The sequence below is a fragment of the Rhinolophus ferrumequinum genome, chromosome 11 (assembly GCF_004115265.2).
Source record: "Rhinolophus ferrumequinum isolate MPI-CBG mRhiFer1 chromosome 11, mRhiFer1_v1.p, whole genome shotgun sequence".
Taxonomy (NCBI): Eukaryota; Metazoa; Chordata; class Mammalia; order Chiroptera; family Rhinolophidae; genus Rhinolophus; species Rhinolophus ferrumequinum.
The window spans coordinates 51,136,039-51,206,977 of NC_046294.1; the positions used below are offsets into that span (position 1 = coordinate 51,136,039).

The following is a 70,939-nucleotide window of genomic DNA, read 5'->3' on the forward strand; positions in this document are numbered from 1 at the left end:
AGATTCACGCTTTTGCCTTCTTTTTATAAACGGGGACCTCTAAATTTTATAAGCTTCAGGGTCCACAAAAACTGGATGTGCCCTTGGCTGTGATAAATATACACACATTCAATTTTCTTTTGGCTACATCTCTATTTCCTAGGATAAATTCCTAGAAACAGAATTGCTGGGTTAAAACAGATGCACATTTTTAAGATTCTTGGAATGTATGTCCAAAGAGCCCTCCAAAAAAATGACCTAATTTGCACGTCAACCCTGCCCTGAATGAGAAAACCCATGACTGGGGTGGTTTTTATGGAATTGCGTTTCTCTGTTACTGTGGTTCAGTTATAGGCTGCCATTAGACATTTTTCCCGAAAGCAGGGATCCATGGGACGATCTGGGGTCCATGGGATGCTTGGGCAGAATTCTTGGGGTCTGTGAACTTAGGTGAGAAAAAGATTACATCTTTATTTTCATCATTAGCCTCCAATTGAAATGTAATACCTCTTTCCATCATGAATGTAGGCCACAAATCCCTATAGGATTACGAGTCTCTGTGACATTAGCAGTTCCCTCACCAACAGAAGTCACAGATGTTTTCATGCCTTGTTACAATAATGGCAGACCTCTCAAAATATTGTTTATGCTTGTCAGTGCTTCAAAATTATAGTCGTAATTAGACTTGCCACTAGATCTCGTTATTTAATGTGTTAGTAAAAACATATATTACTAAATCAATTACTTTCTAATATTTTGATAACTGCAGTCAATGTAATTGATTTCCTTTGTAATCAGGCGTACTATTTGTTTTATGAAGTTGAAAATCTGATTCTGAGAAGAGGTCCATCGGCTTCATCAGACTGCCAAGGGGTTCCATGGCATGGCAAAGGCCGGAACCCTTAATGTATGGGACTCTCAACTCACATGTCCTTGAAACTTGTGCATGATACAGAAGGAAAGCAATTAAACTTTCATGACCTCTGTCTAAAGCCAGGCCCTGTGTCTGGTGCTGGGATACGGAGGGACGGGATGGCCCACTGCTTTTGAGGAGCTCACAGCGTAGGTGAGAGATGCAATTTCGCAGCTCCTGCCACTCGTTGTCCTGCTGGATGGGGGCCCAGGTTCTTAGATTTCACAGGACTTTAAGAAAAAATCAGAAATTCAAATTTTTCTATGTTCTCATATAAAACAACTCTTCCAATTTTTAAATGTTGGCAACTAATACAGATTTACATAAACCACTGTGTGGGCCAAACAAAGCACGCCTGAAGGCTAAATTTGGTCCACAGGCCACCAGTTTTCAACCTTTGCTCTAGAAGGAGAACAGAATTCCAGTTAGGGTGGAAACAAATTCACTCTCTGAAACAAAGTAGCTGGGATTCTGAGACCCCACCCACACCTCCACTCTACTCCTGTAAGCCAGGGAGAGAGGGGATTAGAGCCCTGGTCTTGGAAAGGGAGGGCATGGGAGAAGGAGCTCTGTGGTGGGCAGTGGGGGTCCCTGCAACCTGGCTGCAGGCTGGGTGAGGGGAGGGCTGGCTGGGGGCAGGTGCTACTGTGGAGATCATCAAAGGAGTTGTGGAAACAATGAGGTCATTAAGAGATTGTACACTGAGTGTGTAGATGCATGATCAATGTGCTGTACAGCTGAAGCTGAAGTAGAATAATACTGTATGTCAACTATAATTAAATATATATGTACATATATATGAATATAGTCATGGAAGCTGGAGTATAGCATAAGGAAGATAGTCAATGGTATTATAACAGTTATATAAGATGTTGGAGGGGTAGTAGCTTGGGGAAGGCGGGTTATCACTTTGTGAGGATGTAAATGTCTAAATATTATGTTGCTTTGTACACCTGAGCAAGTAAAAAAAAAAAAAAAAGATTGTATACTTAGAAAACCCAAGAGCCTCTAGCAGAGAAACAAAAACCAAAAATGAATGCAAAAACAAAAGGAACAAATTAGAAAAACCTATTTGAATTAAGAAAAATTGATAAGTTTATTGGATACAGGGTAAATATACAAAAACCAATCATTTTTCTCTATTTTGACAGTAAACATGTAAAAATGGAAAAGATACTCTCATAAGTCACTTATGGAAATGTGAAATATTACCGTCTTTTGGAAAAGTAAGCTTTATTAAGTTACATGTAACATATATAATATCTATCCATTGATCTAGAATTCCACTTATAAGTACTTCTCTGACAGAAATACAAGTCCCAGAGACTACAGGCATATGAACAAGGATGCTTTTGCAGCATGTTTATAGTTTCAAGGAAAGATAATAAAGTGAATGTCCATCACCTGGTGAATGCCTAAATACATTATGGAATATTCACACTATGGAATATTATGTACTGTCAAAAATGAATCAGAGCTATAGCTGATTGGGGGAATTTCCTTAAAGTATTGTTGAATAAAAAAAGCAAGGTGCAGGAAAATTATATATAATATAATCCCATTTTTATAAAACAACGATAAGCGCATATGTGTATTTGCATGTAATTTAAATGTGTCTGTCAGTGATTACTTGATTATGGAGAAAACATACAGAAGTTTAGTAATGAGAATGTTAATAAGTTACCTACGGATGAAAAAAGGGTTGCTGCCAGCTGATATGAGTGGTACAGAAATGGAGGAAGGAGCCAAGCCCATCCTATCCCCACCCCAATAATTTAAAAGTGGGGGCCTTTGCTATTGGGCTTTCTTGCCCTGCAGCCTGGCTAGCCCCCGACCCTTACAATGCTTGACTCCTGAGACCCCTTCTTTGGCCATCCTTCTCACCACCATACACCCTTTCATATTTTTCTCTATGATTCTAGAATGGGCAGCCAAGACACAGAGGAGGGGAGAGGGCCAGAGGATCCCTGTGTAGGGGGCTGCTCTTAGTGCATGATAACGGGCCTCAGGGTCTAGAGTGCAGCTCCTGCTCTCCCAGGCATTTTGGCAAATTCATGGACTTCTCTGAGTCCACCCATCTCAGTTACATCTCTTTATTTCCTCTCATGGTTCTCATTACAATTTGCCATTTTGTCTTTATTTGAGCGTGTGTGTGTGTGTGTGTGTGTGTGTGTGTGTGTGTGTGTGTGTGTGTCATGTCTATTTCCCCCAATAAACAGTGAGCACCACGAGGAGAGGGATCTCGTATATACAGCACCTAGCATGGTTTGTAGCAGGGGCTTAAGAAATTTCAGTTGAATTCAGTAATTCACTCACTTATTCTCTTTCGCATTCACTCACTCTTTTACTCGTTCCTTTCTTCATTTATTTACTTATTCGTCCCAGAAACATATGATATTGGCTAATGACTTTTCTCTAATCTGAGTCTTTCACTTTCTAGGGTGGCTTTTTGGAGGGAAGTGAGAGTAGGGACATGACTGCAGCATTCCGGGAATGCATCCGTAATTTGGGAGAGTTGGGTGAGTCGGATATTCTCCAGGGAAGGAGGGAAGATTCCAGAAGGCTGGAAGGTCGAAGCAAAAGGTGCTGCAGGATCAGAGAGGACAAAGTTGGGAGTGCTAGGGTGGAGGCTGGGCAGAGGCAGACTCATCTCTTCCACTCCTAGGCCCTCAGTTTTTCACTGCCCGACTTGCTTACGCATTTGCTCTGCCTGGGAGAACCTCTACTCATCTCCACATGCTGAAATTCTACCCTTCCTTGCAGGGCCAGCCAGGATGTCCTTGAAGTCCTCCTCACTCCTCCAGCTGGAAGGGCCACTCCCTGCTGCAAACAAATCCCCCAACACACAATCTGGACCTCCCTCGTGGCACTGACCACTTCCTGCTTGTGCAGTGCTGAGGCCCCTCTCTCGGTCCCATAGGCAGGGGCTCTGTCTGACTGTCCTGGGATCCCACCAGGACCCAGCACAGAGAGGATGCTCAGGCTCCTCTGGCCTAACATATGAATACTGCTGTGCATATGGGGGGGTACAGTGATTATCACCCCATTTTACAGATGGGGAAATGGAGGCACAGATAAGTGGCTTGACTTGCTTTTGTTCCCAAAACAAAGCAGTGTCAGAGCCTAGACTCAGGCCTGTGTTTCTGGTCCTAGAAGCAGGGTTTTTTCCAGGGCAGCTTGGTGGGAGGTGGGAGCAGGGTGGGGTGGGAGCTGGGTCCTGAGAACCAGCAGGCCAGAAAGCTTTGGAGTTCGAATGGCCAAGTTCAGGGAAAGCACAGCTGGGGAAGAGCCAAGGTATTTATTATGCTTGGTTTCCAGCTCCAAACAGAGCTGATGGATGGAGCTGCTCCAGTTCCTATAAACAGCTCGGGCCTCCCTCCCCTCCACCGTCGCTGTTCTCAGCCACCACAGTTCAAAATGCTTCCAGTGAGATGGGGGGTGGCAGGAGAGATGAACAAGGAAGGGAACGGGGAAGAGTAGGGAGAGCGGGAGGAGAAGATGAGACAGGCTCCTAGAGGCAAGAAGAAACGAGGGTGGGGAGAAATGATTGTGTTTTGCCTCACCACTGGCACTGCTGCTTTTGGGCAGCCCACACCCTGTCTCCCCCTCTGTGTCCTCTGTCCCCTGCGTCTGTCTGGGGAGCCTGTCTCCTCATTCTGTCTGAGGGCTGGTCTTAATCCCCACTAGATTTTAAGTCTGGGAGAGCAGAGGCCATCCATTCGGGAAAACTTTTCTGAATTCACCTTCTCCATTGGCGCGTGGGCCCTGTGGACACAGAAAGGACTCCTGGTAGGACCTCCCTTCAGGAGCTCCCGGGCTGGTGGCAGATCAGGCAGACATCCCAATTGCTGTGGTCGAGGGCAGCCTGTGGCTGTGGGCAGCTGGAGGAGGGAAATCAGGGCAATCTCCCCGGAAGAGGCGATATGGGCAGGGGTGAAAAAGGAGGAGTTTGGTAGGTGGGTCAGGGTGGCTGAGACTTTTCAGCTGGAGGAAGTAAGTGGGAGAGGGCCTGACGCTGGGGAGGGTCAGGAGGCTGTGCTGCCTAACGGTTGAGATCGCTGGCTCTGGAGTGGGGCAAACCTGGGTTTATAAGTCTCAGCTCTGGCACTTTCCAGCTGTGGGAACTTGAGTGTCAGTTTGTCTAAAATGAGGATAATAATAGAAATCTCTTCAAAGATTGTTAGAATGACATACACTAATGTATAGCCAAGCTCAGCACAAGGCCCAACTGGATGTGCTCAATAATCGTCTGCTCTGAATACAGATGGGAGGCAGCCAGAGAGAGGTGGGGCTGGAGGACCGCAGGACCTTGCTCCACAGGGACTTGTGAGCTACCTAAAGGACAGGTGCATGGAAAGCGGACAGCAGATCCCGGGTCCTGGGGGGATACACCAGCATAGGGGACTGAGAGGGTCAGGCAGGTGTGGGCCGTGGATGCAGCCTTCCTCCCCTCCCACCTGGCCTGCAAGCCTGGCTCCTGCTGGATCCTGTGCCTCCTAAGGCTCCACAACAGCTCACTGAATGGAACGGGCCTGGTGACCTCGCACTGCAGGCCGTCTGTGACTGGGCAGGCAAGGGCCTCCCCTCTCCCTGGAACTTGCCGGATGCTCTGATGACCTAGTTGGCAGTGGTGTCCATGTTTGGCTGCAAACAGGAATTTCTGCCTCACTGGGGGTCTTGGCCAGGTGAGCAAACACTCCTGTTTGCCAGGAAAAGGGGTCAGGAACCTGGGGGGCTCCCGGTTGGATGGGAGGCCCACAGAGCCCTGGGCTGAGCTCAGCCCCTGCTACTGCCTTCCCTTAGGCCATCACGGAACATCTGTGTGCCAGGGCTGAGTCACATGCCCTCTCACTGCCTGACCCCATCCATGAAATAGCCATTAAAACTTTTCCTCTGGATAGTAGGAGCTGAGAGTAGGAGCTGGGAGGTGAGAGGTCACAGCCCAGAGAAGCTGGGTTGGAGAAATCTCCAGGATGCTGGGGGTGGGGGAGCAAAGCATCACTGACCTGGAGCTTGAGGGAGAGGAGGGTGGCACCTGAGGGGGCAGAATCTGGGTGTTAGGCAGCTGGGAAGGGGAGGTGGAGCCACATGAGCACGAGCACAGGGGGTGGCAAAGTGGGGGGTCGGGGAGCCACTCGCTTCCCTCTAGAGTGCCTCAGAGCCCCTCACCTGCCCCCACCCCACATGAGGTGGCCCTTGCCCCCTTCCCCAGACCCACAGCCCATACCCTTACCTTCCCACTCCCTTTTAGGAACCAAGGTGTTCTTCTGGACTCTCCTGGCTCTTCTTCCAAGTTCAACCTTGAGCTGCAGCCTGCCCACTTCTTCTCAATTCTCCCGTTCCTGGGAGACCTTTAGCTCTAGTGGGGAAGGCCCCCGGGCATCAGGGTATCAGGACGAGATACTCAGGAGGCACTGGGGCTGGAGTTAGAGCCGTGGGCATCGGCAGAGCACTGTGGTGGCTATGGCAACGAGGGCGATGACCCTCCCAAAGGAAGAGGGCCTGGGATGGGAGACCTGGTGGCCACCAGTCAGATGGCTCTAGGCATGTAAGCAGATGAGCACGCAGCAGACCCTGAGAAGGAGTGGCCTGAGATGAAGGTGAAAAACACATGCGGTCCTAGGTGCCTTGGAGAGCACGCCTAGGGGCGGGCTCGGGTGACAGGAGGACCTGGGGGAGGGGCCCTCAGAGCTGAGAGGTCAAGGAGCTGCGAACTTTGGTGAAGGCACCCTCGCTGGCTTTGGCCGGGGCGATGCGGGGCACCGAGGGGCTGAAAGCAGCCTGGGTGGGTGAAAACGGAGGGGAGACCGGGGAAGCTGCCTCACCAAGAAATTTACCGGTGAAGTATGAGGACAGGCAAAGTAGTTTAAGGGTCTTTTTACTATTTTTAAGACGGGTGGAATTTGAACACAGCTGATGTCTGAGAGGAAGAAGTGACTAGAGAGGAGGCGCTGAGGAGGGGCAGGGGGGTAAGCACAGGGCCAGAAGAGATCCTCCGTCTTCTCGGCCATGGGGGTGGGGAGCAGGGTTCCTTGAGTGTGAAGGGATGTGATTGGGGCTGAAGTCCCAAGATCCAGGGTGGGGATGACCCAGAGCCTTAATCCCCCGCTCCGCGGTCCTCCCCCAGGGTTTGCCATGAGGGTGCAAAGACCATAATGGAAGAGGAGGAAAGCAGGGTTCGAATGGATGCAATGGTGCCAATTACCCTCGGCAAGGAAGAGGCTGGCAGGCCGCATTGTTTCTCCAAAATTATTTTTTAATACATTCATGTGGGTTATACAAAGAGCTGGTCCCAAGGCCTGGGCTGCAGCCTGGCTCCTAGAAGGTGAGAGCAGCATTATGTAGTGTTTTCAAAGATCAGGCATAGAGGGGCCTGCCCCTGTCCCCAAGCCTGAGAGAGTGTTTGTGTGCAGTGAGCACCTGTGGTCATGATCCCAATCAGGACTGGGTCCCCTGGGCTGCCCTCCCGACCCCCAGGGCCGGAGGCTGGGGCCAGGACACCAGGTTCCAATCCTGGCTCTGCCATTGACTCCCTGAGTCCTTGACCCTCACTGGGGCTCAGTTTTCTCATCTGTACAATGGGGCGGAGAGAGGGGCATTTTCATTGTCTCACTCTTTCCCAAGCACTGTCCTGAGCCAGACAGCAGCCAAGCACAGGTGGGAGGTGAAGACAACACGAGGGCCTGGGCTGATCCCAGGGCTTCCTTTCTTCCTGGACAGCCCATGATTCCATCGGTATGCGGGATAAGGGGTTAAATCTGTATGTTTTTCTACCTATTTTTCTAGGAGAAAAAAAAAATCCCCACATGATGAGGACCAGAAAGAGAATTTGGAGCCAGCGTTATCTTGTGATGTGACAGCTGTGAGGGAAGGAAACCACTCAGGTCCAGCCCCCAGCCTCTCCCCTGCCACACCCCCAATGCAGTCTGAATCGACTTTTTCACAGGCTCTGCCAGCAACTTATACAGCTCTGAGCAAGTCCCTATTTTCCTAAGCCTCAGTTTTCCTATCTGTGTAATGGGGAGGTTGGACTCAATGGTCTTACACTCCAGGCTGTGCTCATTAGATAAAAAGGGAATGAAGGAATGCAAGAGCAAGAAGAGACCAGCCTGCAAAGGAGGGAATGAGGGAAACTGAGGCAGAGAAGAGGAGAGGGCCTGTGGCTGCCTGTATTCTCTCTGCCTGCCTGAGGAAGAGGAGGGAGAGGAGCGGATGGGGATGCACAGCACAGGATTCTCCCTGGCCTTAGTCCAGTGATGTGGGGCCACTTCCGGTCCACCCGACAGCCTGCAGCCCATATAGTGGCAAAGCTCAGGCCCTGAAATCAGGAGGATGAATCTGAATCTCAGTGGTGGCATTTCTTAGCTGAGGCTAAGAAATGGAGGGAGACTTGGAGCCTCTTTCATAAAACAGGATAAAACAGCAACCTCAGAGGGTTGTCATAAAGAGGCAGATGCAGGCGTGGGTTTGTTACAGCTGCTAAGCCTGGTAAAACAGATCCAGAGCCCTGAGGCTCTAACTCCTGCCTCTCCAGTCAGCGTGGGACTGGGATGGAGCAAGGGGCCTGGGCAGGGCGTGGGGGCTAGGGTAGTATTTGGGCCAGTGTGTGCAACACAAGGGTGCCAGGTAGGGGAAGAGCCTGTCCAGTGCAGGAAAAGGAATGGTCCAGGGTTGGCCGGAGCCCAGGGTGACAGCCTCTTAACTAGGACGTGCTGGACCTGCTGCAGCTGCTGCAGCCCACCCAACAGTGCTAGATCCAAGAGGTATTCATGCGGCTCCAGTTCTCTTCCGGTCACAAGCTCTTCATGTTCCAGAGAAGCTGAAAGTCATTATCAGAATATGTGACAAATAGTCTGCTTGCGAATGTCTCAGACAAATCCTCTTGGTCTTGACCCTCCCTGGCCCTGTCTGGTCTGGCCGGGGCAGGACTCTCTGCACTCAACTGGCACTGCTGAGCTTTGGAGCCCTGGACTCCACACTCTGTGTGGTCATTGCTCGGCTCTGCGACCCCCTCCCCACCCAGACTGGGAGAAGCTTGAGGGCAGGGATGTGTCTCCTTGATCGGTGTCCCCAATGCCCAGAGCAGGGTGTGGCACAAAACAGATGTCTGGTGAAGATTTGTTGATCCCCTGGGCCAACCTCATTTTCTGTCACTCCTGAAATTGCTCAACTTCTGGGTTCCACAGCTGGACCACATGTGCAGCCTGGGAAGTGGGTTGCCTTACGATGCAGCAAGATGTAGGAAAAGGAGCGCTGGGCTGAGATTAGAGACCAGGGTTCTGGGACCCTGGCTCACTGTGTGACGTTGGGCCAGTCCCCACCCTTCCCTGTGCCTCTAGCTCCCGGCTGGGATGTTCTGCAGCCCCAGCCTCTCTAGGCTTTATACTGTTGGTTGAACTTCTGCCGGCGGACACAGCAACAGGTGGCCAGTGTGGTGAGGACTATGGCAGAGACCAGTGCGAAGGTGAGTATGATGATGAGGTTGACGTTCTTGAGTTCCCCCTTCTCACAGTCCTCAGGACGCACGTGGCTCAGGGACACCTCCTCCTGGGAGCGGAAGCGGCAGATCAGGTCCCGGGTGGCATCCACGTCCACACGGCCCTGGTGCAGCTGGGCCGCCAGCCAGCCATTGCCGCAGCAGCTGAGCGGATTCCCCTGCAGGTAGAGGCGCCGGAGGCTGGTCTCCAGGCCGCCCATGGCACTGCCCGGCAGGAGGCTGAAGCTGTTGTTCCTTAAGTCCAGAACCTCCAGGGACACGGCCTGTGTCCAGGCTGGCAGGCGGCTCAGGCGATTCTCAGCAAGATTGAGCTGCTTAAGACAGCTGAAGCAGGGCAGGTCCACCTGCAGGACCTCCAGCCTATTGCCCTGCAGGGCCAGGACCTCTAAGGAGGTCTCCAGGCCTGCCAAGGCCCCTGTGGCCACCTCCAGCCCAGGGTTGGCAGAGAGGTCCAGCTCGGTCAGTGGCGTGTGGAGGAAGGCACCTGCCCTGAGTGTCTCCATCTCATTGTCCACCAAGTTCAGGATGCGTAGGGAGGAGATGCCAGAGAAGGCCACACAGCCTGAGGGTCCAGGCTCCCCTGGCCCCCCACAGGGGATGACCTGGTTCCCCTGCAGGTTGAGCCTATGCAGGCTGGCTAGGCCAGCAAAGGTGTATGGGGGCAGGTCCTGCAGGGTGTTGCCCTGTAGAAGCAGTGTCCGCAGAGACCCCAGGGCTCTGGCACCCAGCTCCAGTGTTTCCAGTGCATTGTAGCTGATGTCTAAGAGCACAAGGCAGGGCAGGGAACCTGCCTGCCGAGCCTCAAACGCCTGCAAGCAGTTCCGGCTGAGGTTCAGGAAGCGCAGGGAGGTCAGGTGCTCAAGAAAGCCTTCGGGGAGGAGGTCAATTTCATTGTAGCTCAAATCCAGATTCAAGAGCTGGGAGAGGGGGTGTGTGCTGGTGTTGTGGCTGGGGTTCGAGAGGGGCGAGGCCGACCAGCCCTCTGAAGGTGAGTGGATGGCCTCCCCGCCCTGGGGCGGCCCCGCAGGAAGCTGGATGAGGTTGTTGGACGCATTCAAGTAGATGAGTCTCGGGAATGTGGCCAGGTCAGGGAAGTGGAGCAATTTGTTCTCCCGCAGATCCAGCCAGGTGAGCTGGTACATGGCCCGAGGCTCTGGGGCCGTCTGAAAGGTCTCAATGCTGTTGCAGCTGAGGTCCAGCACCCGCAGCTGCTGGAGGCTAAAGTCAGAGATGCAGGTGAGGGAGTTCCTGGAAAGGTTGAGGTGGGCCAGGTGGGGCAGGGCCTCGAAAGCACCGTCCTCGATGTCCATCAGCACGTTGCTGTGTAGGTCCAGCCGCTCAAGTGCCGGTGTGCCCCAGAAGGTCTGGCGGGAGAGGCGCGTCAGGCTGTTCTCTGCCAGCGTGAGGGTGCGCAGGGCGGGCGCCTCCCCCAGCAGCCGCTCCACCAGACCGCTGTACAGGCTGTTCCCAGACAGGTCCAGGGACGTCACGTGTGGCAGGGGGCCTAGACCACCGGTGCTCAGCGCCAGGCGGTTGTGGGCAAGGTTGAGATGCTCCAGGTGGGCCAGGTCCTGGAACACACCTGGCTGGAGGAAGCTGATCTCGTTGGAGCTCAGGTCCAGGTGACGAAGCGCCACGTAGAAGCCCAGGGGCAAGGCCAGGATGCTCCGAAGCTGGTTTCCAGACAGGTCGAGGGCCTCCATGTCCCGCGGAAGCATCGAGGGGACCTGGAGCAGGCCCAGGCCCTGACACAAGACCTCCTTGTCCACCTGCGCAGGGGGAGGCAGGGAAAGCAGCAGGCATGAGTGACTGCAGTAGCTGGAATCAGATACTCGCCTCTAGGAAAGGGGACTGGGACCCCAGCCAGGCTTGGCTCGACTTTGTCCCTGGCCTCCCAGAATACTCGACATACCTTCATCCCAGCCCAATCGTCCCATGTCTGAATGACCTCCATTCCGCTCCCTGCCCTGTCTGTGCCATGGCATGAGAAAGGGACTCAAGGAAGCTTTGATGGATAGACAGACAGAGAGGTGACAGACAGACAGAAGGACCAATGAACTGACAAAACACCCTATACTGATTGGTATTCCGTTTTACAGGAAACTGAGCCACGTGTCTTCTTATGTGACCCAGAGCCAGTGAAGCTCAGGGCCAACCTGGAACCCAGGTCTCCTGGTTGCCCATCTTGAGTTCCTTTTATGGGCCCAGATAGTTACATTTACCCAGCTGGTGTTAGACTAGACGAACGCACTTTAGGGGAAATGTTTTCAAAAGGGAAAAATGCGATTTGCACTCTCGTCATCCATTTTCAGCCTCCCACTCTCAGATCTCATTCAAGCCTTCGTTCAGTGGGACACAGCTCCAGGTCCCAGAGCTTGCCTTCCTCAGCGACACTCCCCAGAAATGACCTCTTTCCTGCCGCTGTTATCCACAGACACCTCCATCAGTGGCTTCGCTTCCCATGGCCTGGTCCATATCGGCCCCTAGAGATGGGGTAGGTGTAGGGGGCAGGGGAAGGATGGGCAGGGTGCCAACCCACCCTCTTGGATGATAAGACTATGATTTTGCTACGTGAGCCTCATCAAGTCACATTACCACTCTGGTTTCTTATCCAGTAAGTAAGTTATCCCTCCCAGCCCCCATTCAGTATTTTAGATTTTGTTTAGCATTTTTCAGACCAATGGTCTCATTGGATCTTCACAGTAGCCTACTCATCAAATGTGATCGCCCCTATTCAAGAAACCCAAGCTCAGAGAGGATAAGGGAGGGTCTGAGATCACCCAGCCACTGAGGAGCAGAGCTGGGGTTTGAACCCAGGTCTTTTAACAACCAAAGGCCCGTTTTGTCCTTCTACCCCATGAGCCTTCTGGGGCCAGAATTTTTTCCATGCAAATGCAGCCTCCCTCTCGTCTTTTCCAGTATACCAGGAACCCCAGCCTTTCCCAAACAAGGGTCTCACTTCTCCCACCACCCAGCTCAGGTTCAATTCCTGCCCCAGCTTCTATCTCCATTGATCCTTTCTGACCCATCCACCAGCCAAATGCCTGGCAACTACTCAAAATCTACTCTGACTGAGCTATCCTTTGCTTAACTCCTCCAGGGCAAGTCCAGGACCCTCAGCAGGCTGTTTGTGACCCTTGTTGACCTGTCCTCTCTCTTCCCAACCCCACTCTAGCTCAGCCCACATGCAGTGACCATACCTGACAACTGCCCATTGTACCCTCCCATGCCCACCTCTGGGCCTCCTCCTTGCCGTTCCCTGTGTTGGTTATGTCTCTCCCAATCAGATCTGAAGGGTGAATTCTGCATACTGTGCCCAGGGTCTCCTCCACCAGGAAGCCTTCCCTGACTGCAGGGCAAGTCAATGCCTCCTCCAGGTTCTCACGGCCTCGGTGTTTCTTCTATCATAGCTTTGGCCCCTGAATTGTGACTGTCTGTGTGGGGACATGCTAGACAGTGAGCTCAGAGCCAACAGGGACTGGTTTAGTTGATGTGGATGCCTTGGGCCTGGCCCACAGAAGGTGCTCAGTAATTCTTTTAATGAATGAGTCACAGATATCCTCCCTTAGTAAAGTTCTGAGGGATTGATTCAATCACTTTTCTGAAAGGAAAGAAAAGAGATGATCCATATACTCAGACTAAAGTCAAAGACTGTTAGAGCAAAAAGGGTCCAGCCCACCCACTTCACAGATGGGGAGACTGAGCCTGAAGATGGCAATGTCCTGCACTGGTCATGGTGAGTCAGTGGCTGAGCCAGCGGGGCAGGAACACAAGCCTGGGGGTTCCCTTCTGCCTGGCTCAGCTCTTGGCTTCTTCCCAAGAGCTCCAAGGTGAGGAGAGGGGAGGAACAGACTGCCCTCCATCAGGCATTTGTGTGCCTCTTCCTATTCCATGCAGTACAGCGACTGGCCTACTCAGAGGCACAGGGATACCCCTGCGGTAGGGCATCCATGTTAACTGGAAACCTACCCTGGCCACCTTGCCAGTCTTGCCTGGCTCCTTGACCTTTCCTCCCCCACAGCCTCTTGGCCAGCTGCGGCCACTAGGCATGGCCTCCCTGTCCTCAGCTCCTGGACCATCCTGCTTAAAGAAGGAACAGCAAAATGAACACAAACACAATGACTGCCACTAACTATGGAGTGCTACTATGTTTCCCCGAAAATAAGACCGAGTCTTATATTAATTTTTGCTCCAAAAGACGTATTAGGGCTTATGTTCAGGGGATGTCTTCCTGAAAAATCACGCTAGGGCTTATTTTCCGGTTAGGTCTTATTTTCGGGGAAACGCGGTAGCTCTGTCAAGATTGTGCTGAACGCATAGATCCCTTTGCCTTATTTAATCTTCTAAGGCATATTTACTCCTTAGAACACCCTAAGGAAATTGAGGCTTAGCGGGTGGGCTGCCCCAAATCAGATAGTCAGAGGCTCAAAACTACTATTGCAAGTTCCTTTTCCTATTGGTGCCAGCCAAGTTCTGAGCACTGGGCCCTCAGCTGGTCGAGCACCCAGGTTGAGTCTTTCGGCACAGTAAATAATACCAGCCACACTTCCTGAGCATTTACTGTGTTGGGGGCACTGTCCTGTGCATTACATGTTACCCCATATGCAAGCCCATGTCCCATTTCACCTCTGGATACTCAAAGGCTCCCCGGGCACTAACCTCTGAAAGTTAAGCCCGGACACAAAGCTGGCCAAGCTCAGAGCCTAAAACTTGCTTCATGCCCAGGGGCCCAGGACCCTGTCAGAGGCCGAGAGGAGGCTGCTGGCAGGTAGGCCTGCACTGGGCTACCCAAGTCTCCAGTCTAGTCCGGGAAGGAGCTTAAAGGCCAGGGCAGCTCTCGGCACTCCATTTCCAGGGTGCCCACCACTTCCTGAGCGCCTGACTTACATGGGGACTGACTTACATGGGGAGGGGTCTTGGGGGAATCAGCCCTTGCCAAGTTTATAGCTTCTCCGACACCCCTACCCAAGCTCTCTGGGATGCCAAATGCCACTGCTCCCTACCTTTTTTTTTTTTTTTTGAGGGGCGCAGGGCTTGACACCCAATTCCATTTTACCACCTGACCATAGAAGGAAAACAGGGTAGGGTAGGAAGAGTCACACAGCAGTGGATAGCATAAGCTCGGGACAGCTGGGTTCGAATCCTGCTCTGTTACTTCCTATTTGTATGAGCCTGGCAGGTCATAGCTCTTCTCTCAGCCTTAGTTTCCTCAGCTGAAAAGAGGAGTTCTGGCAGGAGAAAAGGAGAGAAAGCCCTCAGCATGGTGCAGGTACCGCTTCAGCCCTGAGTCTGTGGCAATTTTTGTTTTACTATTTTGAAAATCATCATAATTCCTTCTGTGGTAGTTCGGAAAGTGCTTCCCTGCCCAGTATCTCATTTGCCCTAAATCCAAACCTCACCCAGTTCCCCTTCCTGTTGGGTGGCCCAGACCCTTCACCTCTCGGAGCCTGTCGCCTCAGGTAGAATGTCAGCTATATTTGGTGACATGTGAGTCCTTCTCTGATTATTATGGGTTCTAGGAATCTCAGAAGGGATCTGAAGAGCAAGAAGTGAGGTGACAACAGCAGGATACTGCAACCCCAAAGAAGGGCTGCTGGGTTCCTGCTGCCAGCACATCCAGTCTCCAGAAGCAGCTGCCATTCTGTGTCATAAGCTTCCAGCCCCAAGTCCAGGTGGAGCTGCCAGAGCTCCTGCCTTGAGCTCAGCGACGACTCAGCCTTACAAGTAGACTGAGGTGGTCCCTTTTCTCTGTACCCCACAAGGTCACAGTAGCGTTAGGGCTAGTCTCCCTGGCTCAGGGACTAAAAAGGAAACAAAGTGAATCAAATCTGGCCCTCAAGAAGTTCTTGGTCTTGCAGGTGAGACAGGCTTGGACCCATGTGTCAACTATGCCATGTGCTCAATATTGAGATGGAGGGAAGCTTGGGGTTGCGGAAGTCCAGACAAGGGAGGAAACAGAACCAGGTCAGCCTGGGAAGAATCACAGGAAGAGTCAGCATTTAACCTGGGCTGTAATGAGTGAGAGACACCCCAGCAGGGATGTGGCATACGGGTCCAAGTCAAGGAGAACAGTTAGAAAAGGGGATTTGTCCTCAGGAGGAACCTAGTACATGAGAACCCTTCCCAGCTGGCCCACCCCAAATTCCCCCCCACCATATATATATTCAACATTACCCAGCTGACCACTGCCCTGTGGGGGCAGCTTTGGGGGAACAGAGTTCAATGTTGGGCCTACTGATCCTAGTTGAATGATTTTTGGACAAGTTACCTAATCTCTCCAAACCTCAGCTTCCAACTCTGTAAAATGGGAATAATGGTACTTACCTGGCAGGATTAATAGTAAATAGGTATTTGAACATTCTAGCAGTTTAAATGCATTACATGCCTTGCCTTTCCTCTTCTGACTCGTCTAACTTCTGGCTTCTGGGGCTGGGACAGTAGGATACCCTAGGGCTGGGGAGAGGAAGCTTACCCTTTCTGGCAGGGTTTCTTACCATCTTACAAGCACCGTGTCTCGGTGTTGGGAGGTAGCCAGGCCCCAGGTCAGCACGGCCAGGAGCAGCAGGGTCTGATGGCTCATGGCTCTGCATAGAGAGGGAAAGGAAAGGGAATAGTGTAAAAACTCAGGCTCCTTCCCACTGCCAGCCCCCACCCTCTCACCCTGTCTGTGCCTGGCCTCAGGGAACCCCAGGCCACAGTCATAGCTGGAATTAAGGTGCGTGAATGGGGAACGTTGTGAAGGGGGCAGGAAATGGGACTGTAGCCCATTGCAAGGGGACTCCAAGGCCAAGCCAAGGAGCTGGGCCATTCCCCACCCTCAACCCCACCCCCCACCCCAGCAAGAATTTTTAAGCAGTGGGTGACATGATTAGATTTGGGTTTCAAAAGACCCCACCTGGTGGAAGACAGTCTGGATGGGGTAAGCAGGAGGCAGAGGGACCCTAAGGGCTGCCCTAGGGCTGGGGTGGGATGAGGTGGGGAGCTGGGCCTCTGACTCCATTTCTACACAAGCCACAAGCAGCTCACCCCATCCTAGTTCCTCAGGCCCCAAACAGAATTCCTCAACACCCCCACCCCCACCCCTGGACTTTATTTTGCCCTTTTTCTTTTGATTTTCTGATTCTCCAGTCCCTGCCATTGTTTGAAGGCTGGGCCTGGAGCCTTGACAGGAAGCCCCGCCAGGAGGCCTGCCCTGCCCCCAGCACTGAGGTAGTGAACTTCCCCAGGAGCACGCTGCCAGGCCTTTTACTTTCACTGAAGCCACAGCAAGTGCCAATGCAGAGGACACTGAGGCCTGCTGAACCCGCCCTTCTCTCTATGAGCAGGGGGAGCACAGAGACCCTCAATAGGGTGGAATCCCAGTGTTGCTAGGGGTTCCCTCACTGAGGACATGGGCCAAGTGCTAGGAACACACAGATTCATCCATCGATTGCACTCATCCATTCATTCACACCTTTACTGAATGTTTCCTCATGTCTGGCTCTGTGCTGAGAACTGAGGATACAAATAAATGCACAGAAGTGACATAATACATACAGAGCATTAAGAAAGAGGGACACACAAAGCCCTCCTAGGGCGCTGGACTCAGAGTCACCCATACTTGACTGTTACTTATGTCTCCTCCACTTACCTGCTACGTGACCTTATGCAAATCATGTCACCTCTCTGAGCCTCAGTTTCCTTTTCTGAAGTTAATGCTGACCTGCCAAGTTTTGGTAAAGATCAATAAGATATATTCTAGGAAAGTGCCACTTACAGAGCCCTTACCGTGTTTCCCCGAAAATACGACCTAACTGGAAAATAAGCCCTAGCATGATTTTTCAGGAGGGCATCCCCTGAACATAAGCCCTAATGCGTCTTTTGGAGCAAAGCTTAATATAAGACCCGGTCTTATTTTTGGGGAGACACGGTATTATGCACCAGGTACTTTTCTTGACACTTTATATGTATTAACTCATTTAATCCTCCCAGTAATTCAATGATTTGGCTCCATGACTCCCATTCCCATATTGCAGACGGGGAAGCTGAGGCTCAGAGAGATTCAGTAACACATCCAAGGTCTCACAGCTAACAAGTCTGGCTCCTCGGTTTGTGCCCTTACCCTCTACACTATAAGGTCTCCCAGAGATGCTGAACGGTGACTCTGAGGATACTTTATAAGAGGCATTTCTAGAACTTTGAGGGCTGGGTCGTTACTGTTGGGACCCACTAGCATCCTTGCGATGAATTTTAAGTGAACGTGGCAATTGTGAGGTTCTTTCTTGTTCATACAGGCAGGGGCCACGGCGGCCTTTTAAACCCTGTTCCTTGGGTTCCCCTCAGCATGGGCCTCTGCCCCCACAGCTGCTCTCTTCTCACCTGCATCACAGGTTGGGTTTTCACAGGAAATTTTGTTCTGCTGTTTAAAAAGCAGAACATCATCACCCATCTGAAAGCTGGTATACTCAGAATTGAGTGGAAACCCCTCAGCCGGGCCTCTGAGGCCCTTGGGGAGTGTGCCGCATCCAGCCAGCTCTCCTTTCCAGCTTCATTTCTCACTGTCCCCTCTCCCACTCTGGGTTCTGAAAGCCTCCTATTTCCTTTACTTCTCAGAGCCCCTTTTCTCTTGTGCTGAATACCTCCTTATCCTTGGGGTCTCAGCTTAGATGTCACCTCCTCCCAGAAGCCTTCCTGGTTCCCTAAATCTGGGCTATGTGTTGGTCCCTCCTCCAGGTTCCCATAGCCCTTGAGCTTCCAGGGAGCACAGCACCGAGCACTCTATGGTTTAACCACCCCCCACCCCCGCCGCCCACTCCTATGTGAAGTGTCCCTAGGGCAGAGGGGCTCACTGTCCTCTGGGACCCATCTCAAACCACTGGGCAGGTGGGGAGGAAGCACTGAGAATTGACATGAAGTGTCTTGGTGACACTTGCGAGAGCAGTTGTTCAACTTGACTCTCCCTGCCACACTTATTCCTTCCCCACCCCACCCCCTACCCCCATTGGCCAGCCAGCGGGTTCTGTCTGCTCTCCCTGAGAAATAGGCCCCATGCTCTGCCTACCTCCCTCCTCCATCATCGCCACAGGCTGAGGCACCACCATGACCCTGGGCCTCTTTCAGTCTGTCTGACACGTAGCAGCGCAGAGGTGTTGTTAAATCATAGATCAGATCACGCCTCTCACAGCTTGGAGGAACCTCCAGTAGAGCCCAGGCTTTACACCTCTCCTCTCTGACTCCATCTCACCAAATTCTAGCGTTCTCGCCATTCTTTGGTCATTACTCAAACACAGCAAGTGCATTCCTGCCTCAGGACCTTTGCCCTGTTGCTCCCCTCCACCTGGAATGCTCTTCCCCAGATCCCTACAGGTTTTCTTGTTTCCTCACCTTGACCATTTCCTCATAATTAATTTTTTATTCTATGAGAACAGGGGTCTATTAAGGGGTGCTCACTAAAGAGCTATGGAGCAAATGAGCTGAGGGGTGAGTGTGAGGGGAGGACAAGCAAGGGTCCGGTTTAGCTCTGACCTGAAGGCATTGCCGCTCAAAGCGGTCCTCATGTCCCCCTCCTCTGCCTGCCAAATCCCACCCTACCCCCAAGATGGGCACCAGAGCATCCGGCAGGGATTGTCCCTGCAGCAGTGGAACTCTGCTCTGGCATCTGACAGAAGGGGACTCCTCAGCTGTGTGCATCCATCAGCAGTGCCCAAGACACAGTGTGTAGAATTTGAGGGTGACTTTTTCTCAAGTGGGAGGACTGGGGTCACTCAGAAGCAGGCTCCCATCCAGACTCGACTGCTCCCCAGCCTGTTCCCTGGGGCAAGTCCCTTAACTCTTCAGTGCCTACTCACCATCCCTCGGGTAGGGCAAGTAGCCTGGTTTCCGTTCTGCCATTTGACTACCCCCACCATTGTGACGATCAAGCTGAGAATGGCTATGAAGGTGCCCTGGACACATGTTGTCTTTCTAGCTGGTACCATGACCTGCAAGGCTGAGCAGCCCAGGTCAGGTGTGCTGAGGGCGGAGGCCCCAGGCCGGGTGGACAAGTGGTGACAGGAGACATCCTAGGGACTCTGACTGGAGGGAGAAAGGCTAAAGAATAGCTGTGTGTGTGTGTGTGTGTGTCGTGTGTGAGAGAGAGAGAGAGAGAGAGAGAGAGAGAGAGAGAGAGAGAGAGAGGAGAGAGAGAGAGAGAGAAATGGGGTGGGGCAATGCCTACTATCATGATAAGCCTATCCTTACTATTAAGGATATTAGACACTCTTTAAGCACTTGACCTATATTATCTCACTTAATTCTCACAACCCAATGAAGTAATTACTATGATTTCCATTTTACAGATGAGAAAACTGAGGCTCAGAAGGATGAAATGACTTACCCATTGCTACCCAGCTCATAAGTGCTTGGGGATTTCGCTCAGGTCTACATGACCCAAATGCTGTGTTCTCTCCAGCAGGTGTGAGTTGCCTGTCCCTATAACACTGCCCTCAATTTGCCTGTGAGGAAAGAGGCTCAGAGAGGCGACTTCCCCAAAGTCACACAGGCGATAAACAGCAGAGTCAGGATCAGAGTCCCGTCTGTCTGCCTCCAAAGCAAATGTTTCCACTACCCCAGGCCAAGCTCTCCCTCTCTGACCCCCTCCAATGACAGCCACCCTAACATCCACAAGCAGACAGGCTCATGATGCTGGGCTGGGGGTGTTCTCCCCCTCCTCTCAGCAGGGATCATTGGCAGAGGGGTCCTGGGAGAGCTGCGGATCCCCGTTCGGAGCAGTGAATCACTAGGGCAGACCTGTGCATCCCACGGGGGGGAATTAGACCTTAACCCAAAGGAATGTGGCTGTGATGGCAGAATTTCAGGCAGCCCAGGGTGGGGGTGGGGGTCCCTCACATCTTACCACCCATAAAGAAGGCTGGCTTTGGAGCCCTTTTGAGGGAGAGGGGGGTGCACCCCCACACTCTATATAGGCAGGTTATCTGGTACTGTGGATGGGAAGCCCACGCAGGCCTAAGTCAGAGGATGGCAGGAGACCTTGATTCAAATCCTGATCTGCCACTGACTAGCTATGTGTTCCCGCCAAGTGCTGGCCTTTCGGCTGTTGTCTTCCCATCTGTCAAATGGGAAACGCCGGCCACGCCCTTCGCGGGAAAGATTCGCCTGCTACAGGAGCCTGAGAGAGCTCTGGGGCTGAGGGTAGGTCAACCCTGGCTCCACGCGCGAGGTGGGGGGCGGCGGCGGGAGGGGGCTGCTGTGGGGTGGGGGATCGGCGTCCGGGTGGACTAGCCCCAGACCAGCTCCACGACCTCTGCTCTAGAGGGGCGCGGGACAGCCGGTTCCCTAGGGGGCCGGCCAGCCTCGCCCGCCGGGCGGCTCCTACCTGGCTCAGCGCGGCCGCCCGCTCCTCTCCCGGCAGCCCCGGCACATTTTGCGCAAACCTGACCCCCGGTCCCACCCCCCGCCAGAGCCCGGGGGTCACGGCCCGAAGAGGCGCACGGCCGCTCCTCTGCCCCACGGGAGCCCGACCCGCGAGGGGGCGGCTCGGGCTTCAATTTAAATACCTCTCCCGCCCCACCACGGCCCCCCTCGGCCATGCCGCGGGGTCCTAGCGCCCGGCGCTCCCCAGCGTGACTTGATTTATCCTGAACCCGCAAGGGAATGAAGTATTTTCTTCACGCTGGAACCCCGGCTGGGAAGGAGTGGGTTGAAGGGTGCGGGATGAAAGGGCCGGGGGAGAGGGGTCGCTGAGCAAGCCTAGTGAGAGCGAGACCCGGCCCCGGGCCGCCACACGTGCGGTTCGTGGCCCCCGCGGGGTCCGGAGGGGCGGGTGGCTCTAGGAGCCGCAGGTCCGCAGAGGAGGAAATCCGGCCTGGCCCCGATTTCCCCGCTGTCGGCGCCACCGCACTTAGGGGGGACAAACAGGAGAAGTCAACGCGGGGCTGAACGCGGAAGGAAATGACCCTTCACTGGCCCTGGGGCGGCCACAGAGGGGACTCCCATACTGCCGCTGCGAGTACCTGGCGAGTCCCGACCAAATTATTTCCCCTCTGGATGTGGTTTAATGTGCAGACCTGTCTCCAAACCTTTGGCAGCTCTGCGAAACGGTTACCATCGAAGTCCTTAGCTTTCAGATTGAGAAACTGAGTTTAGGCATGGGGACAGCTAATATGAATAAAAATCAATAGCTAGAGACTGGTATGGTCGCCATGTATATTTTGGGAAACTGAGTCCAGGAAGGGTCATTGAGCCTTTAGGGTCATATAGCCCATTGAGCCCAATTTGTCCACAAAGCTAAATCCAGGCCAGTCTGGGTGCCCTTTTCCGGCACCATCTTGCTCAGGTTGTTTTTAAAGTGCTGTGCAAAGTGGCATGGTATTATTACTGTCTTTTACTTCAAAGATTGATGTACATCTTCCCAAAGCCACCCCCTCTTCTAGATGCCTTGGCCCTACCAAATCACAGGTACCGTGCCCCTCCCTGCTGGGTACGGACTCAAGGATAGTGGTGCCTGGGCGAGGAGGGTCACAGCTGTCCTCAGGGTCCTGGTTCCCAGGGTAGGAGGGAATTCCTCCTTCACAGTATTTCTCTTCCCTGATGTAGCAGCACAGGGTGTCCCATTTTACAGATGGGAGAGTGACCACCCAAAGCCTCATGGTGAATCAGGGTAAAGCTAGGCTTAAATCTGGATTCCCTGAATGCTACAGGGCTGCTGCCTTTCCTCTTTCCACCTGGTTCATTGTGGGGACAGGCCTGGGTAGATGGGGACAGCCCAGAGAAGACAAGCTGTGATAGTGATGGCCCAGGGGCCTAACTAGCCTCAGAGGAGATCAGGGGAAATTTCCCTAAGGAGGAACCCAAGCTGCGATGAGGGCATGGGTAGGGAAGGTTGCAGTATCTGGGCAGGGTTTCCAGACCTCCCTCTTCCCTCCTGCCATCTGAGGCCTATGCCCCTCTTCCCTCCTGCAATCTGAGATCTATGCTAATGGAGTCCCAGCTGGTTATCTTGACTCCCTCTCTGGGCTCTAGTGCTCATTTGGTCAAAGGGAACCTCAGTTTCCCTGTCTGTAAAGTGGGGAAGATAGTAGCTACTTCTCAGGTTGGTACCAGAACTAAGTATAGCAGGACCCAGCCTGGGGCCTGCACCCAGATGGTGTTAGGTAACTTCTCACTGTCTTTTTGGTGGTGATTGGTGATACCCCTGCTATATCCTTCAGGCTTCATTTTCCAGATTCTTGTTCAAGGGGTCAATGTCCAGGAAGTGATTGCCAGCAGCTCTCCAGCATGGGCAAAATATGGCTGAGTTGGATTCAGGCATCCCTGGCTCTCCCACCCGACGCGTTCCCCCCAGGCCAGCTGAGTACCACCTCACATTTCCCTGAGCTGCTGCGAAACAGAAAACACTGTGCTGTCTCATGGCTCTGACTGGGGCTGGGGCAGGGCGGGGCTGGGGCTATGGCAGGCTGGGGGAGAGTGGCCTGCCTCCCCACACACCCCTAAAGCTGCAGTTGTGGTTAGTTAGTTCATGGGGTTACACCTCACTCAGTGCCCAGATGGGGCTCCCCAAGAGTTAGACACAGATGGGCAGCCAAGTGTGCCCACCTGCTGCAGATGCCTCTTGGGACGGGGCGGGGTGTGTGTGGGGGGGAGTGCTAAAAGCTGGGAACCCCATGTGCTCAGCATACCTTCCTTCATTTGTTCACTGCCTCAGCAGTCATGTTGCAGGTGTGACTTTTGGCAGGCCGCTTGATCTTTCTGACCTCAGTTTGCTGATCTGCAAAGTGACACTAATAACAGCACCTGATATTCTAGCTTGCTGTGAAGATCCTATACACAACACGTGTAAAGTATCTGGTTGGGGGCCTGACCCGTAGTCCTTGCTCAGTAAATGTGATCCCTTCCCTGGAGGGCCTGGGGAGAGCTGGTGAATATAAAATAGTCCAGGACCTATCCTTGTGGAGCTCCCAGACCAGATGGGAGGCTGAAGAGGACATAGGATGACTGAGTCCAGAGGCCGCGAAGGCCAAGTCCAGGAATCGGAGCTTAAGCTGAAGGAGGAGAGGTTGGAACTGAAAGGGTGGGATTTTCCTGGTAGCCATGTGACAGGTAGCTTCCTTTAAAGGCCACTAAGGCCAACTTTCCATCTAATGTTGCTTTACTTAGCTTCTGCTCAACATCTCCAGGAATGGGAGTTCTCCTGCACAGCCCATCAATGGGCAGCTCAGTCTTCACTGTGCTGGCATTTTTGTGGCTATGCTACCATTCCTGCATGCATCTGTCAGTGAAAATAGGAGACACATCTTTTCCTGTGTTCTTAGGACTACCATCTGGGGTGAGGAAACCCTTTCAGGCACCAAGTCAGGCTCAAGGCTCCCTGGGAGGGTTTCACCTCAGGCCAGAATGAACTCAAGTGTCCCAATTAGGAGCGGGTGGCCCAGAAAGGCAATGATGTGCACATCCGTGTGACCTTGGACAAGTTGCTGAACCTCTCTGAACCTTACTGTCCTCATCTAACTGTAGAACCAAAATGAGAAGGATCGTGGCACCCTGGAGTTGCTGAATACACACTGGGGACCAGTCCTTCATCTCATGTGGCCAAATCAGGATAAAGACAGCAATAGACAGCCTTCAGTTCGGTTGTCTTTACTCTCAATTACTCAATAGGACAACTGAGGCTCAGAGAAGTTAGGCAACTGGCCCATGTCACACAGCTTTGGAGTCAGGTGTCTGGATTCCCAGACCAATCTCAGTGCAAGGATGGGCCTGTTCTCACTCCCTGTCCCTGCCCAGCACCTCGTGGGCTCCTGGGAGTCAGGAAGTTCCCTCATCAGTCCCTATTGGGGCCCTGCCTTTTGAGGCAGAACACTGGGTTCCCAGTTCTTCTGCTCACTCTCCCTTGCTCCCTAGGGAAACTGGGCTCAGATCATACCCACCATGGGGCACCTCCCAGAGGGGCAGAGCAAATGTTGCTGGGTGTCAGCTGTAGGGAGTTTATGAGCTAGAAGCTAACATTGGGTGCTTGGGAAACAAACACATACAGGGACAGGTGGTGTGTCCCTTTCTCTGAGGAATAGCTGAAGTGTTAAGTGGAGAGTAGTGAGGGCTTGCAGGGCTGGGCCTGGTGCCAGGTACTTTACTTGAATTATCTCCCCCTCACAGCAGTCCGGCACAGAGGGGACTATCATGCCCCCCTTTTACAGAAGAGGGACAGAGGCTCGCAAGGGTTCTATGACTTATCCATAGTCACACAGCTAACAGATGGAAAAGGGCAGTGCACAGCAGCCGCTCCCATGCAAGTCGTCAGCCTCAAGGCATGGCCAGCAAACTGGCTTGGCTGGTTTTCTGTTCTCAGTGGGGGCACTAGTCAATTCCCCCCCCACACACATGCCATTGTAGCCCTTGGAGCCACCAATGCAGAGGAAGTAGGTGCTGGTGAGACCCCGTGTACCACTCGGCCGCCACACCAGAGGCTTCCGGCCCTGAGACTGGTCATGAGAACTGGGCTGAGGCTAGGAGTCTGGAGGCTCCTGGAGGCCCCGAGGGAGAGGGGGGAGTTAGGTGAGAAATTCGAGACTGGGTTGAAGCAGGCAGGGCAGGATCAGAAGCGTTTCACAGTTTGAGTATGCTGTGTCGTGGACCATGAAACCACAGCTCTCTGCAGCAACCCGGCTGCTGGGAACTGAGGGTTTGTTCCTTTGAGCCGCACAACTTTTTCCTCCATTTTAACCATTTGAAGGTTAAACACAATATACCCTTTTCTTGATGATCCCCGGTAACCGTCCCTGGCAGTCTCAGTTTCTCATCTGTAAAATTGGGCCAGTCATTCTGCCATTTCAAGGGGGTGTTGAGATGCTGTGGAAACCTGAATGGAGTAGGGCTGGGTCGATATGATTACTGATATTGTTTTCCTCACGTGTAAGTCTGTGACTCTGTGGTTGACCAAAGGGACCTGTGGCAGATGGAACCCCCAGGGATGGGAAGGAGCCAGGTTGGAGGAACCTAGTGCCGGAGGTCCAGTGGTCCCAGGGCACACGCGGGCTCCTCAGGTAGGACAGTTCCTGTGAGCAGAAGGGCTGTGGCCCAGATAGGGCATCCTTTGGTGGGTACCCTGCCTCCCAGGGTTCCCCGGAGGTCCCTTCCCAACTTCAGGTTCTTTGCGTGCTGAGCTCCCGGCAGGCTGTGGCCTCCCATCTTATTCTGGGTCGTCTAAGCCCCAAAGCCCTGCACAGCTTCTGGAAACAGTCTCATGCGTGGCCACGTGATCCCCACAGATAACGGTCAGCTCTCGAGTTTCAGAGATCCTTTTTGCCTCCTTTTTTTTCCACTCCAAGGACAGCAGATTTAGGCCCAGAGAGCGTGGAGGAGGTGGCCTGAGGTCTCAGGAGGGCTGAGGGTGCGGTACCCCTATCCCCACCCTACTTTCCTAACTTGCCTCACATGAGGTACTCCCGCTTCACACAGCACACTCTTCAGGGTTCTAGCCCAGGTCCTTTCAAACTTTGGAGAGTATCCGGATCCCCGAGGTCTTGTTAAAGCAGATTGCTGGGCCCTAGAGTCTGGTTCAGTAGGTCTGAGGTGGGGCCAGAATCTGGAGTCAACTCGCAGTGGCGGATGCCACCAGTCCACAGGCTGCTGTGCCAGTGAGGGCCTGGGGCATCGGACTCTGTGATGAGGCTCTTCCAGTGCAGCCCTCCCCGCCTCTATGAAGTGGCAACAACAATAGCCCCTGCCCGCGGAGCTGAAGAAACACAGGGATGAGATGTAAAGGTTCTGGTTAACAGGTTAGGACTCTTTCTTCCCATGAGCGAAATTCCGAGGCCAGTGTGAGGCCTCTGTGTGACTTTGGGAAGTTGGGAAGGGGACGGGCTGGCCCAGGCAGCTTTCTAATGCAGCTTTCGTGTCGTCACCCGTATAATCCTCCCACACCGAATGAGGTGGATGTTATTATCTTATAATCACTACTAGTATTAGTGTCGTCATTATCTCCATTTTACAGATGACACATGAGGAAACCCAGAGAGATTAAGTAACCCAAGCTTGTACAGCCAGTACATTCGTCCAGGCAGCGGGGCTCCAGTGCCTACCCACTTTATACTCTACTGCATTGTCACTAGACGGAGCATTTTAATTAGCCAAAAAGAGCAAATAACCTAAAATTCTACATTTACCCTGATATCCCCTGGGTGTAGAGTTGTATTTTCCTGTCTCTTGGGTGGGGTGAGGTGGGGCCTGAGGAGGGCAGAGTCGAGGAACATAAGCAGCCCAGGTTGCAGAGAGGGACCTACCTGGGTTCCCATCCTCACTGTGCTGCCCACTGCTGTGTGACTTAGGGCTGGTGGCCTCACCTCTCTGAACCCGCTCTGTCACTGTAAAGTAGAGCAATGAGGATGACTAGGGCTGCTTGAAGAGTGAGCTTCTTGTGTCATGTGCCTGCCCACCGATGACACGCACCCAGCTGATGGCATGGCTTGTGATTTCTGGCCGAGTTCTTGTTTGCGTATTTTGGGCAGCAGCTCTGTCTTCTTCAAATGATTTGGTTCAGAGAAGGAGTGAAGTAGTTTGTGAAGTTTCCCCTGGCTGTGCTCGGGGGAAGTGGGGAGGGACCTTCCTAAAATGTAGCTGTGACTGCCTTTCAGGGGCAGTGAGAGTGGGCGGCATTCTCGTTCTACAGGGTGACGGGGGGACCGCAGAGGATGGGTGGGAGATGGAGACCTGGGCACACCCGACTCTCCCTGGGAGCACCCTCTTTAACACAGGCCACTGTGCCCCGTTCTTCTCCTACTCACGTTGCCTTCCTTCTCCCAACCATAGGGACTTCCCAGAATACGTCAAGTACTGGCAGTGGGGGTGGGGGGGTCTGAGGCTTGATGGGGATAGGAACCAGCTCAGAGCCCAGAGATGGCAAGGTGGGCCTGCACCTCTGCCCTTCCCTGCTGTGTTAGTCTCACACCTTCCCTGAGGACATCCTTCCATACAGACACAGTGCACCTGCAAAGCACACTGCCCGCCATGCATAGTACACACAGGTACACACACCTTTATATATACCCTCAAAGACAGCACAGGCCACACAGAACCACAACTCAGGAAACAACAAGCACGCATCAATCTTACATGAACATTTCACATAGGCACACACGCTATCTACAAACACTTCACAGAGACACCCTCAAAACTCACCACACACACATGGGCACACCCTCACAAGTCCAACTCATATATACAGCATGTGTGCAGCACACATTACAAGCACGCACATTGAGAATACACGATGTGCACATATATCTATATCTATACCTATATATATCCACACAACAAGGCTCCCAAACCCAGTGTACACACACCAGCCCCAGTGCACAGACCAGCATGCTGTCTGTATGCATGAACAAATACATGCACGGGCACATGTATTTGTGGGAGCTAGGCTGTGATCTTGTACTGCTCATGACTGATTTTCTCAGAAGCAGACAACACAACGAATCAAGAGGCTTCCACTTGGCTGATTTCCTGGGGTGTGAAAGGGAAGAAGGGGAAGGGGCACTGTTTGACAGACTGCCATTCCTCCCAGGGACCTTGTGATGAATCCTGATGAGATACTGGGAGCTTAGGACCCCACGAGCCTAGAGGCTGGGCTGGGGCTCTGCAGCCCAGAGGGCTGGATCCTGTCTCCTAAGAAGTCGATCCCTCTCTCTGTCCCCAAATCCAGCCCCTTTCTCTGGGTCTGGAAGCTTGAAAGTGAGTATTCAGCCTTCTAGACTAATGCTCTCTTGCCTCTTCTGGACTCTGGGACTTCAGCCCGCTTGCCTTCGCCCATCTTTGAATGCTGGGCCAGGAGACGTGGATGTCAGGCCTGAACCAGACCCCTAAAACCAACCTCACCTCTGCCTGCCTCAGGGCCCACCTGGCCCCTGGGGGGTGGGCCCTGGTTCCCAATGACAGAGGCTGCCTCTTGGGAAAGCTTCTGGGCATCCCCTGTCCCTGCAGTCTCTCATCAGCGTGGACACTCCCCTATTTCACAAACCCTTTCCTGGCCTCCCAGGTCCCCCCAACTACTGCCCCACCCTCTTGTCTCCTCAGATCCAGACCTGTTAAGGTTGTCACCTACTCTTGCTATCTCTATTTCTCCACTCTCTTCACTGCTTCCTCCATTTGTCTCCAGCCCCATCTTTCGAACCAGCTCATTTCTCGCCTTCATGTCCAGAACTGCAAGGGACAGACACTCTTTAGTCCCCAGCTGCCTTGGTCACTTGGTCACTTGGCTGCATTCTTCACAGATGCCCACTCCCTCCTTCCTGAATCACCTTCTGCCCTTGGCACCTTGTCATGCCCTCTCCTGGTTCTCTTCCTATGTCACCGGTATCTCCTCCTGACTCCTTGTACCGGCCCCTTCCTTCACCTAATTTTTAAATGTGGAAGCTCCTGGGTCTCTCCCTTTGGCCTTGGCCTCTTTTTCTCCTCCCCCTCCCCCAGGAGAACTTCCTGCCCTGGGGTCTCCCTTTCCTGTTCATCCATCCAGCCATTCATCCTCCACATGGCAGCCAGATGGAGTCGCTCCAAAACACAGGTTTGACTAGGTCACTCCCCTGCTTAAAACCCTTTGATGGCCCTGGGAGTCCAAGCACATGTCACATTTCCCATTTTCCTGTCTCTTTCACTACTCAGGGGGCCCAGATTCCATATCACGCACCCACATACATCCTCCATCATTCCTCTCTCCTTCCTGCTCTCTCCCAACCGTGCTGTTATCTCTGTTAAACTGCCTCTCTTCTCTCACTCTCTCTGTCTCTCTGTCTCTGTCTCTCTCTCCATTTAGAGTTGGCAGAGGTGAGGGCTGTAAGAACTAGCTTATGGGCTCCCATAAAAGAAGAGAGATGGCAACCACAAGAGTGAGAAAACCACCTTCTCATTGGGCTGTCCACAGGGGTAGCCTTAAAGACATCCTGCCCAATGTCTGGAAGGCCTGAATCAGCTTTTTAAAAGGCTCTGGGATTGGCCAGATTTAGTTGACTTCCCTGCTCTTTCGCTCTCCCATTGCCCCACTTTCACTGCAGGTTTCAACCTTGACTTTGGCTGCAACACACTCCAGTGTCTGCCCAATTCAGCAACTCCAGCCGCCATCCAGACACCTGGCTGTTGGCTTTGGCTTCACCCGGGGCCCAGCCTCACCTGCCTGCTCCTCTGGACCTCACCCCAGTACTCACCCATTTCCTTTGGCTGGTCCCACCCTGTGGCTGGTGACTGAGGCCGTCACGGGTGTGCGTCACGTTTTTCCGGTAGTATGTGCTGTGGCCAACAGTGCAGCCAGGGTGGTGTGTGCAGTGGGGGCTTTGGAGTCAAGGTCCAGTTGTGCCACTGGCTTGCTGGTGACCTTGGACTAAGTCTCAGTAGCTTTATCAAACATATGAGGAGAATGGTGTCGACCTTGCATGATTGTAGTGAGGATTAAAGTGCACATAGTCAGCCTATTCGTATAAGTTCCCCTTTTCAGTGAAATAAAGACCCTTCTAAGGGCTGCCTGCAGGGGGACTGTGGAGACATCCTGCCCAACGCCTGCCCAACGCCTGGGAAAGCCTGCATTTGCCCTTTTAAAGGCTCCTAGGCTTTAATTGATCTTGTAGTTGCTCTTTGGGTAAATACCAATGAAGCACGAAGCTGAGACTGGGTGTTGGTTGGCTTGGAATAAAAAGGGGTTGGGAGGCAAAGGAGTGGTGAGAGAGGATGAGGAAGCCCGGGCGCTGCCCAGGACGGGATTGGGAGGGAGAACTCAGAGGTTTAGAGGGGTTCACAAAACTTGGCTGCACGATGCGTGATGATATACTCTCTTCTGTTTCCCTGGAATCTCCAGCAAACTCTCCACTTCTCACTGATACACTGGAAAGTTGGATCTGGTTTTAGGGCTATATCAAAATGCTCAAGGCAGACACACGGGAGAACAAAGCCTGCCCCCACAGCTTAGCTTCCCCCAGGCCACGCATGCAATGTCAGTTATGGAAATGGGCCAAGTGAATACTGTGACGTTCCTGAAGCTGGAAGGATTCTGCACCTGGACACGAAGGTGACAGGGGAAGGTTACACGGTCTCCAGGTCACTGCTTCCAGGTGTTGGGGGGTTATAATAACTATTAACAAGAATACTTTGATAACGAAAATCCTCTAGCTTGAAACTGGGGACGTGAGAAATTTGAGCGGACAGGATGGAGCTAGGAACGGGGGTGGGAAACGGCGCAGCTTCAGGGGAGACAATGACGAGGGTCTGTTGGCAGGAACTCCGTGGCAAAGGGACCTGGCCATCAGCAGTGGGGAGCATGCTAAGTAGGAAAGTGACGTGGCAAGGTCTGTGCTGCAGGTAGACTGGGAACAGCACGGGCCAGTGGAGAGTGGAGACAGGAGAGCAGCATGGAGGCTGGTGCAGTCACAGAGGACCCAGGATGGCGCCTGGACAAAGGCAGAGGCCATCGTGGTGGGTGGGATGGACATGGGGATTGATCATGGTGGTGGGGGCGAGGACAGGGAAGAGAAGGTGATCACCCCTGGTTCTGGCCAGGACAGGTCAATGCACAGCCAGGCTGGTCTGTGGCTCAGAGGGGAGGTGCCCGGCAGGCAGCCCGACACTGGGCCTGGAGCCCAGAGGGAAGGGCTCAGCCAGCAGTGGAAGAGAACTGTCAGCAAGAGCCTCATTCTCCTGTCTTTGCATGGGGACCATTACACCTGCCTACTAGGAGGGAGTGTGGTAGACCACACAAGCCAGTGTCCAGGAAAGCCCTGGGTAAGACTGAGTGTAACCTACAGGTTACTTAATAGGAAATGCAAATGGGCCCGGCCTTTCAAATGCGGACAGGACGCTGAGATTTGCTGTCCTCTCACTGTCCTTTAGTCATTAGGGAGATTCCTCAAGCAAGACTATTCTGTGGGGTGGGGCCCCACCCATCACTCTGGGCAGCACCACCCTCCCTCCCTGGCTGGGCAGTCAAACCCAAGGAGCCTGCAGGCTGGGGCAGGGCCAGGAATCTCTGGTTGTTGGAGGGGCTCCCGATTCTCTCTGGAACAGCTTGCCTGCCTCCTAGTGGACTTCTGAAGAGTCTCGAGGACTCATAGAAACCCAGAGCAGGAGTGGGTTGTGCGAGCAAATGTAGGGGCAGAGCCAGGATTAGAGGCAGCATGACAGGCCCTCGGGAAAGAACCGGGACTTTGGCGTCCTTCAGCCCCAGGGAAACTCAGCAGCAATGGCAATGATGATAGCACCCACTTCCTAGGGCTGCGAGGACAGCATCCTGAGACAATACACACACACAACATGCTCAGTACATGTGTGGCCCTTCCTTCCCGCTCTACCTCACTCACCTCCCCCTGTAAGAGTGTCGCCTCAGCTCTAACAGCCTTTGAGCACACCTGATTTTCATGCATTCATGCAGGTGGATTTCCTTAAAGTGAGGTTTACCTGCCACCACAGTGGCTTCCTCCACCTCCCCTGTCTTGTTATATTTCTTCTTCCACTGGGGTCACAGAAAGAGGGCTTAGACCCAGCCCTGTCCTCAGGAAGCCTCTAGTCTGCAGGACAGGGCTAGACAGGGTGGCCAGGGGGCTGTGGAGCCAGAGGACGTGCCCCTCCACCGCATTCAGAAGGATGGAAGGGAAGATTTCAGGGAAGGCTTCCTGGAGGAAGCGGCAAAGGAGCAGAGTCATGAACGATGAAGAGAAGTTGGCCAGAAGGGGTGGGAAGCAGAGGGGCTGGGGAAGAGCACCCAGGCTGGTGCGAGGGTTGGAGGTGATGAGAGTGTCCATAGCAGCAGGAGGGGTGGTGATGAGGAGAGAATGAGGAGCAGCCGGGGAAGTCATAGGCTGACACCCCTGCTGTGCAGGATTTCAACTAAGCATTAAACTAAGCCAGCCCAGATGCAGAGAACAGCAGAGGAGAAACTTGGCAGGAGACGTCAGGAGTGGAGGTTGTTCACTAAAAGCCTTTGGGCTAACTGGTTCATTAGCTTGTTCACTCATCTGTTCACCTCCCAGGGCACACCTCTTCTCGGGCATTGGAAGGAAGGAATGAACTAGAAAAGGCTGCTGCTATCATCAAGTGAGGGCCGGGCACGGCAACTACTAATTGCATGCAGGGGGACATAGGGAGATGGCTTTTCGGGTGGACTTTGAAGGACATATAGGAGTTCACCAAATGTTGAAAAATGGATAAGGTCATTTAGGTAGAGAAAACTACGAGAGCAAGGCATCATGAAGAGCTTGGGGAAAAGTAAGCAGTCTGTCATGGCCAGAGAACTGGGTGTGTAAGGGGCAGATGAGGTGAAGGCAGCGTGCGTAGGGCTGTGAATGCCAGGTTAAAATGTTTGGACTTTTCTAAGGAGTCCATCCTACATTGTGTCTGCCTGAAGAACCATGAATCAAGCAATTTCAGATCATCCAGACCTGCGAGGACTTTCTGGAGCCCCATGGCCCCATCTGCCGTAGCGAGAACCCCATCCCCTAGAGATGCCAACAGTGTCCCATTGCTGGGAACCCACCCCAAGGGACAGGACGGTAGTCTCAGGCTGGTGGGGGAAGGCAGGGGGACTTCATAGGGACCAACTGGCACTGACTCATCATGAAAGTCGTGACGTGGGGCCCCATCTCTAGGGTTTCACCTGGACATGTGCCCGGAAGCCCCATGCAAATGTTGGGCTGGCTCCTCATGAGAGGAGGGCTAGCTCCTCAGCCTCACCTGTCCTCGCCCCACTTGCAGAAGAGAAAGCTGTGTGTCCCCTGAGGCCGTCCTCTCTGGGAGCCTCTGGCATTTCTCTGGGCCGTTGTAGCACCATGTGTCCACCTGAAATCAGGAAAGACAGGGCTGGCACAGACAAGTCACTTCATACCTCCAAGCCTTGTTTTCTCAGAGGATAAATAACTCGTCTCACAGGGTGGTTGTGTCTTAGAGATAATATGAGTAGAAGGAAGCTCCAGGTACAGGGCCTGGCCTGCAGTAGGCAGCGGGGAAATGCAGAACAAATGAGCCCAAAAGCTCCCAGCACAAAGGAAACCAGCACAGCCCCTGGGGGGGCACAGCCCAGAAACCAGGAGGGCACTGGCCCCTCAGTATCCTTGTCCACAGATGACGGGGGAAGGTTGGGGACAGGTGAGGGTGTGTGGGGGTCTGTTCACATGCAGTGTGTCAGCTTCGGAGTCCGCTTTCCTTCCTGGAGCCCACGGCGTGCTGCCTTGGGGGTGGTCTGAGCAGGCAGTGTCTGAGAACAGAGCTGTCTCAGTCCTTCTCAGAGGGTAGGCAGAGGGCCAGGGGCTGTCCCCCGACACTACCATTCTGGAGGGCCCAAGAGTAAGGAGACCTACGGCTGGATCCAGACACACCCAACATACTACTCACACATGTACAAGGCATGCACTTGGACACACACCACTCATGCGACGTTTCTCTCGGTTATTCTCACAATGACGTGAGAAGTAAGGGTGGCTGGCCTCATTTCGCATTTGAGGAAACTGAAGTGTAAAAAGGATAGGCCCAAAGTTGTGTGGATAAGAACCAGCGGTGGGCATCTCCCCAAGCCAAGTCCAGCACTTTCCACCACACAGCAGCTCCTGGCTCCAAGCACACATCACCCATACACCCACACACACACACACACACACACACACACACACACACTCACACACACACTCACACACACACTCACACGCTCACACACACTCAGCCTGGCCTCTGTGAGTACAACCCAGCAGAACAGTTTCCCGACACTCCCAAGGAGTCTTTGGAAGAAAGATGAGTTTTTAGGGCTAACCCTGCCCCCCGGCCCCCCAGCCCTCTCCCTCTGTCAGGGAAATGAATTCCACATGCCCCTGTCTGCCTGGGGGTTTTGGTGAACACTCTTTGATGTTGGAAGCCAGATTAATGAGTTGGTTGTGGGTTTTGGTTGTTTTCTTTAAGACAGAGTCTCATTTCCTAAGAACCAAGGGATTATCACGCCCCTCCCCCCCCCCAGAGATTCTGAGAGAGCCCAAGCCGTGGACTCCCAGCACAGTGCTCACAGACACTCAAAGGGTTAGACCGCTCATGGAGGGGGAGTCAGGAAAGGAGGCAGCAGTCTTTGAGCATTTGCTGTGGGCCGAGGCCTGTGTTCGGACTAAGCCTTGTGGTGTAGTCTCTCAATGCCCATTTTAGAGACGACAAAACAGAGAGTCTGAGAAGAGATGTGCTGTGAGAGGTGGCCCGGCTGAGCCTGGAGCCCTCCTCTGCCTGGCTCCAGTTTCCGGTTCTGCTCATGCCACCTGCTGCAAGTGACCTCCTCCTCTGCCCCTGGGCACTTTGGCTGTACAACGGCGACAGTGTTTTTGATGTGAAGAATAAGGAGCTGTATAGTAATGAGCTCTCAGAGTCAAAACAATTTGTTTTGAGAATCAAGTGCTGCAGAAAAGGAAGGGAATATTTCTGTTTTTTATTATTTTTGTGTCAAGAGGCTAGTTTTACCCATAGGTTTCATAGTGGAACATATCAATTAATGTCGTTCTAGGGTCCTCATGAATGAGCACCTGGTTGGCTGCCAGGGAGCTCAGCGAGAGAATTCTTTGAGGGGAGTGAACCAGGCACAAGAGTCTCCCGGTTGGTACAAGCCCCTACCCCACTCTGTGCCTCACGTCAGGGCCCAACCAACGCCTTCCCTGAGCATTGCTTGCCTTGGCAAAGGCTGCCCTGATTTCTTGGTTTATGAAGACCTGCTCGGGGACCCTAGGGAAAAAAAGAGAAGCAAGAATAATAAAACCCTATCCAGAACAACAGTGGTGGCTATTTAGAGCCCACAACGGCTTACGAGTAGCCCCTTTCACCTCCGTGACTTCTCCTGATCCCTGCACTAGCCCTGCCATGGGCACCCCAGTGCCCTCCCCACTTTGGACTTCAGGGGACCAAAGCTCAGAGAGGTACAGTACTGCTGACTCACCTCCATGTGTGACGTCAAGTCCAGAGGCCTCCCAGGAGAGGGGGAGCTGCCCTGGCTCTGTTCCTTGCTTAGGACGTGATCTTGGGAGGTCATAAGGCCGTGGGGTAAGGAACTTTGTGATCTCTAGGTATTATGCAAATCCAGGAAGGAACCCTGGACCCCCACCCTGCACACACCCATTTTCTCATTCGCTTCCCATGTGCCCGAAGGAGGGTAGAGCGAGGTGATCGCCTTTGCAGAGAGAAAGGAGCAAGACTCCAAGAGACAGCCAAGACCTCACAGCAACCTGGCAGGGGATACTTTTGAGCCTGGCTGGCAGGAGCAGAGGAGGGAGAAGGGGCCACTGTGTGCAATGTCTCTGTGACATGTGACAGAATGTCTTCTGCGAGCACTGCTGCCTGGGTTATGGCTACAACAAGACACGGAGGGGGCTTGGTCCTTCCCCTGATCTCCTCCAGGCTCCCCATACATCCCCAAATATAAGATGAATAACTTCTACAGATGTGGCAAATACAGAAAGTGAGGATAAAAGCATTTTTAGAAAAGTTGACTTGAAAATAATTAAGCTATAACATACAGTTCAAGTAAAATTTGGTAACTGCCTTGTAAACATAACTCTAAGACAAGTTCCCTCCCAACTGGCATCCTAGCCCTTCCTATAGGGAGTCTTTGTGTCTGTGTATCTGTTGGTCTGTCTGTGAGCTCATCTCCAGGCAGATGGAAGGGCACGTGATGATGTTTCTGTGTGTGTATGTGCCTGACGCCCACGATGGATGTAGTGTGTCTGCACGTGTGCATGTGTAATGCGTGCGCGGTGTGTGTGCGTGTGTACACGCATGTGTCCATGGGCGTGTGTGTGGTCTCCTGTGGACCCATTCGCTGGTTCTGAGCCTGTGGGCCTCGGGGGGTATGGGATTCTCCCCTGCCTGCATGGAGGCCTGGGAGACTCCCAGGTCAGGTGGAGCTCAACTGGGGCTGATCTCCACTCTCCTCCTTCTCTAAGCCAGGAAGATGAAAACATTTCTGGCACTTTCTAAAAGTTTCTGTCTGGGAATGGAAAAGTCATCAGCTGGGGGAGCTCTGGATGACAAATGGCCGCCAGGCCCTGCTGGTTCCCACTCCCAGGACAGGATGGGTTTGAGGAGGGCTGGGAGCTGGGCTATCTAGTGCCTGCATGGCCAGGGCCCTGCTGGGGAGAGGCAGGAGCTCCAGAGCTCACCTTCCCTGGGTTGCCGAGAGCCGGGGGATGTGCAGACGCACGCTGGTTAGCATCTCTGGGCTTGTGCTGGCAGGGGAAAGTTCCATAACCACGTCAACAGGAAATATCAGGGAGTAACAAGTGCTACGGTGACAATGCTGGGAGCTGGGGGTGGAGGGTGACAAGAGAGCTCCGTTTAGGAGGTGTGATCAGAGCTGTCTCATGAAGGAGGCAGCAATCAGAGCTGAGACCTGAAGGAGAGGACGGCACCAAGCCAGGTGTCCCAGGTATGGTGGACCAGCGAGAACAAAGGCTCTGGGATGGAAGCAGCTCGGCGGATTTTAAGGAACCATGAGAGGCCTTGAGTGGGTGGGTCAGCAGGATGGGTGGCAGGAGACGAGGCCGAGGGGCAGGCACTGGCCGGACAGACCTGGGCCTCAGAGGCAACATGAAGGAGTTTGGTTTGAGCCTCAGAAGGATAGGAAGCCCCAGAGGGTTAAACGGGGAACTTTCATATTGATCATGTTGTTGTGTTTTCTTTAAAAGATTGTGTTGGCTGCCAGTGGAGATGGAGGGAGGGGCCCAGGGGATGAGGGGACATGGCTGGGAGCCCCTGCAGAGGCCAGGAGACACACATGGAGGTAGAGAAGCCGGCAGGTTGGGGGTGTGATGGAGGCAGAGCTGCGGGTTCCAGGACAGCGTCTGGCTTCCGAAGTGAGGATGGTGAGGCCATCCAGGAGAAAAGAAGTCTGCAGGAAGGACTGGCTGCCAGGTGGACCCAGTGGGTCTGACATGCCGCAAGGGCTCCAGAAGGAATCACTGGTGCGGCAGTGTGAGCTGCGTGCTCCTGGAGCTCAGAGGGGCTGTGGGGGCCTGAGGCCATGAGGGGTGGTATCGGCATCTGCATAGGACAGAGAGCCCCAGGGAGGAACCCTCTGCAACCCAGCATTTAAGGGTTGGGGGAAGGGAGGAACCAGAGGAGGATGAGTTGGGGAGGAGGGAGCACAGCCAGGTACTGAGGAGGCCTGAGAGCCCATTTCCAGGAAGCGGGAGAGCAAAGGGGAACTGCGGCTGAGCAGTCAGGTTGAGAACTAAAACTGCCCACGGATCCAGTGACACAGGTGGAGGTGGAGGTCACTGGTGACCTTCACAGAGCCTTCTGGTGGGTGGGGATGGAAGTCAGACTGCAGGGGTTGAGCAGGGAGTGGGAGATAAGGAAGTGAAGTCAGCGTCAGCAGAGCGGCCTTCTGAGAAGTGCGGCTCCAAGTGGAAGTGAGAAGTGAGGAGGGCCGTGGACGGCAGTGAGGTCAGAGGACGGCTTGCTCTTCGGGCGAGAGAGGAGCGCTGGAGTAAAGGACTTGACGGATGGTGAACGGGCACAAAGGGCCACAGTTGCTCCCCTGGGGGTGGCTGAGCCGAGGCTGCTGTGGCGTATGGAAGGTCCCAGAGCGCACAGGGACCTGCCCAAGGTCACACAAACAGTTCATGCCTGGACCCAAGCCCCATGCTTGCACCACACTCGTCCGCTGGGCCGTGTGGTGGCCCTTCTGTGAACATAAACGGGTTCTGCTGGCATGTCCTTATGAAAAGGGTGCCTCTGCCTGTCCTCCGTACACCAGCGCTTGCCACCCACACTCTGTCCCCCTCCCAAGCTGTACATCAGGGAAGGGACTCAGAGATGAGTGGCGGCCCTTTGGCCCTGCTCTGCCTTGGGCTCCTGGGGGTGCAGCAGGGTGAAAGGAAATGGCTGGTGCTTCCGGCTCCCTGTCCACATCGGTCGCTTCACTGAAAGGACACATAGCATGGGCTGCTCTAACTCTGTTTCTTTCCCAGGAAGCCCATGTGTGTCCCACACAGTTCTCATCTTTGAGAGACGGGAGGGGGCTGCCTTGGGCAGGGGGCCATCCTGGCAGAGCTGAGAGGAGCCAGTGGGCAGCTCTGATAAAGGAAATCTCTGGGCAGGGAGCTATGATGTGGTCGTGCTGTGGGACCCCCAGTGGGCTCTACTCATCCCCAAGCTCAGCTTCCTCACCGGTGGAATGACCCGTGGGCCGCTCTGGGCCCTGGAACCTTCTTAATTCTCAGCAATTGGCAACACCTGTGTCCCTTGTCTTCCAGCCTCTGCAGAAGTAGTCTGAATGGCGACAAATGCCTGATAATATTTATCAACACACTCCCTGTAAGCAGGTCAAAATGGGAGGATTCTACGTGCGCAGCAACAAGAGAAAGGTTGAGCTAATCATGGGGCACCCACATGTTGCAATGCTGATGCTGGTCACTATGCGTGTGTTTATAAAGTGTGTGTATGAAGGCACTCGGGACGTGGAGCCGAGAGCACAGATCAGAGTGAGACGTAATCGAGGCAGCATGATCTCATCCACGACAGACACATCAGAAACAGGCCGGTAGGAACGGTACTAAAATGCTAACAGTGGATGTCTCTCAGGAGTGGGAAGATGGAGATTAATTAATCGTTAAAGAATTCTGTATTTTCCACACTTTCCACACTAGGCAGGTAAGACTTTTATCGTCAGAAACATAACAAATATCAAATTTCGAACAAAAGAGGTCAAGCTTCTGGGGAAATTCCTCTTAGCCAGGTTTGATGTCCAGAGGTGTGGGGAGGAGTCCAGGGAAGCCTGCTTTCCCACCAGCCAGTAGGTCTTCTCCACACCCTTCCCCTGGAAGAGACAGAAACGGGGATTGAGCAACATTCTCAAGCAGAGAGCAAGCCAGGCGTGCAGCTCCAACAGCTCAGTGGAGAGCAGCCGAGAACCTGAGGTGGATTGTTTGGGTCCAAATCCCTGACTTTGTCACTTGCTAGCTGTGTGACTTTGGCCAACTTACTTCACCACTGTGTGCCTCAGAGTTGTGATGAGGATTTAATGAGTTAATACTTGTCTGTCAGAGAAATAAATAATAAATCATGAATTCTATGACCAGCAGAGATGGAATGTGAGATGCCAGGATTCTATGATCTGTGATTCTCCCCAACTATTGAAGGAGCTGGTGGCCTCCCCTGGGACGGGGTTCGGCTGTCTGAAGGTTAGGAGTGGAAGGGCCATGAGGAGCGTTAGGGTCAGGGCTGGCTGGCCTCCAGGTTCCACCCTGGAACAGGGATGGGCATTGCCCCTTGGAGCCCCCAGCCCAGCCTGAAGAACCTGAGGTGGCTGGCTGCCTTCTCCACTCCCACTCCACGTCATTTTCTGTCATTAGTGCCTCTGTTCCTTCGGACACCCAGTGGCCCACTCCCCAAACAAGACATGCCTGCTCTGACTGACTCCAGCTCACTGTCCCAGAACCTCAGCCTCCAGAGGAAAGGATTGCACATTGCCGACTCACAGGCTGTGTGACCATGGACAGATCACTGTCTGTCCTCTGAGGCCTCACCTTCCTGCTCTGATATTCCACATGTAATGAAGGGAGTCCCTTGGAGCACCCAATTGCTGAGGCCCAATCGCAGCCCTGGATTTTTAAATGCCTAGGCTGCTCCAGTCTCCCCACCAGGCCTAACTCGAGCTGAGGAATTGGAGGAAATAGGACGAGGTGGGGGTGGGAAGAAAATCAGTCATAGGCATACTGTACCATTTAATAAACATTAACATTAAAAGGGAAAAAAGAATGCAGAGGTTACAGAGTCCTCTCTGCCCTTGAGGTGCTCGTGGGCAAGTACAACCCATATCACACCCACAACAGCAGAAGGCTGGTCTTGGGAGTGGTGGGTACCCAGAGAAGTCAGGAGAGTTACTGCTGAGGGAAAGGAAGAAAAGTGTTTCCTGGGTCAAGGCAGGTTTCAGTGAGAGGTGGTGTCTATGTTAGGGTTCTGAGGGATGAGTAGGAGCCCAACAGCATTATAGAGAAAGCACAGGCTTGGAGCCACCAGGCCTGGAATATAAGCTGTGAGACTTTGGACAAGTCACTCGCCCCTCTGATTTTACTTTCCTCAACTACAAAATGGGGGCCTTGGTTCCCCTTTAATTATTGCTCTGAGTAATAAATATGTTAATATATGTTGTACCTACCTGGATATGCTGCCCAGGTAGGTCATCAATAGAAGTAACTTCTCTGCCCTGGGCCTTCTCCTGAGAAGCCGATGAGGGACTGGCTTCAGGAAGAAATGTTTCCTTAGAATTTGGAGAGTGGAGAGAACATGTAAAGGTGATCAGCTCCATCCCCAGGTCCAGGCAGGTGAATCCTCCAGCCACATCATTTAGATGAAATTCTATCCGGCTGCCTACAGAAACCAGACCTTTGGGGACTTTTCCCACTAGTCCCAGGAAAGAAAGTCTCTCACCGTCAGCTCAGTCTGGCATCTGATGTCAATTTGTAGCTTTCCTCCAGGCTGAGCAGTGTCTGGACAGTGTTTCTGCTAACATGAGCTCTGCACGCTGAGAAGGAAGGTCGTAATCCAAGTCACCACCTGGTGGCAGCATACTTAAGTGTTTGGTGAAATAAGTGCCGTGACAGCTCATTCTAGCCAGTAATACACACAATTCTGATTCATACGATAACCCTTTTCCTGGTTCTCTTGTCCTAGTAGGTAGTTGGTCACTAAAATAGAGTCCTTGAGGGAAAGCACGTTACAGAGATTGAGTGTTAAGGGGGAACTCCAGATGAAGTCAGACACTCTAGGAACATCATTTCCACTTGTAGGGAAGTCTATGAAAGCTGAGTCACAGCAGATAAGCAGTTCTTTTTTCTTTTAAGAGCAGGACTCCCCAGTAGGGCCACCACGTCCGGTTATGCAGGATGGGCACTGAATGTCCTTATGGAAAACACAAGCTGTGCAGCTAGAAGCAGGTCCTAGGACTTCACCTTTTTTGGCTGATCTAACCAAGCCACAGAGTAGCCCCTGCTGCTAACAAGAACCTAAAATGGCATTTTTAAAAAATTGGAAGGAGCCTCTGCTTGTAAAAATGGAGAAACCAAGACCTAGAGGAAGAGCATTTTGCTCAAGGAGACTAAGCAAACCAGGTGCAGTCAAGGCTAGGCCCAAGTTTCCTGCCTCTTGACTCATTGTTTTCTCTGCTAATTCTCTCATGAGATCATCACAAAAAACCTTGTGGAAAGTTAAAAGAACCAGTGACATATATCTATCATCTCCTTACAGTTGCTTTACTGACAATTAAGGTACGCTGCCACCAGGTGATAATTTGGTTACTAAGCACTGTTTCAAACAGCCAGGTTACAGAGGTCATTGAGAAAGAGTCCTTCCCCTGGACAGGATAGAAATAAGAGATCCTCACGCAGCCCTGTCGACTCCATCTGGGTTACAGTGTTAACAGTGTCCCCAAAGAGGCAGTACTGAGGCATGTGAGACCCACGACCCCCGCCACACAGGGCCCTGGAACCCCAAACACGTCCAGTGGGCTCCAGCAGGTAGATCCTGGACCACAGAGAAAGTCCTTATGACAGTCTTGCCCTTCCTACCCCCACTGCCATCCCCACCCCACATCCTGGGCTCCAGCTGTGGTTGGGGGTGGTGGTGGTAAGGATGAAGCTATCTGGCGTCTAAAAATACCCAGAGAGGAGATGACATCTGTTCCAGCTCTGGGCTGGGAGTAGGAGGACACAGATAAATCGAAACCAGCCTCTGCTCTTGGGGAGCTCTCAGCTCAGTGTAAACTGATCAATGCTGGGAAAAGGGAAGCACCAGTGTTGTGCCAACGCAGACAGGGAACTCTAACCCAGCCCAGAGGACTTTCTGGAGGAGGCAGTGCATGAGCTGAGTCTTGAAGGATGGAAGAATGCATCAGTAGAGAACAGCAGGTGCCAAGGTGCACACACAGCACACGTGTCTGTGGGAAATTGCAAGCAGCTGCGTTTGGATGGAGGCCCAAGTGGGGAGTGGTGGGAGATGAGATGAGAGAGGTTAGCAAGAGCCTTGGTGACTAGGGGGCATGACACGTGGACTTTATCCTGCAGGAGAAACTATGGAGAGAGGAAGGAGTGGGGCCAGGGGAAGGATATATCAGACTCCCTGAGGTCTCTCTCAGAGCCATCCCAGCAAACATCTAGTTGTTTACGTGACCACAGAAGGACTCTGTCCTGCCTCTTCCATCAGACTGTCAGCATATCAACATGGACTTCGATGCCCTTGACAGATGCTGAGACCAAAAAAAGAAAAAGATATGTGAATCTGAGCATCACAGACTGTGATTTGTAGCATCTTAGAACATTAAAATAATAGGAAATAAATATAAAAATTTTCCGTGCTAGAGTTTAGAACCCCTGAATTCCAGAAGCACGCCACGGGCCATCGCCTCATCCAATGCCCCAGGCAGGGCTAGGAGACTGGTCTGGCCCAGCGTCCCCACGGCCCTCAGCCCATCCCGGAGTGCAGGCCACCCTATGTGAATGGGCACAGCTGGCGCAGCCTCATCTGAGAGCTGCCCACAGAGCTGAGGCTGTCCAGGGCCAGGTTGGAAATCTCAGCCACCTACCGCCTCCCGTGACGCTGGGGCAGCCCGAGGGCCACCATGTAGGCGTCCCCGATGGTCTCCACTTAGCAATCACAGCCCTTCACACTCCAGTATGAGAACACGCTCTCCCTGGTCTGTCCCATGTCCTGCCCAAGGCCGCCCCTGGGAGCCCTGACGACCCCGCTGGTCCTCTGGCCCGCAGAGCCATCACTACCAGTCCTTCTCATTGCAGGCACTCGCGATGATCGGATCTGCACATTTCAGATCAGCTTTGTCCGAACTGCAGGTGGCCATGTCTGTCTTGTCTCCTCTGACCCCAGGCCATGAGCTCCTCGATGGCACACCTGGGCGCCCCTGTCTGCACAATGCCACACTGCCAGATCAGGGCTTCCTCCAGCGAACAGCATGGGCACATTGAATATACACCCCCATTTTCCAAAACCCTACTGGCCTGGCAATGTGTACTGAAAAGTATATACATTTTGGAATCAGATAGATGTGGGTTCAAACCCTGGTTCTGCCCTTTGCCTTGGGCAGACCGCTTCACCTGCGCAAACCTGTTTCCTCTTATGTGAAATGCATATTAAAGATAAAGTGTTAAAGAACTGGACTCTTCATAGATGCTCAATAAACGGAGATTTCCGTCTCCATCATAATCATTTCCTTGGCTAATGTTTTGGAAAAGATAGAATCACAGATTCTCAGAACTGGGAGGGACTTTAAAGGCCACCTACCTCACCAGCCCCTGTGGCTGGTGGCTCATGTCTCTTAACAGGAAGGTACCTCTTTCTTGAGTGGCCTCTTCTCCCTTTAGGTAACCCTAAGTTCTCCCTTTAGGTAACCCTGAATTGAAAACCTGCCTCTCACGTGCTGGTTCCAGCTCTACCTCCTCACAAACCTCTCCTAAGCACCTTGTCTGTTCCTGGTGCTGCAGACACCGATATATACCGTGACCTTCGTCCTGCCACAGGCCAAGCCAGTCAAGGTGAAGACGGCTACCTTCCCTCCTGTGTCTTCCCCTTTGCAGACTAACGAGCTCAGCTCCCACAATGACACTCCTGTCTCTGGCACATGCTGGCACCATCCAGGCCGGGAGCAGAGCCGTCCCTCTGGCCAGGCAGTCCACTCTCCCTTAGCAATAATATTAGTGATGATATTTTTCCTTGCCCACAGGGGGCACTGTAATTCAATACACAATATTAGCTGTGCCCTACTATGTCCCCCAATCTCCCTTACCTAGGCCATCGCACCCTGATTTTGAGAAGCAATCTGCCTTAATCCCCTCCACCTTTCTGCTCAATACTTAAATTTGCTCCCCATGGCCAATGGCTTAAAAATTCACACCCCATGGCCTAGCAATCAGGGGCTCCCACGATTTGCAGAATTTTCTGATTTATTCCTAACATTTGCTCCTGGTGCCTCATGCTTCAGCCTAATGGGAACGTTTCTACTCTCCGCAGAAACACAGGCTGCTTGTTCACCTCCAGGTCCCTCTGCCCTGAAATGCTCTCCCTGAATCTCTATCTGATGAGACCCGAGACCCCATCGACCGAGCTCTCCATCAACCGAGCTCACACTTTATTAAGTCCATAAAATCTTCCCGGTCACCAGCTGGGGAAAAGATTTTTCCCTCCTCAGGGCTGTGACCTCCCCTGTCCCTCCCCGTCACCTGCTGTTGTCCACCCAGCATTTGTGAGCTGGAGGTGAATGTGGCGGGGTCAGGGGTAGGGCTACCCCTCACTGTGTCCATTTCCATAGAAGAGAATGAAGGTCGGCTTTTCCCCTGACCACCTCTTTCTTCCCCATAGGAGGAAGAAAGTTTTATTTGATTGGCAAGATTAGAAGAAGGTAAGATTAAGTGCTTAAATACTTGTACAGCAGTTATTATGTCCCAGACACCGTTCCAAATCTTTTACAAGTACCATACATTAGATCTTCACAATAATTCTGTGAAATAGGTACTATTGTTATTGCCGTTTTTGCAATAATGGAAAACTGGGCCAGAGAGGTTAAGTCACTCACCACCATCACACAGCACAGATTTGAACTTGGTCAGTCCAGCTCCAGGGCTCATATGCTATGCTACCTCTTGATGCAAGTAGGTTGGCCCTTTCTCTCCCTTTTGAGGAGAGAGGATCTGCCCGCTGCGTGTAGTTTCCCCTCTGATCCTGCCCTACATGTGGTTAGCACGCAATCTGGGCTGAGTCCTGCCTCCCAGAGGCAGGCCCGGGTGACCTGCTGCTTGTAAGCCCCACCACCGGCCCCACCAGGTGAGCAGCTGTGATTCAGGGACAGTGTACCTGCTCTAGGGACCCAGTGCTGCCTCCGATGGGTGATCCAAAGTCCAGACTGGAGAGGAGGAGCAGAAGAAAGACCTATGGTGGCCACATATCCAGACCACGTTCTCCAAACTGCTAAAGCTGACCTCTAACCTTCCACCTGCCTGCCGCCTGAGCTGGAGGGGAGAGTATGGTGTAATTAATAATCACCCCTACAACTCCAGCGACAAGAAAGATGACCAGACACAGGCTCTGCTCTCTTGGAGTTCAGAATCATAAAGATGATCTCTCAAAGACTTAGATCTCAGATCATGGTTGCAAGCAAGAGCCATGGCTCCTTGTACACAGGTGTGTTCTTTCGCGGATGGGAGAACACAGCCAGGAGAGAGGTGAGAGCAAAAGTTTTCATACTAACAAACATAGATGTGAATTCTAACTCCACCACTGGCTTGCTGTGTGACCTTGGGCGAGTCACTTAACCTCTCTGAGCCTGTGTCCTCATCTGTATGGTAGGGATAATGATCCATCCCTCTGAGGGGCACTGCAAGGGTTCAATGAGATACCCTGTGACAATTCCTAGGGATTGGGTCAAGCCCTGGGTCCAGCCCTCTTTAGATGCTTAACTTATATCGGTGTCCCCCTATCCCTAGTCTATGCTTTTAGGGGCAGTCCTCAGCGCCTACACCTGCAGTGCTACATCGTGTTGCGGAATGAATGAATGATAGCACTTTCTTTCACATTACTTAATCTGCAGAATGATTCTAAGCCATAGATGCTTTCATCTCTGTTTACAGATGGGAGCTTGAGGCTCAGAGTGGTGAAGTGATTTGTCCAGGGTCGCTCAGCAGTATGGTGGGGGCCAGACTCACCCCCTGGGGCAGCCCACATGGGCTCTGCTTGAATGTTCTGTCCATAAAAGTGCTCACTCAGCGCGTGCTGGAAGGGAATCACAGACCCCCGAGGAACCAGGAAATGATTGCCTGGCTGCCTCCCAACCCAGACCGGATTAAAGAGCGGTAACCAGATCCTGCTGGGGATGGAGGGGAAACGAAGGCGGATGGCGTGAGTGATGAGAGACGCACTCGCATATCGTGAGGAACGGGCCTCCTGTGCCCCCACATCTGGAGGGGTGTGCAGGCCTTGTTTTATTTCATTTCACTCTGCCAGAAAGATGCAGACCTCTTGGCTAGAGTTCAGAGCAGATCAGAAGGCGTGATTCAGAGCTGAGAGGGATCCATGTGTGAGAAAAGATTAGCAGGGGAGGAAGAGACAAGGCCGGGGTGACTCAGGGCAGATCAAAGCTGCTGGGCTCAGTGAGACAAGACGAGATGAGGCATCTTTTGCTGTTGCCCATGGGGCCAGGGCAAGAGCTCTGGAGGCAAGAGGGAATCTCAGTCGGCCTCAGAGACAACGCCTCAGAACCACGGGCTGGGGCAGGAACGTGGAGTCCTGAACGGGAAACAGGAGGGAAGCCGCATCCTTGGAATGGCGCTGGCTCAGGTCTCCACAGGTCAGTGGTGGCAGTGTGGTGCAGTGGACAGAGCCAGGAGGTGGTGGTAGTGGTCGTGGACACTGCAGATTCCTGCCCTGGCTCTGCCACCTACCAGCTGTGTGACCTCAGGCAAATCACTTCTACTGTAGGCCTCAATGAGCTCCTCATTCAATTAGCATGTATTCCCTGAGGACCTCGCATGCGTGGGACATTGCCAGGCCCTGGGAACAGAGTGGTTTAGGTTGGAACCATCAAGTGTGGCTGTATTGTCCAGGGGTAGTTACGAGAGCATCACAAGGCTCCTAACCATGTCTAGAAGGGCAAGGAAGCTAACCTGAGACGAGAAGGATGAGCTGGAGGGAACCAGGTAAGGAGGAGGGAAGGCACTGTTCCAGGAGGAGGGAACAGCATGTGCAAAGACCTCGTGGCTAGAGAGCAAAGCATGTATGAGGAATACACGGATCTGAAGAGGTGGAGTGGCCAGAGATGCAGCTGGGGAGGTAGGCAGGGCCGGCTCCTGGAGGGCTTTGTGGGCCACTATGAACCTATGGCTTTATTCTGAGAACAACCATATCATAGGAATGGTGAGACACCCCTGAAGAGTGGTCTTGGGACCAGAATGCCCAAGTTCAAATTTCAGCTTCATATTCCACTGGGAGCGTGTAATTATACAAGCACGTAATCACCTCAGTTTCCTCATCTATAAATTAGGGGTACTAGTACCTGCCTCATAGATTGTTATAATGATTAAGTGCGTTAATATATGTTAAGTGCTTAGACTAGTGTTTGGAATACAGTAAGAATTCAAGAAGTACTGATTATTGTTGTTGGGAGATGGTCACAAACGAAGGCTAAGGCCTGTGGAGCCCGAGTGTGGCCATTTCCTGGGGCCTTCCTCCCCACTTTCTTCACCACGTCTGAGGCTGACCCAAGACCCCCAGCAAATGGATCAGAAAAAAGGGGCAGGGTTGGGGAGGGAAGGTCCCCACAGCAGGCACAGAGGGCAGGAGGCGATTCACAGATTACACAGCACTTCTACAAAGGGGATAGAATCCACCTATTGTCTGTGAACCACCCTCCTGCTGTGGGTCTGGGGTCATTATTTCTGTTTTATAGATAAAGAAACAGAGGCCCAGAGAGAGGAAGCCACTTGCCCAAAGCCACACAGAAGCTGGTGGCCAGGCTGGGACTCAAAGCCAGGATGAAGAGGTACACAGAGGCTAGATCCCAGAGGGTCTTGACAGCCCTGCCAAGGCCCCCGCTGCCCTCTCCAGTGCCCTCACCCACCCATGCCCCCCTCGACCCACTTCACGTTGAACCATCACAACCCATTCAGTGTTCCTCACTCTCACCAGACCCACCCTCTCAAGCGTCAAGTTTTGTACATTTCCCCCCGTGGCTTACCTGGAGCCATCACACCCAGACTGGACAATGCTAGGAAGACAGCACCTCCTCCAAGAAGCCTCCTTACTCTTTCCTGTGCACATCTACCCCGGACTGGATCAAGGGCCCTCTCAGCCTCTCCTGTCTTGCCTCATCATCACTTTCACTGTGGGCTGCCTTCATCTTTTACCTGCGGCACCAAGAGCTCCCTGAGGGCAGCCAGGCACCGGAGCTGACTCACCTGTTTGCTGTTGCCCACCTAGCCGGCTGGAGGCTGAGAGATCACGTGGATCAGAGCTGAGTTGTCCCAGCCAAGGCTCCAGAGATGTGAGAGAGCCCAGCCAAAATCAGCAGAGCTTCCTTTCTCACCCACAGAGGACCACAGATGTATGAGGAAGTCCAGTTAAGTCCATAGAACTTTCCAGCTCACCTATAGGCTTGTAAGCAATAATAAATACTTAACATGCCTGGATTTGGGGGTTATGTGTTACACAACAATAGCTACCTGACAAAAACATATGAATAAATGACTGGAAGTAAATGGAGGACATAAACATCGTAGTAAAGGAAGTAGAGATAAAATGCCAGCCTCCTGGTACTCACGACTCATACCCGTCATGGCTGCCCAGAATAACATTGAACAGCGTGCAGAGGTCGTTGAGCACGCCCACCACCGCAGGGGCTCACTCGGGGCTGAGGCGGTGGTGAAACCCACCAGTCACTGAAGTATGTGGTAACCTGGCCAAAGTACTCCGGCTCCACAGTTGATCCCATTGCCTGAGCTTCGGCCACAGACTTAGAGGGACAGAAAGGGTCAGAGTCGCAAGGTAGGAGGACCCCGTTTCCACAGTTTGGAGGGAAAGGAGGGCTATTTGGGGGAAATCCTGGGTTGAGTGTCAGGGGATCTGGGATAGGTCTGCTGGTGTGCTGGCTGCCCTCTAGCAAATACCTGTCCGTCTCTGGATATTACTTTCTCTGAAGTGCGGTGGGGCATATTATACCCTTTCCTTGGCTCCCAAGGGAGTGAGGTAGCAGGAATTCAATATGTGTGTGGCCAGCACAGTGCCTAGAATACATAAAGGCTCTATGAAAATATTTCAGATAAGTACACAATGAATGTATCGAGGGAATTCATGGAACCCAGATTTACTGACCAACTCCTATGTTCCAGGTCCCATGCTCAGTTACTGGGGCTGGACACACCATCAGATCCTAAGAGGCCACTCATGGAGGGGGCATGTGAGAGTAGCCTGTCCATCTTCTGCCTCTCCAGCGCCAGTTCCTCAGTCACTACTGGATTAGGTCCTGCGGGTTCTGGGACTACTTCTCCAGCATCCACAGCGTAGAGTCTGCAACCCTGATCTTCTTGCCTCAGTAAATGCTTTTGAACTGAAGATGGAACAAAAATCTCAATTCATCCACAAAGGTCAGCACACTTGGCCAGCAGCTTGCGAGTCTGGGCCGTAGGAATGAGCCTGACGGGAGGAGTTGGATGAGTGGGGACCAGATATGTAAAGGCAGGGAATGGCAGCTCTGATACTGAAAATAATAATAACATTCTCCATTTATCAGAGGCACACTACTTGCCAGGGATAGTGCTAGGTTATTTCACATATTCTCTCCAATCCTCAGAATTCCCCTGGGGTGGTTTATTAGCTCCGTTTCACAGGCAAGCTAAATGTCGTCTGGAGGCAGAATTCCACCTGGGATCTCCCGGAATCAGCTCCTGCGCTCCGTCCTCCATCCCACAGTGCCTCTCAGGATGGTGACAATCTCAAGGGTGAAGGGTCTTATGAGATTAATGACAAGGGACCTACGCTCCCCAAGGGAAGAAAGCCTGTCTCTCCTCTCCACAGCTGTCTCTCCCAAACCCAGAGCCTGGCCTGGCACACAGGTGGTGCTTGACAAACAGTGAGTCAGTGGGTGGATGGTTGGAGGATACAGGGTGAGGTCCTCCAGTGGTAGTAACTGCGCATGTGGTGATATTGATGGAGGGGGTTGTGCCCTGGTGGTCCTGGGGGTGGTCACGTTGGGGTGATCACGTCACTTTAGGGATGCTGGTGTGTCACGGTGAGGGTGATGGTGTGTCACGGTGATTCAGGTGCTGGCAACGGGGTGGCGGTCATGACGAAAGGGAAGACTTCCTTTCTGAGTCTAGAAGCTTCCACATTGAGTCGGGACCAATCCAGACCAGCAAGGGTCTCCTGAGGGCACCCCTTCCCCAGCCCACCCTCCAGGCCCTCTGCAGCCCGGCCTTTCTCAGGAGACTGCGGCAGCATGGTCTCAGCTCAGAGGTTATGCCAGCCTCAAACTTCTGCGGCCACACCCACTCTCTCTGTCCAAGGAAGAATGAGAATTCACCCCCTGAGGGTCCCCAGCTGTGTGACCTCAGGCAAATCCCTCAGCCTTAGCTTCTTCCCCACAAACGTGTTCTTCCTGTGTGGTCCGAGGCAGGTAGAGCCTGGCCCGCAGAAACAAAAGTTGGACTTTTACTGTAGCCTGGGCCCAGCTTTGGCTGACAGACCTGAGTTCCAGCCCTAACTCCATCCTTTCGGGCTCTGTGACCTTGGGCAGGTGGCTTCAGTTCTCTGAGCCTCATGTTCCATTCTGTAAGGTAAGGAAAATACCCCCACCCACACTGCAAGGGCTAACGAAATGGTAGATATAAAGTCGTTAGCTCCTGGCCCCAAGGTCAGCTTTACTCTGCAGGCTGCAGGCAGCCCTGACACCCCAAGCCCTGGAAGTGAGGGGGACACTGTGACCCAGGGACTCTAGGGGAGGACAGAGGGAGTGTGGGAGAGGTGGGAGGGCCTTGGGCCCAGAGCTTGCTGTAACCTTAGCCCTAAGTCCCTTCTCAACGATGGATTTCTGCCTCCTCAACCTCAGCACCAGCCTGCCAGCTGCCTCAGAGGAGCAGACAAAATATTCTTTGTACATTGTTAAGGCCTCCTTTCAGCAGAAAAGAAAAAAGATGGAATTCCCCAGGGGAGAAGATGGAAAAGAAAGCACAAGAGCCTCATGTCATTTCTTGTAGAAATAATTAGCTCAGTTCATCAAGCGTGAGTCACAGACTAGGAGAAATGGAACATCAGTGAATTGTTGCATTTGAGAACACAGCACCTGAGAAATGGCAGTGGCCTCAGCAACTCTAGAATCTTGCCAGTCTAACCTGTGACCTTACAGCCTCCCTGTCAGCTAGTGGCCCAGACTCTGCCAGGAGGCTGTCCGGGGCTGGGTGCTGCTCCCACATGTTAAGGCCTTGGGGTCCCTGGATCTCACTGCCCTTCTCCAAAGCAGGCAGGAGGGTGACCTAGGCTGGCCCCAGTGCTGACAGAGGCCCTGGGGTGAACCCACTGCTGGCAGTGCCCAGACCCAAGTAGCCAATAACTGGTTGCTGCCCAAGGTCAGATCATGGACCATGCAAGACTGGGAGTTGGGATTCCTGCTTCCTACTTCTTGCCCTGACACCAACTTGCTTTGGGACCCAGGAAAGTCACTGGTCCTTTTCGGGCCTCAGTTTCCCATTCTGTAACAAGAGTGGACATCCAGAGGCCCAAGAGGCTGTAGGCTCCCTCGGCTTCTGCCAAACTGACTATAGCTCTCCAGGACTGGGCATGGGGGTGGCAGAGCTCCTCACCTGGTACAGGACCACGTTGGCAGGCTCCTGGGGGACGAGCAGGCTTGTTGCTGACCCTTGGGCTGCTGACCTCAGGCTCCTACCGTCTACCACACTTCTTGACTCACTTACACTGCCCACGTGCAGTCTCTGGAGGGAGGAGACACAGTCAAACGCCTCGCCTGGGCCTCAGTCCACGGCCTGTCCACCCAGCCCAGCACCGCCCCCCCCCACTGTCTGCTCAGGGGCTGATGGATAAAAGTGAGCTCCCAGGGTGTCAGCAGGATCCAGTGGGGCCCCCACACCAGGGGCAGCTCCTGGATGCCCGATCTGGAGGTAAGAGAAAGGGCAGGGCAGGGGGCATGGCATGAATATCACTCCCCGCTCAGCCTGGCCCTTTGGACCTGCCTCCAACGCAGAGCCCTCACTTATCCTCTCCCTGTTTCCCTTCCTGCCTCCCCAGCAATCCCAGCTGGGCTGAGAGGAAACCACTGAGCAGCGTCTCCCACAGAGGCTCTAGACGCTGGCTCGGAGCTGGACCCCCAGTTGGATGGCCCCGGCCTTGGTATTCCTGTCTCCTGGAGGCCTCATGGGACATCTAGAGACTGGGGTGAGGTCTGGGAGTAGAGGGCTGTCCTCTCCTGGATGTCGCTGAGGCTCAGGGAACACAGAAGACTTCAGACCCAGGAAGAATTGTTTTCAAAGCTGAAGGGCCCTGGGGGTCATCCTGGCCAGCCCTCACGGTACAGATGCACAGCCTGCAGCTCAGGGAGAAGGGGCCTTGTCTTGGTCCTAGGCTTCTTCCCCAAGTTTCAAATGAGCCTTCTCAGGGGGTACCTGGCCTAAGTGAGGTTCTAGGACGGACAGAAGTGGGGGGCAGGCCTGAGGTCTTGGTGCAGAGGACGGGAAAGCACACAGGAGAGAGACCCTGTGGGCAGGGGCCCAAAAGGGCAGAACGAGGCGGGTGCACAAATTCTCACCTGATGAGGCATGTGAGGACCCCGCCAGCAGCAGCAGGACATGGGCCAGGGCCAGAGCACGGAGGCCGCCTGGGAGCTGCACACCTCTGGGGGAAGGGGAGCAGATGTGAGTCCCAACAGTAACAACGGCACAAGCAGCACAGCCCCTCCGCTCAGCTCCTGCACCTACTCCTTGGTCCTCCTCTGGGACATGGGGACACAAACCCTGCCCAGCCCCCGCCCTGGGGGTGAGGCTCAGAATGGCCCCTGACAGGGAAAGTCCTACCTGCGGAACTATCGTCAGACTCAGATATTGATTTCCAGTATTGCTATCTGGATTCTCACCTCAGGCTCCATGGACCCTGCTCAGCCCCCATTATAGTCCTGGTTATACTACGGCCTTTTGTCTGCCGGATGTCAGGGCCCTTCCCGCCAGACAGAGAGCAGCTGGACAGCAGGGCTTTTGTCTTATTCATCTCAGTGTCTCTGGCACCTAACACAGGACCTGGACAGGGAAGGTGCGGGATAAAAATTGTGTATAACTGTCAATTGTTATGCCACATCTTCTTGCACGCCCTTCATGATGAGCCACTCACTACTTGTTTTGGCAGTCAGCTTCATTGTCATTCCCTTTTACTGTTTACTGCTCTACTTATACTGAATCTAAATCTCTAGCCTTCATGTCAGGAGTTAGATGAAAAGAGACTGCATAGGACCACATGCTCTGTAAATGTTTTAGCCCTGCTCACGCTGAGGGCAGGCCTTGCTAGTCTTCCCTGGCACTTCACAATTATTGGTTCAGTCTTCTCAATAGTGAGTCAAGTCTCTTCTTTGCACCTGCTCCTTTTCCTCATATGACTGTCCGTGTAGAGAGCTTTAATGCAGGATGGATGGATGGTGGATGGGTGGGTGGGTGGATGATGAATTACCTCTCATGCATAGCGTATTGGGGTCAAACCAGCAGCTGGAGCCATGTGTCGGACAGGCCCCTCCTGGAAAGCGTATAGCCTTCAGAAAACTTCCCTACTCTCCCACCCTCCAACACTCCCTCCTTCTGATCTTTACCATTTACTAGAGAGATGCAGAGAAAGGAGAGGAAGAATGGCTGCAAGAGAAAGCAGCTGGGCCAGAAACGAGAATACAAAGAAATGAGGCAGAGATAGAAAAATAGGAGAAAAAGAGACACAAGAGGAGAATTGACCAAGCACTAAAAGAGTGAATAATACAAGAACACACACACACACACACACACACACACACACACACACCTATGAGAGAAAGAGAGAGTACACCAGGGATTAGGCAGAGAGTCACTTTGTCAAATAAGGGAAGGTCATGTGCGCAGAGTGGAGGTGGTATTGATTGGCCAGGTGGGCAGCTGGCCACGCCCAGGAAGGCCTGGAGTAGGTGAGGGGTGCATGCATATCAGCCCGTAGCCCTGCACTCAGGGCCCTGTGCCCTACCTGCTGTGGCTCCAGGAGGGCAGCCACCTTTCCACTGGCCACGGCAGCTCTGAAGGCCGTATCCGTGGGGCCGGACCCAGGCTAATGGTGAGCACCGTGTCACAGACCTCGTGCAGGGGCCTGATGTGGCCGAGGGTGGGGTAGGAGAGGATACAGCAGGGCAAGGAGAAGAGCATGGTGTCGTAGGGCAGGAAGACCAGCCTCCCATCTGCCAGCCCCTGGGCCCACGCTTGCCTTAGCAGGGCTGTCTGCTCAGGGCCGCCCAGGAGCGCCGAGTACATGCACAGCACCGTGTCTGTGGACAGAGGTGGCATGTTCACCTTCGCAGGCCTTCCCTGAAGCCCGGACGTCTATGGCCCTGGAAAGCTGCTCAGGACTCTTAGGTCTACCCTACCCCTCTGCTGCCACTGCCCGGTCCCCTCCCCTCCCCCTCAGTCTGGGGAAAGAAGTAATGTCCACGTTATCTGTTCTCTCTGTAACAGCAACAGCCAAGGCCACTAAATCTGAGTTCGACCTGGAGAAAAAAAGATCCCCCTCAACTGAGGATAGATTTGTACTAATATGTCCCTCCCAGCCTGCACGCCCCATCATTTTGACCAACTTCCCACCCTCCCTCTGCCCTGCTGACTCTGACAATTGCTAATAGTTATTGACAGCTTGCTCTATGTTGTCCTAAAGTCCTTTTACAAACATTTAGTCATTCGATATTGTAACAGTACTGAGAAGTATCATTATCTCTACTTTCAGATGAGGAAACCAAGGCACAGGAGGTTAAGGAATTGCCCCAGGTATGTAACTGCCAGGGTGGCAGGGCCAGGATCTCAACCTGGGCAGGCTGGCTCCCAGGTTGTAATCTATTTTTCTTTAAGATTTAAAAACAATTGAGATAATCCATATACCATAAGATACACCCTTTGAAAAGTGCATAACTCAGTGGTGTTAGTATACGAGGCTGTATAATCTTCGTCACTGTTTAAGACTATTTTCATCATCCCTGAAAGAAACCCACTAGCAGCCACGCCCCATTCCTCCTTCCTCCTAACCCCAGGAAGCCACTGGTCCACTTTCTATCTCTTTGGATTTGCCCATTCTGGACGTTTCATGTAAGTGGACTCATATAATATGTGGTCCTTTGTGACTGGTTTCTTTCACCAACATAAGGTTTTCCAGGTTCATCCACGTTACAGCCTGCATCAGCACTCCATCCACTGTTACGGTTGCACGATATTCTTCTCTATGGTAGGCCACATTTTGTTTACCCATTGATCTCAGCTTTGTTTACCCAGGGCCTACTGTGGCCCTGGGTGGCACCCTCAAGATCCAAGCAGACAGAAATGCAGTCCCCTTTACCTTAGTAAAAGAAATCAGCCCTGGGTAATAAGGCAACCGATTTCATTCCCAGGCACACAGGACAGAAGGGAGCCCTGTCCAAGGTAAGGGTCCCACACATCTGTCCAAGGAAAATGCCCCCTGCATCTTAAGCCCCTGACCAGGGCTGCAACCCCAGCCAAAAAAAGGACCACCACTGGCTTTGGAGGTGGCCCACGTTCCTACTGAAACCCCTTTCTCCAGAAAATCCAGGAATATGGAGACACCAAGGAAGGTTGAGGGTCTCCTTGCTGGGGCCTGACAGGGACCCCTGGTCATGTGAAAGCCAGAGCCTGGAGCCCTGGCTTCTGCTGAGGCCCTGGGTGGCCATGCTATGCGGTCCATTTGCAGAAGCCACCCACTCTTGGCCCCAGAATCGGGGGAGGACCCTCAGAGACAGACCCACCAGGACTGGGGGAAAACAAAACCAGGGCTTCCTTTATCCCATTTCCTCTGCAGGCTTCTGTTCCACTTCTCACCGAACCTCCCTTTTCTCTTACTAGGATTCAGAACCTCTGTTCTGCGTTTGGCCACAAGAGGGAGCTGATCCCCACAAGAGGGGAGGTTAGCGTTAAGAGCCTTGCTCACGTGTGCCGGGCCCTGGTCCAAGCCCTTTCTCTGCAGTAGTCCGTCTCATCTTCACAACCCTATGACGAAGAGGCTTTATTGGCCTCATAATTGATGAGGAAACTATAGCACAGAGAGGTTTAGTTACAGGCCTTAGGTCACATAGCTGGTAGAGGTGGGTGGGGCCAGAGTGGGGTCCTGGCGATCTGGTTCCAGAGAATGTGCCCCTGACCACTCTGTCTCCTGGCTCCTGAAAGCCGGCACCTTGGAACTCAACCCCCTGAAATATGGGTGGAGAAGGAGTCTGAGGAGGTTCAGCCCACCCACGGCCACTGTGCTCCAGCCCCACAAACGTGACCTGTTCATTCCACTAGTCCCATTAACGTGCTGCCTCCATGTCTGCGCACTAGCTGATCGCTCTGCCTGGAATGCCTCCCCCCTCGTCCTGCAACCAGCTTCTCATTTTCAGGCCCTGCCGTGGTGTCACCTCCTCTGTGGAGCCCTGCACACCCCCAAGTAGATTAGCTCCCGCAGCGTCTGGGCTCCTCTCTCGCCGGTAGGTGCATCTGTCTCCTGCAGGCCTGGAGCTCCTCACTGCTGGGGGCCACCCAGTCCCCCACATCCCCAGAGCCCAGCTAGGGTCAGGCACACCGCAGTATTCAGGAGCCTTGGCTGAATGGTGTTTACAAAGCCCTCAATCACATATATCTCGTGACCTTATAAGGTGGGTTTTATTATCCCCATTTCACTTGCTGGAAAACTGGGGCTCAGAGAAGGGAGGCAGCATTCCTGAGGGGCCGAAGGCAAACCTGGGCCAAGTCTCATGCTCCTCTCTGCTCGAACTCACTAACTGGCCCCACGAGCTCAGGAGCTGCCCAGCCATCCCTCCTCACTCAATTCCCTTAAATCTAGAACACGTGGTGGTTCTAGTGACTTTCCAACTGTATTGCCAGCGCCTAACAGCAAGAAATACATTTAACCTTGGTATGCTTTCAAAGCTGAGTGTGTAAAACTTGACCCTGACAAAACTGAAAGGAAGTTTCACAGAAGAAGACTTTCCTCTGCTAGCTGCAATGCACTCCCATATTCACTGCTTTTATTTCATTCTATTCCACTCAATTCTAGCATTCTCTATCACTTTCTATTCATTCTCACTCTTTTTTTTTTTTTTTTTTGTAATGCTAGTCGTGATTCACCACATTGGCTTCTTGACCCAAATGGCCCACAGTTTGGAAAAAAACCCGTGTAGATCAACTCTAAGATCCCTTCTGTCTTCCTGGTGCCACCTCTCCTGTACCCCACTCCACCCTGCCTCTCCCGGGCTAACTACTTCCTTAAAGACAGATTACTTCTCATTGTGGTAAGTAGGCAAGTTAGTATTACTCACTAAAGGGAAGTAAGTGGGCACTTACTACATGACGTAGTTATCACCGTCACCATCATCTCTATCTTTGGATCCTTGAGGGGAGGCAGGTGCACTGTGGTGTAAAGAGACCTAGACAGGGAGGGTAAGGCCTAAATTTCAACCCCAGTCCTGCTCCTGCCCTAGTCGAGGCCTCAGTCTCCCCATTTTTAAGAGACGCCAGCTTGCAGGACTGGCCAACTGTGGTTCCTTCGGGCCTGAGCTGCTACCATTCTCCCAGCTCAGAGTCCAGTTACTTGGGAAAGGCTGCTCTTCTGCGAGCCTTTGAGCGGCCCTCTGTACCCTCCATTCTCTTCTGCTATGATGCTCCAAGTGGTGTTCTAGCATCCCCACCTCTCCAAGGAGCCCCAGGGAGAAGGTGGGCGAGTCCTGGGCTCATAGCGAGTGAGTCATTTCCGGTTGGGAATATCAACCCACGCGGCTGTTACTAATGACCACGACATCTCCCTCAATTTGTACTTTCCAAACCACCTGTGACCCATTGCTTTGCCTCTCCTCCCAAAGGCCCTGAGAAGTGACCTCTTACCCTCTTTTTCAGAGGAGGAAACCGACTCTGGGTGGGACAACATCTTGTGCGAGGTCTCATCAAAAGTTAAGACTGAGTTGGGACCAGGGCTTGACTGTCCACCTCCCAGCAAAAGATAAAAATCATCTCTTTTATTGAACACCTAGAACACCAGAGCTGAAGCATCCTTGGAGATCTAAACACCTAAACCAATTCCTCTGTGTACAGACGGAAAGGAAGCATTCGAAGGGCCTTCCCTTGGTCCCACAAAGCAGCAGCAGGATCCCCTGGCCCTGCGGTCCTGCTGGCCATGCTCAGTGTCCCAGGAATTCTGCAGCTGATGGGCTGCACGGACTCACAGAAGCCTCAGGTGCATAGCAGTCTCAGCCTGGGGCCAGGGCAGGAGCTGGCTTTAGCCCCAGCTCTGCTGCTGACTTGTGGGATGGAGTCTACACCCCTTTCTGTGCCTCAGTTTTCCCATCTGTACAGGGAGGACTTAGTTTACATGTTTAGGTCTCCAAAGATCCTTCAGATCTGATGTTCTACTTGTCAATAAAAATCAGGCCACAGGTGACTTTTGTCTCTGAAGCTGGCAACTTCCCTTCTCCCAACCCTTCCCGTAGGAGTATGTGAGCTGCCAAAGCTCCCCCTTCTGGCACAATGGGTTATTGCACCACTATCACGTGGGGTGACCATTTGTGTTTTTACACTCAAGGAGATGAGCACTGAGGATTCGCCACAGATTGCTTGGCTCATAGAATCAAGTTCATGGAGTTCGTCAACTCTGTACATCATAACCCACAGAGATGAAGATGTGTTTAGCTGCATTAACAGATACATTACCAAAATAAGGAAGGTGATAGGAACCCAGGAGAGGGGGTTCCTATCACAGCCAGGGCTCCTTCAACCTCTGTAGCCAAGAGTTACTCTCCTGAGCCCCAACCTGGTCCTTCTTGCCTTCCTTTAGGGCAAGCGCCCTGAAGACCCACCTGCCAGGCTACGCTGTTGGGGCTGACCCACTGCTTCTTTGGGGATCCTCAGTTTCCAGGACCAGAGTCCTCAGATGTCAAACTCTTCAATCAGGCTCTGGCCTGGGGAGCCCCCTTTGCCACCACAGCTTGAGTGGTCACCACTCCTGCTGCCCATCAGCTTCCCGAGACTCCTGCCCGGGGAGTGCTCATATATAGCTCATTACCTCCCTGTGCCCCTCAGGGGCCTGAAGAAGCCACTGGGAAAAATCGATCTATTCAGATGTTAGGGCTCTGAGAAAGCAAGCCGGAAAGGAAGGAGGGAATGAAGGAGAGAGGAGCTGAGGGAGGGAGAGAGGGAGAATGAATTCAGCACTGCGGACAGCTCCAGACCGGGCTGGGTCTCCCAGGAGGCAGGACGAGCCAGCACCAATGAATCAGCATTACTGAGCATCCACTATGTGCCAAGGCCTGTGTGCCAACCCGCTGGGACAAGTATGATTATTACCGTATTCTCACTTTACAGAGAAGAAAAAGACGGCCTAGAGAGGTGAGGCAATTTGACCGAGAGCACAGAGCAGAAGGGTGGTTGTAGGTCCAGGCTTCTGCTCATCACACCACATTGGTTCTTTGGGAATGATAATGCAGTCTTTTCTATCTTCCCTTCTAGGGGGGACCAGTGGGCTTCCAGCCTTTGCTCTCTTCTACCTAGGTGGTATTAGCCCTCTCTAAGTACACTGAGCACATACTATGTGGCAGGGATAAAACATACTTCATCTCATGTAACCCTGACAACAGCCCTGTGAAGTGGGTGTTTTATTTTGCCTTCTTCACTTTATTTTATTCATTCAACAATATTTACTAAACACCAAGCATGGTCCAGGCACTGTTCACTGGGGATAAATCAACAAAGAAACAAACAACAACAACAAAAAAGTTTTTGCCCCTTATGGAGCTAACTTTATAACAGGGTTAGGGAGAGTGTGTGAGTCAACAAACAATAAGCACAATAAAGTAGATTTATTTTTTGTGTTAGAAAGTGACAGATGGTATAAAAAAAGAAAAGAAAGGAGGCACAGTATAATGGCACAGTATAAGTCAGTGTAAATGTTGTGCGTATTGCTACATAATCTTTATAATTATTATTTCAATGGTCAAGGAACACATGGAGTGGATGTGTCATAACTTAGTAATTATCTTTTTGTTGGATATTTTTATTTAGCCTTTATTTTGTTCTGGAAAAATTTTAGGACCCCTGTGGATGTGCCAGACATATGCCTGTTTGCTCTCAGGTCCACCCTGACCTTCACAAACCTGACTGGGCACCCAAGAGAGAGGTTAGGGAGGGACCTCTGTCACACAGAGAGATGGCCCTGAAAACTTCACTACCCAGCATCTCTTGCACTGGCTTGTGGTCAGATTCAGCCAATAGGAAACACTCATAGGAGATTGGAGGACAGAAGAAAGGCAGAAGCCAGGAGATTGCCCCCACCCCTTTCTCTCTCTGTTCTGGACAGTTCCTGATCGTGGCTGTGTCTTCTCTCTAGTTCTGGCCTCTTCAGACAACCCCTTCCTATGTGGCCCTTTGTCCCTCCTCACCAGGAGTGTGAGAGACATCCTGCTGTTACCAAGCTCTGAACTGCTTCATCTCCCAACACCTTTGCAATCACTTCCCCATTATAATTTCCCACTATTGAACTACTGGTGAGGATACTGTTTTTCAGAGTGTATCCTGATTGGTACCCTATAGATCTGCTTGCAATGTCTCACCATTATGAACAATTCTTTACTAGATATCATGCTTTTGTCATCTTTTGAATTTTTTCCTTATGATAAATCCTCAGGAATAACCATACTGGCATCAAAGAATAGGCATATCATTAACGCTCTTGTTACATATTTTGCTTCATATTGTTAGTTCCCAAAAATGTATTAAGTCAAGATATTCTTTAGATAATTGGAGATATTTGAATGTGGCCTGAGCATTACCTGATACAAAGTTATTTTTAAGTTTGTAGGATGTGATGATGGCAAAGTGGTTATGTAAGAAAGTAGACATTTTTCCAAGCATGTATACTTGAGTGTGTGTAGGAGAAAATGACGTGATGCCAGGGATTATTATACAAAAAGGGGAGGGAGAAATGAAGTATGGAAAAATCTGAAGTTCTAAATCGAGGCAGTGGTTGTACTTGGATTCATTATACTGTTCTTCCTATTTTGTGAATGTCTAAAAGCTTTTATAATAAAAGAAAATAGTGTATTACCCATTAGCAATGTGCAATTTTTACCTTATCTCCTCAGAATTCAATATTCTGAGTTTTTTTTCTAATTTAACCAGTGTTTTAAAATATCACGTATTATGTTAGTTTCCCATGTCTTATAACAAATTACTACAAACTTAGCAACTTAAAACAACACACGTGTATTGTAGTTCCTGTAGGTCAGAAGTCTGGGCACCGCTTACCTGGGGCCTCTGCTCCAGAGTCTCACAGGCTGCAGCCAAGGTGTCGGTCAGGGCTGAGTCTTCATCTGGAGGCTCAAGTGGGGGAAAGTCCACGTCCAAACTCCCTCAGGTTGTTGGCAGTAAGATCCACGGCAGCTCACTTCTTCAAAGCCAGGAACAGAGCCAGTATCTAGTCACCTCCTGGATGGTCTGGGTATTTTCCTTTTTCCAGGAAACAGTAAAGGACCACAGGACCTCTCGGAGGAAGATTTTTGACATACGCTTTGCTCAAAGGGACCCAGAATCCTTCTCATTCAAGAGCTCCGAACCTGTGAGCTGCTCAGTCTGAGACCTGGATAAGAGGCAACGCACCCACATGGTGGTGATTCAAGATAGGTTTGTACCCAGCAGACCTAGAATGTTCCTTTCTGTGTCTAGCAGCACCTTGGAAGGCTTCCATGCATTTTCCCCCTTGAGACTCTGTGATTCCTTAGCTATCCCCACAGATCCCTAAAATGCTCCAATACTTGATAACCAGTCCATATCTGCGGCTTATTGTGATAATTGTGTTCATCTTGTTTCTGATGGTTACGTGCTGCCACCTACCTGGACTCTCATCATCCACACTGAGATCAGAAACTTCCATTACAACACCTCCATGGCCACTTCTGGCTTACAGAGGACAACCATCATAGAGGTCTTCAAGGACGGTGACATTCCCACTCCCCACTACCATGAATGCATTCCAAATGCTTTGATGAAGGGAGTGTCCTCGGCTTTTCCTAAGGGAGTGAGCAGGTTGCATATACTAGATCTATTCCAACATGTCCACTTTCCTGAGCCTTCAGGTTCTTTCCTACACAGTGTTCCAAGAAAGTTCTGGCATTTCAACCTCATGCAGTGAGGCAAGAACCCCAGTGATATTGTTCATACAGATCAGCCTCCAGGGGCTCTGAAAGGGTCGGGGTGGGCAGAGAGAAGATCTGGGAGAGCAAATGGAAGACATTGGCACAACCACTTGACCCGGAGAGAGTCAGGAGTCAGGCAGGTTAGTCCATCCAGGCGTTGGCAGAGTGGAGGTTTTCCCAGGAGCAGGTCATAGGAGGTCCCCTAAAGAGACACAAGTGACACAAGCAAATGTGCAGACCAGAGTGCCAGCTACATCCAGATGGTAGCTGCGTGCCTAGAAGGAAAAGGTCAGGGTCAAAACACGGCAGGCCTGGGATCAAACCTGGGCCTAAATCTCCTTTCACCTAGAATCCTCCCTATTTCTGAAGTCTGTCCATCTTCCTGGCTTGGCACCTCCCACACTGGGCACTCAGAGACCTCAGGAGACTCCACTCACACTGGTCCACCCAGGGCTGACACCACCCCCTGGGACCACACACATTCTACCCTGCTGTCCACCCGATATCCATGGTTTTTTCAGACCCTGCTCTCGCCAGGACTCGTCTGACAAAATGTAGCCTTTAGCCAATTTGTACTGGGTGCCCCGCCCTGCAATCAGACATGGCTTCTATATCTGAAGGGGCTACAGTCTGGTGTTTGCCTTTATAGAATAAGTCCTGTGGCAATAACAGCTCTGATAGAAGAAAGTACAAGGTGTACACAGAGCCAGACAAAGGGATGAACTGCCTGGGCACAGGCAAGGAAGGCTTCAAGGAGGTGTCATGCTCTAGACATCTAACGCTGGGAAACCACCTCAAACTTAAAGGCTTACCACCACAACAACCATTTATTTTGCTCGTGAATCTGCCATTTGCACAAGGCTTGGCAGGGAAGATTTATGTTTATCTCTATGTCACAGCATCGCTGGGGCCGCTGGACTGAGGCATATTGTCGAGGGGGCATGTCTAGGACCAGGAAGGGTGGTCAGGTCTCCACTGATCTCCTAGGTCTTGGACACAAGCCGAGAGCAGTTGCCTGGCATCAGGGTTGAGACCAGGGGATGACAGCCAGATGCTCTGGTGGCTGTCACCAGGAGGCAGCACTGCCTTGGCTGGTTTCTCCCCATTTGGGGCACTGTCTCCAGGGGTATTAGATTTCACTCCATCTGTCTCCAGAAAAGTGGAAGCTGAGGAAGGAGCTTTAAGTGCATGCTGTGTCACCTCTCAGACAAGGCCGGAACTCCCCGGGGTGTCTGCATCCATGTTTGCGCACTTCTACCCGTCACTGGCTGCTCACAGCTCCCTGGGCCGGCTGCCCCACTGGGGGCCACTCGGCTGTTAAGCTTCTGTCCTGTTGAGTTGAGAAACCTCTGACTTCAATACTCTGGTCCCTGACCCCTGTCCTCCTCATTAGCCCCAAATAGTCAAGAAGTGTCACCCACGTGAAGTACCAGTAAAAAGCATCCTGAGAGCCTTTACAACAGTTAGGATAATCGAAATAGCAAACACACAGTACACATTCTGTTTTGGACTATCCTAGATGCTTGGCATGTAATGATTCATTTAATTGTCCCAGTCCTATGAGACAGGACAGCCCTTCCCTGTAGTGTTCATATCTAGGCACCCAAGACCCTGCCCGGTACTTATTAAATATACAATAAGTATATGTTGAATTATTATCCTCATTTTGCTGATGGAATACTGAAGCACAGAGAGGTTATTACTTGCTGAAAATCACACAGCTTTTAAGGGGCAGAGGCTGGGATTTAGAACCAGGCAGTCTATCTCCAGAGTCCATCCCCGCAACCCCAACATGTGCTGCTTTAAAAAAACCAAGCACCATAATGTCAAACATTCCCTCATGTTTTCCCCAGAAAAACACCCCCAAATCCTCCTATGTTCCTCATATAATAACAATAACTTGACGTAAATGGACCTCATATGGCACTGTGGTATATTCTCATCTCACTTACGCCTGATTATAATCTCTACAGTGCAAGGTTCACAGGAACAGGGGCCTTTCCAGTCCTATTCATTGCTGAACCCCCAAAGCCATGCCTGGCACGTACTAGTATATACACAATAAATTTAAGTTGGGTGAGTCAACTTTGAAGACAAAGGATTAAGGTTCATACAGCTCAAGAAATTTGCCCGAGGTGTCAGAATTAGTAAACGACAAAGCCCTGATTTGAAACCAGTCTCTGTCCCAAGGGCTATTTCTACTGCCTGGTCTCTCTGGGCATCAGCTTCCTCACAAGTTAAATGGAGATCCTGTTTCCTTAGGGCTATAGCGGGGACAAAAGATATAATGGATGTGAAGATGCTTTGCTAACAAAAGAGGGCCACACAGATGTGGGGCTTCCTTGTTTCCATTTCTGTGTCACTGAGGCCTGCACAGGCCTAGTACAGAGAAGAAGCTGGGAGCGCTGCAATGAGAGCCCCAGTGAATGAGGGTGTTGCCTACAGAACATCAATTAAACTGAGATGGATGGATGGGTGGATGGATGGATGGATGGATGGATGGATGGATGGATGGATGAATTGAAAGGTGAACAGATAGATGGGTGGATAGATGAATAGGTGAATGGGTGAATCGAAAGATGAACAGGTGAATGAAGAAACAAATGCCTTTCGGAAAAAAGACAATATTCCAGCGTGAACTCAGGCTGATGTTTTAATTATTATCCAGCAGAGGGCATCAACCCTCCAATAATTGGCCTAGACTAGAGTTTCTTGCCAGTAAAAAAACCTGCAGGAGGGCACACCTGTAGCCAGTATTGGGCCTGGCCTGTAGCTTGTTGCCAGTTTTGGCAGGTGGAAAATATCGAGATGTAGAGGATTAGGTTAGAGTCCTTGGAGAACAGGGGTGAGTGTAAAGAGCAGGAACGAGGTGTAAAGAGCGCAGGCGCCTGCCTCCAGTGACGGGGGCCTGGGGGAGAGTACCCCAGAGCGTGGCTCCTTTTTGTAAAATGGAGAAATAAGAGTACCTTCTAGGCTTGTCAAGAGGACTAAACAACGTACATTATGGAGAGTGCTCGGTACGGTGGAGGCCCTCAAACCTCACAGGTGAGGCATTTGCGGCTCAGAAAGGTTTGTGTGACTTACCCAAGGCCCCCCAGCAAGTATGAGGTGGGAAGTAAAGATGGTCTCTGAGGACCCTAATGAGATTTCTATGAGAATAGAGAAAGTTCTGTTAGGATAAAAGTGGTTCTGGGGAATGGAGACTGTTCTAGTCAAGTGTGGAAGTTTGAAGGGGAGAAGCTGCTCAGAGGCTGGGGAAGATTCTTGGAGACAGAGTTAAGAGAGCCCATCCTGCCACCAGGGGTGGATACCAAGTACCCACTTAACAGCCTGCCAGGCGCTCTTCTGTACTGTGGGGAATTAACATTTAATGTGTGGAACTTGACTTTCACCTCCTCCGGTGGCTGAGTGTGAATTTGCCATCTCAACAGACTGTTTCAAGAGGCTGAGCTTTTCCTTCAGGGTCCATTTTATGTATTGCTGTCACTCCTGATTGCTGCCAGGGATTTAGCGCAGGCACCAGGTCTGGCTTGGATTGCCTCAGAATGAGCTTGTCAGCAGATGGCACCCTGCAGAAAGCTAAGCCCAGTTCTACACACTTCAAAAAAAAAATAAACAGAAAAGCAATGTTTTCTGGATCAAGCGGCCTAGCTGAGCCGAGGGTGTGTCCAGCCCAGAATGCAAACAGTCAGCGGGTTTCAGAGCACAAGCTGATCCCTTGGCCTGGGCCTCCACCCTCAGGTGGGCCCGATCCTGAGGAATATCGTCCATGCTGTAGTGCTTCTAGGATTTCAGAAAGTGGCTTGTACGGGACGGGAGAGGACCCAAAGAGGGGGGAAAACAACACTCTCAGTTGGCCATTTTTCTTCTCATAAGACGGCGTCTAGAACCTGCTGAAGTGTTGTAGACCAACGAAAAGTTGAGTGGGACCATACCCGCCCTGGTCTATACCTGCTTCTGCTGGGGCTTATGCCCGCCTTTGGGTTTCAGCAGCCCCCCGTGCCGTTCACCAGGCTGGCAGGCCACACGGAGGGTCTGCCTGTTCCACCAGCAGCGCTGCCTGTCCCAGCTTGAACAGGACTCTTGCATTCATTGGCTGATAAAATTCCTCTGGGAACCTCCCATGCATGAGTCCAGCTTGCTGGGATTCACCCCTTTATTTATCTGTGACTTAACGTTTTCTGATACTTTTCTCTAGGCCAGCTCTGTCCTTCATACCAGGGGTAGCCAGGTGACTAAGCCAGGGTCTCTGATATAATCTAGTGGGGGAGGCAGAGGATTGCAACCGAGTGAGGGTGGAGGCACAAAAGGAGATGGGAACGACGCGGTTTGGAATGGATCCTGCGGTTGGGTGAACCTCAGCTTCCCCCTCCTCAAGCACCTGAAGGTTGCTGAGCCTGCATGCTGCTTCACCCCAATTTCCAGCAAAATGATCGAGCAGGACAGAAGCAACAGAAGGCAGGCTGGCGGAAACCCGCCAACTGACAAAGACCCAGCAGCAAATAGCAAGTTGATGGGAGAATCCAGAAAACCATGAGCCGCAGCGTGATGAGAAAATGAGCCAGGCTCGTCAGGCAGGCCCCCACCAGTGCCCCGGGGGGCATGGGCTGAGTTTGCAGCCTGAAGCCCTGTCAAATTGTTCTCCATGGCCGCAGCACCCTAGACAGGTCAGGCCCGGCGCAGTGTCTGTAGAACTAACCCCAGGCGGGGAGCAGGACCGGAATGGAATGCACAGTAGGCCGTGGAGGCCTGAGAAGCCCACTCTGACTCGATGGGGACGGGCCTGAGCAGTGAGTTGGGGAAGGAGGCAGCCCCTCCCTGTATGAGCAGACCACCAGCTGGGCCACCAAACGGGCACTGCCACTCTTCACTCTGACATCGGAGGCCACTCTTTGGGGACTTCTTGCTTCCTGTAAGGGTGTGATACCAGTGATGTGGCGTGTCCCCCAACCCTGACGGTCACTCTCTGTCACCCCTAAAATGCAGATCCGAGCCTTTGGTTAGAAATCCGACTATACCATGGCGTCTACTGGGCTATCAGACCTGACGGACTTTAGTTCTGCTGTTCCTTTTCCAGGACTGGAATCAGCTCGCAAGGGTCACCTTCCACAGGATCTCTTAGCTTCTCTTCCCACTGTCACATTTCCGTCGCTGGGCTATCATGGTAGGTAGATGACAATGTGGACAGATCAGGCTTATGTGGACAGTAAATTTCGCTTCTAATTGGCCTGTGACCTTAGGAGCCGTCTCCTTACTGTGAAATGGAGGACAGTTGCACCTGCCTCCAGGGTTGTTGTGGGGATTGAGTGGGGCGACAGGTGTGCCTGGTACTGGTAGGGAGGTACCCAGTAAAAAAGTCTTTTAGATCTGGATTCTGGAAGCATGGGGCCAGACTGCAAGATGTAGAACCTGGGGTTTGATGGGAACAAAGCCGGGTTCTAACCCATAGGTGAGTCAGAATTCTCTCTCCCCCCTGAGTCTTGATCCATATCTACATGGAGAGCATTCCAAGGGCTGGAAGCTGGCAATGAAGGCCAGAGTAGACACAGAGAGAGCACTCTTGAGGCAAACCCAAGTGCCAGCAGCAGTTTCTGATGAGAGATACATGCCAATGCTCCTGCCCCAGGACAACCCGTCTGAGTGAGTGTTGCTCCTGATTTTCTGAGCCTTGTTCGAGACAGAGGCAGCCAACTGGGCCCAACATGCCTCCTGGAGCCAGCCTCTCAGCTGCTGCTTCATTTACAGGGAGGAGCCTGGCTCTGGAAGGGGCCATGGCACTGGCTCCCGGCTCCCAGCTCCCAGCCCCAGGCCAGGGCACAAATGGCAGAGGGGACTCTGGGCAGGGGTAGAAAAGAGGTTGGAGTACTCAGAAACACTGGCTTATGAATAGGCTGAGAAAACAATGCCAGGCAGGGCGTTGGGGGTGGGGGCGGTGATCAATTAGTAATGGCATAAGGAGAAACTGAATACTAGATGGGGGAAGAGATAGAAAGCCAGAGAGAAGGGAAGAGCGACAGAGACTATAGAGTTGAAAGCAATACAAACAGAGAAAGACAGAAATAGAGTCAAGAAAGAAAAGTTAAGACAGGAAGTAGATATTCAGAGAGAGAAATAAAGTCATAGGAAGAGGAAGGAGAGAGACTGCAGAGAATTAAGAGGCAAAGAAGAAAGAGTATGTGATAAGATAAGGAGCACAAAGAGGGGCCAAATAAAAGGCTATGTGCTAGAGACAGGAGCTGGGAGAGAGCAGAGCCAGCTGGGGCCTTAGAACGTATTATATTCAACCTTCTCCCATTTTCCAGATGAGAAAACTGAGGCCCAGGAAATCAGTGGCAGAATCAGGCTTACAATACAGGCAACAAAGATAATGAAAGGAGAAAGAAACCTGGAGTAAAGCTGAGAGCCCGATAGAAAGCCCCAAAGGAGAAGAGCAGGAAGAAATGGTGGAGAGGGCCAGAGTCTCACCCATAGACTGGGCAGCTATGGCAGGGAGATCCAGAACACCCAGAGCAGGGAACACCTGGCCCCTCCCTAAGCTGGGGGTCTGGCAGTGGCCACAGACCAGAAAACCTCCTGCCTCATCCAGACCCCAGCCACAAGCAAAAAAACTGGGGTGTGGAGTAGGCTGAACAAATACTAACACACATTTCTATTTCCACACACTCTTATCAGCCCCAGTGATTTGGTTCCTCAGAACTCTTCAGATTAAAACCAGTTAATCAGGAGGAAGTACCCTGGAGGTGGGCACACGCATAGGCCTAAGAAATGTTAGATGCCAACAGAGAAGGAGATGGCATAATCATGAACAATACCAGAAGTCCCCACAGTTCTCAGTCTGGGACCATGCAGAGCAGGGCATTAGAATTATAACAGTGAGTATGTTTAGTAATGAGTCGTAGTCATCAGGAGTGGGTAACCACCCTTGGTTAGAACACCGCTTACAAAGGTGTGGAAGCATAATCTGCATTCTAGAAAAAGGCTCCCAAATCAGGAGCCCAGCAACATACTCCGAGCGTGCAAGATTTCGGTATGGATTTTCCTGTGTGTGTTTTCCTTATTTGACAGTATTGAAAAAATTCTCTTCCCAGTTATGAAAACAAATGGTTTCCTTTTCTGTGACCATTCAAAATGAAGAGGTTTTTGTAGAATAAGGCTTGAAGTTCTTGGTCAGGGTAACTCAAGAAAGAGCATTGAGTGGGTCAGTTACTAAATGCTGACTTTTATTTACTTCCCCTTTGCCAGGCCCTGGACCCACAGAGGGGCTGGCCCAGCATGAGGTAGCAGAGCACAGAACGATGAGGAGGGTTTCCCCATGAAGGAGGGGGCGATGGCAGTGATGGCAAATTGGTTAGATATGATCAAACAAGTAAATATATTAAAGATAATGGGAGCCAGTTTTCTCAGGATTAGAGGAGGGAGTCACAAATGTGGAAAAAGAGAAAAATAGAATCAGCCCTCTGTTGTTGGATTGAACAACAATCCATGGTGTGAACTCATGGTTTTCCAGATAGATAAGCTTTCCAGCTCTCTCCAATGAGAGGATCTGAGAGCAGCAACACCCCAATAGCAATGAGCACCCCTAACACTTAGATTTTGACTTCTAAAAGGAACCAGGGCTCCTTGTAGCAATGGCTTATTCCAGGCCTGGGACAGGGAAAGTACTCTGGAAAGTAAGCAAGTGCTCAAAGAATGATAGGGATATATCAAAAAGACACAGAAGTCACTGGTCAAATCTGGAACACTTTGTGCATCCAAATAAATAATGATAGTAACAGATTATAACTCATTGAATAAAATAAGAAGCCATGAGTCCAAACTGTCAGGGAGGGAGGGAAGGAAGAAGGAATGAGGGACAATTTGATAAGGAATGGAATATCGATATAGTTTTGAAACACCTCTCCACAAAATACTTATTCATTACAAATGGAAAAGGAATAATTTTCTGCAGTAATTTTCCTGTGGAGAAACTTGGCAAACACTATCAAAATAATCAAAATGAACATCACCAATTATGGGACAAATTGAAATGATGTGCCACCTGATAGGATGCAACGAGAAGAACACAGTGTCACTTCTGTGATATCCTGCTAAAGATTCAAACCCTGAATTAAATCATGAGGAAACATCAGACAAAACTGAAGGGCGTTCTACTGAATAACTGGCCTGTAATCTTCAAAAATATCAGGATCATAAAAGTAAAGGAATGACTGAGGAACTGTTTGAGTCTGAAGGACACTAAGAGACACGACGTAACACGAGATTTTGAACTGGGTCCTTCGACTATAAAGGACATTATTATTATTTTTTTTTTTAAAGATTTTATTGGGGAAGGGGAACAGGACTTTATTGGGGAACAGTGTGTATTTCCAGGACTTTTTTCCAAGTCAAGTTGTTGTCCTTTCAGTCTTAGTTGTGGAGGGCGCAGCTCAACTCCAGGTCCAGTTGCTGTTACTAGTTGCAGGGGGCACAGCCCACCATCCCTTGCGGGAGTCAAACCGGCAACCTTGTGGTTGAGAGGACACGCTCCAACCAACTGAGCCATCCAGGAGCTCAGCGGCAGTTCAGCTCAAGGTGCCGTGTTCAATCTTAGTTGCAGGGGGCACAGCACACCATCCCTTGCGGGACTTGAGGAATTGAACTGGCAACCTTGTGG

The 70,939-nt window shown here is 52.0% G+C and overlaps 1 protein-coding gene across 2 annotated transcripts; it reads right to left on the reverse strand.

Moving 5' to 3' along the window:
- Positions 1-8,170: 8,170 nt before the first annotated feature.
- Positions 8,171-20,872, reverse strand: LRRC32 (leucine rich repeat containing 32). 2 transcript variants are annotated; one of them, XM_033121396.1, is made up of 4 exons: positions 15,898-15,969; positions 14,273-14,283; positions 13,466-13,469; positions 8,171-11,158 (listed from the first exon to the last, which is right to left on the reverse strand). In XM_033121396.1, exons 1-4 carry the CDS (start codon positions 15,967-15,969, stop codon positions 9,266-9,268), a joined length of 1,980 nt encoding a protein of 659 aa, XP_032977287.1. In that variant the 3' UTR covers positions 8,171-9,265. The 2 variants fall into 2 exon arrangements, with proteins under 2 accessions (XP_032977287.1, XP_032977286.1); XM_033121395.1 differs by lacking the exons at positions 13,466-13,469; positions 14,273-14,283 and adding an exon at positions 20,743-20,872 and having other exon boundaries at positions 15,884-15,973.
- Between the last annotated feature and the right edge of the window lie 50,067 nt (positions 20,873-70,939).

Excerpts from the sequence above, each read along its gene's own strand:
- LRRC32 (XM_033121396.1), bottom strand. The coding sequence starts at position 15,969 with ATGAGCCATCAGACCCTGCTGCTCCTGGCCGTGCTGACCTGGGGCCTG.